Source organism: Mobula hypostoma, chromosome 16 (genome assembly GCF_963921235.1).
Source record: "Mobula hypostoma chromosome 16, sMobHyp1.1, whole genome shotgun sequence".
Classification (NCBI taxonomy): Eukaryota; Metazoa; Chordata; class Chondrichthyes; order Myliobatiformes; family Myliobatidae; genus Mobula; species Mobula hypostoma.
In genome coordinates, this window is record NC_086112.1 from 17,941,540 (window position 1) to 18,013,628 (window position 72,089).

Below are 72,089 nucleotides of genomic sequence, written 5' to 3' on the forward strand. Positions count from 1 at the left end.
AACCTGGTGGTGTGAGTTCTGAAGCTCCTGTAACTTCGTCTTGATGGCAGCAAGAAGAGAGTAAAACCTGGGTGGTGGGGGTCTCTGATAATGTATACCTCTTTCCCACGACTTTACTCTGTGTAGAAGTGCTCAGTGGTGGAGAGGACTTTATCCATGATAGACTTGACCAAACCCCCTACTTTTTGTGGGAATTTTCATTCAAGAGCAGTGTCACTTTCATACCACAGTGTGATGCAGCCAGTCAATACACTCTCCACCACACACGTATTGAAGTTTTTCAAAGTTTTAGATGTCATGCTGAATCTTTGTTATGGTCTTATCCTATCACGAGAGGCTCGACAGTTGAATTTTTATTGCTTGGAGCTAAGGGAAAAAAACATGAGATCCCAAGAAGGCTGACAGAGTAAATGTGAAATGTTTCCACTAGTGAGTCATGAACAGTGACACTCAACTATAAAAAAATAGGGCATTAGAGATTCTGCAGATGCTGGAAATCATAGGCAAAACATTGAAATTGCTGGACTGATGCTTGGCCCCAACATCCACAGATGCTGCCTGGCCTGCTGAATTCCTCTAGCATTTTGTGTGTTACTATGAAATAAGGGGACTGTCACTTAAAACAGAAGTGCATGTAAATTTCCTCTCCCAGAGGCCAGTCTCTGAAATTCTCTGCGCCCAAGAGTGTTGACGGCCAGAGTATTTGGTATATTTAATGATCAGTTAGATAAGTATTTGTAAGATTAAGGAATTTATTGTTATGGCTATTGACAGAAAAGAGGAGTTGAGGATGGCATTGATCTGCCATTGAATGATGAGGCAAGCTTGAGGGCCTGAACGGACTAATCCTGCTCTCATTTTCTTGTGTTCCTGTCTGCTATGAACCTCAAGTGATTGATACATTCATACTGTGAGATCTTCCTTTGTCAACCTCATCCAGACTCAAATCTCTAAGCAGTAAGTAACCCTTTCCTCAAAGTCAAGTTTGTTGTCATAGCACAATGGGAGCAATGACAAACTTGCAGCATTACACATACATAGCATCATACAAGCAGTTTTCATAAGAAAAAAACATTTATTAAACACAAATTATACAAGTCTTTTATTTTACGAAAAGCACAATTACATCAAAGAATATCAAGGTCTATTTTACTGCAAAGTGATCAGTGCAGTCATAGTGTTGCTAAACTAGTGGTGATGAGAGTTTTGCTGGTTGGTTCAAGAACTGCATGGGGAATAGTACATAAAAGGATTGATGTAATGTTGATACTTTATAAAGCACTAGTTATATCATGCAATTCTTTGCCACAGGCAGCCTAGTGGAGGCCTAGTCTTTACATATATTTAAAGCAGAGGTTGATAGATTTTTAATTGGTCAAGGCTCGAAGGGATATGGGGAGGACCAGGAGATTGGGGCTGAGAGGAATATTGGATCAGCCACAACGAAATGGCGGATTAGACTTGAAAGGCCAAACGGCCTAATTCTGTTCCTATACTTTACGTCTTAGGGTCTTAATACTGACTCCTGTTTAGCACTGTGGCAAAGTCCTTGTGTTGAGAATGATTTGTCTCGCAGTGTCGCTTGGTCTTGCCACTGATTCTCTGTTCATATTCCTATGTATAACTTCTTATTTCCATCTCTACGTGAGTTTGCTGTTCTCCGTACCTGGGTTGTCATTGCCAGTGCACACTGTGACATATCTGCTAATCTTCTTCATGTACATTGATTTAAAGAATTATCTAACAATAAAACTTATCTAAATTCTTCTAAAATGCATGAAAGTAATCCATCTAACTGCAGGTTTTATCCTCCTTGTGATATAATATTTTCTTGTTTTCCAAAGTAGAATCCATCGCAGTTACCTCATCATCCAATGTCTTATCTGCCTGCTTTGTCTTCCTGAGTGATAATGAGGCAATATAATACTTCTGCAATCTCTCTGCCATTATTTGTCATACCCTTCAGTGGTCTGTTCCCATTCCAATTTTCCTTTTTATTGATATGACTATAATTTTTTAGACTCCTGGATAATTTAATTTCATAGATCCTCATTGTCTTCCTCATTATGTTTTAACTTGTCTCAGATGCTTTGTAGTCTGTTTTTACATGATCTCTCTACTGTCCATCTAATTAATGTATGCTTCTTGTCTTACTCACTGTTGTTTTCTTGTGTTTTTATTCATGCATGGAGTCTCATGTGCATTTAGTTTGCTCTATCTTTTTAGGGGAATATACTGTATATTTTCTGTACTCCATTGACCACAATTTTAAATGTTTCCCATTTTGTCCTACACTTTTTAAAATATTTCCAATTTTTGTTCTAATCATTTTTGTCGTACTATTTTTTCTTTTTATTTTTTAGTTCAATTGTCAGCTCTTCAAAGATCTGATTTTCTCCATCTTCAGTAGGTTCCAATTACCAAATACAAGTTAGATAAATTATTGTCATTATTAACTTGCTGTTCCCCTACTTCGACCTGCCCTATTTGCTCCGGTTCATTCTTCAGTACAAGATTCAATTATTAAGCTTTTTATATGATGGGGTCCTTTACAGATTGTAGGAATGGCATGCCCTTACTTCCTTTACTTCCTCTCCACATGTAGAGAACATGAATGGGTTAGAAATCGATAAAACGCAGGTGATTCAAAAGTTCGCCACGGTTAAAATAAACAAGTTAAATGGCATAAATGAATATTAATTGAGGAGAGAAAGAGTGCAGCATGAAGTACAATGGTGGAAGAACTATGAGTGTGAAATGTTTTAAACTATGCTACATATGGGAAAAAGTCAAAAATTGCATGGGTTAGAAATCCCAAAACTTTGGGTTTAGCAAGGAAAAATCTGTGTGCATACCAGGTGAAGGGTGGTTTGGGAATGTAATTGTCAAAAATGTAAAACAATTTTGTCTATTCAGAAATTGTATTTTTCCCTTTGAGCTTTTAAGTATTTATCTTTCTGATTTAATAAAGGTAAAGGAATACTGTGTACAGAAGATTATCATATAAAACTAGTGAACTCGATTTCAAAAGTATTAAGGGCTGTTCGCCGGTCAATTTTCCTGAGGCAGATGACAAATGGTCAGGTCTCGATGTGTTTCATTGCCCTACTCAGCTGGAACAACAATTTGCTTTTACATAGCACTTGAAACATGGCAAAGCATCCTGAGGCAATTCACAGGAACGTTAACACATAGAATGACAGGAAATTCACTATGCATTAGGCCACTTGGCTCATTACGTCTGTCAGTGAAAAACATGCTGCCCAATCTAAACCCATCTTCCAGCATGAGATCTGTAACTCAGGTCATGGATCTTCATGTACAGACCCAAATGTGTATTTTTTTGACATAACAAGAGTTTTTGCTTGTACAACTCCTTCAGCAGTGTGTTCTAGACCCCTACTAATCTCGGGGTGAAAATGTTTTCCATCATCTCATCTTTAATCCTTTATTTATATACTTGTGTTCCCAATTCTAGACCCCTTTACTATGGGGAATATGTTGTTCCTATGTTCTTAACCTCTCAAAACTTTTATACACAGTTAAATTTGCCCTTAGTTTTTTTTGTTCTGAAGAAAAATAAGCCTAACTTCTCCATTATTTCCTCATAATTAACCTTATCCAACCCTGAAAACCTCCCCGAATATCGCAGCACCTCCTTCAGCACAATCACATTCCTTCCTATAATATGGGCGAGAACTGGATGCAGTACTTAAGCTATGAGCTAAGCTTGTATACTGTTCAACCAAACTCCCTGTTCTTATTTCTAAGCTTCAACTTAGAAATTACAACATTTTCTGATTTTATGCAGACTTGATTAAAATATAACATGTTTACATCTAAGTTTAGTTTTATTTGTGCATAAAAATATTCAGGGAGTTCTTAATAACAAGGATGTTTAAATAAAAAAGAAATGAAAAGTGCAGTAGAACAGAGGGATCTGGGAATACAGATACAAAATTCCCTAAAAGTGGCGTCACAGGTAAACCATAGAAACTACAGCACAGAAACAGGCCCCTTGGCCCTTCTTGGCTGTGCCGAACCATTTTCTGCCTAGACCCACTGACCTGCACACGGACCATATCCCACCATACACCTCCCATCCATGTATCTGTCCAATTTATTCTTAAATGTTAAAAAAGAACCCGCATTTACCACCTCGTCTGGCAGCTCATTCCATACTCCCACCACTCTCTGTGTGAAGAAGCCCCCCCTAATGTTCCCTTTAAACTTTTCCCCCCTCACCCTTAACCCATGTCCTCTGGTTTTTCTCTCCCCTTGCCTCAGTGGAAAAAGTCTGCTTGCATTCACTCTATCTATACCCAGCATAATTTTATATATCTCTATCAAATCTCCCCTCATTCTTCTACGCTCCAGGGAATAAAGTCCTAACCTATTCAACCTTTCTCTGTAACTGAGTTTCTCAAGTCCCGGCAACATCCTTGTAAACCTTCTCTGCACTCTTTCAACCTTATTTATATCCTTCCTGTAATTTGGTGACCAAAACTGAACACAATACTCCAGATTCGGCCTCACCAATGCCTTATACAACCTCATCATAACATTCCAACTCTTATACTCAAAACTTTGATTAATAAAGGCCAATGTACCAAAAGCTCTCTTTACGACCCTATCTCCCTATCTGATGATGAGGTTATATAAGGCATTGGTGAGGCCGAATCTGGAGTATTGTGTTCAGTTTTGGTCACCAAATTACAGGAAGGATATAAATAAGGTTGAAAGAGTGCAGAGAAGGTTTACAAGGATGTTGCCGGGACTTGAGAAACTCAGTTACAGAGAAAGGTTGAATAGGTTAGGACTTTATTCCCTGGAGCGTAGAAGAATGAGGGGAGATTTGATAAGAGGTATATAAAATTATAATGGGTATAGATAGAGTGAACGCAAGCAGGCTTTTTCCACTGAGGCAAGGGGAGAAAAAAACCAGAGGACATCGGTTAAGGGTGAGGGGGGAAAAGTTTAAAGGGAACATTAGGGGGTGCTTCTTCACACAGAGAGTGGTGGGAGTATGGAATGAGCTGCCAGACGAGGTGGTAAATGCTGATTCTTTTTTAACATTTAAGAATAAATTGGACAGATACATGGATGGGAGGTGTATGGAGGGATATGGTCCGTGTGCAGGTCAGTGGGACTAGGCAGAAAATAGTTTGGCACAGCCAAGAAGGGCCGAAAGGCCTGTTTCTGTGCTATAGTTTTTCTATGGTTTCTAAAACACCTGAATTGCCCATTAAATCTCAATAATGAGTTGTCCCATTACCTTTGAAGATCTGCATCATACCGCCCTAGGCCCCTTGTTTCATTCAAACTGCTGAATATCCTGTCTTTTATCAAATACCACTGTGCCTCACCAAGTGCATTACCTCACGTGTCTGGATCAAATTTTGTTTGCCATTTTTAAGTGCAACTGACCACACAATCTACATCTTTCCACAGTCAAAAGCTCTCCTTCTCACTGTTAACCTGCACTCCATAGTAAGTATTACAAAAAGCATGAGAGGACTGAATCTTCACAAACCTCAGTGTTAACAAATTTCCTGCTTCAGAACCTTTCATCAAACCGTTTTTTCATGGTAGTGACTCAAAATTTGAATCAAATTTGCCATTTTTCCCTTGGATCTCATGGCTTTCTGACCAGCCTGCTGTGTGGGAGCCTGTCAAAAACCTTGTTAAAATCCATGTGATTACAGCTGACATAAAGCCCACATTAACCTTCCTTGTTACTTGCACAAAAAATCCAATCAAGTTAGCTAGATATGATTTTCCTTTAATAAATACATGCACCTAATACACTCATTCTGTCCTCTGTAAAAGAGACTACGGAGAAGAGTAGAATTAGGCCATTCGGCCCATTGAGTTTGCTGATCTATTTTCCCTCTCGACCCCATTCTCCTGCCTTCTCTCCATAATTTTTCATGCCCTGACTAATCAAGAGGTCCTACAAAACAGAACTGCTTACACCTGACACAACCCTTGCTTTTAGAATTCTTTGAAATAGTAAAGTTTAAAAATAATGGGAAGTCATGATAGTTTCAGTAGCCAGTGGGACTGAGATACAAATGAAGTCAGATGATGTTATATCATTCAAAATAGATAACAGCTATCAGAAATTCACAACACCAAGATTGATTCTGTCTTCATTTTGCAGCAAAAGTGAAGGAGTTGTGGCTGTGAAAGACTTGGGGAATGGGACTGAAGACAAAGGACTTGGGCTAACTAGGTGATATTTGAACTACTTGAACTTGAACTTGAACTACAAGGGGACCGATATCCTTTCAGGGAGGTTTGTTAGTGCTTTTGGGGAGGCTTTAAACTAGGTTTTCAGGGGGATGGGAACCAGAGTGCTAGAGCTGACAGTGTGGCTGGGGTGAAAATAAATGATGTTAAAAGTTCAAGCAAAGCCCTAAATAGAAAGGTTGTGAGTAGTGGTAAAGATCTTCCGAGGTGTATTTATTTCAATGCTAGGAGTATTGCGGGGAAGACAGACGAGTTGAGGGCGTGGATTGACATGTGGAATTATGACGTGATAGCAATTAGTGAAACTTGGCTACAGGAGGGGCAGGACTGGCAGCTTAATATTCCAGGGTGCCGACGTTTCAGATGTGATAGAGGCAGAGGAATGAAAGGTGGGGGGGGTAGCATTGCTTGTCAGGGAAAATGTTACAGCAGTGCTCAGGCAGAACAGATTAGAGGGCTTGTCTACTGAGTCCTTATGGGTGGGGCTGAGAAACAGGAAAGGTATGGCCACATTAGTGGGGTTGTATTATAGACCACCCAATAGTCAGCAAGAATTGGAGGAGCAAATCTGCAGAGAGATAGCAGGCAACTGCAGGAAACATGAAGTTGTGGTGGTAGGGGATTTTAATTTTCCATATATTGATTGGGACTCGCATACTGTTAGGGGTCTAGATGGTTTAGAGTTTGTAAAATGTGTTCAGGAAAGTTTTCTAAATCAATATATAGAGGGACCAACTAGAGGGGATGCAATATTGGATCTCCTGTTAGGAAACGAGTTAGAACAAGTGACGGAAGTCTGTGTAGGGGAGCACTTTGGTTCCAGTGATCATAACACCATTGGTTTCAACTTGATCATGGACAAGGATAGATCTGGTCCTAGGGTTGAGGTTCTTAACTGGAAGAAGGCCAAATTTGAAGAAATGAGAAAGGATCTAAAAAGCGCGGATTGGGACAGGTTGTTCTCTGGCAAGGATGTGATCGGTAAGTGGGAAGCCTTCAAAGGAGAAATTTTCAGAGTGCAGAGCTTGTATGTTCCTGTCAGGATTAAAGGCAAAGTGAATAGGAATAAGGAACCTTGGTTTTCAAGGGATATTGCACCTCTGTTAAAGAAGAAGAGAGAGTTGTATGACATGTATAGGAAACAGAGAGTAAATAAGATGCTTGAGGAGTGTAAAAAGTGCAAGAAAATACTTAAGAAAGAAATCAGGAGGGCTAAAAGAAGACATGAGGTTGCCTTGGCAGTCAAAGTGAAGGATAATCCAAAGAGCTTTTACAGGTACATTAAGAGTAAAAGGATTGTAAGGGGTAAAATTGGTCCTCTTGAAGATCAGAGTGGTCGGCTGTGTGCGGAACCAAAAGAAATGGGGGAGATCTTAAATGGGTTTTTTTTGCGTCTGTATTTACTAAGGAAATTGGCATGAAGTCTATGGAATTAAGGGAAACAAGTAGTGAGATCATGGAAACTGTACAGATTGAAAGGGAGGAGGTGCTTGCTACCTTGAGGCAAATTAAAGTGGATAAATCCCCAGGACCTGACAGGGTATTCCCTCGGACCTTGAAGGAGACTAGTGTTGAAATTACAGGGGCCCTTGCAGATATATTTAAAATATCGGTGTCTATGGGTGAGGTGCCCGAGAATTGGAGAGTAGCTCATGTTGTTCCATTGTTTAAAAAAGGATCGAAAAGTAATCCGGGAAATTATAGGCCAGTAAGATTGACATCGGTAGTCGGTAAATTATTGGAGGGAGTACTAACAGACAGAATCTACAAGTATTTGGATAGACAGGGACTTATTAGGGAGAGTCAACATGGCTTTGTGCATGGTAGGTTATGTTTGACTAATCTATTGGAGTTTTCCCAGGAGATTACCAGGAAAGTGGATGAAGTCTACATGGACTTCAGTAAGGCCTTTGACAAGGTCCCGTGTAGGAGGTTAGTTAGGAAAATTCAGTCGCTAGGTATACATGGAGAGGTGGTAAATTGGATTAGACATTGGTTCAATGGAAGAAGCCAAAGAGCGGTAGTAGAGAATTGCTTCTCACGGTGGAGGCCTGTGACTAGTGGTGTGCCACAGGGATCAGTGCTGGGTCCATTGTTATTTGTCATCTATATCAATGATCTGGATGATAATGTGGTAAATTGGATCAGCAAGTTTGCTGATGATACAAAGATTGGAGGTGTAGTGGACAGTGAGGAAGATTTTCAGAGCCTGCAGAGGGACTTGGACAAGCTGGAAAAATGGGCTAAAAAATGGCAGATGGAGTTTAATACAGACAAGTGTGAGGTATTGCACTTTGGAAGGACAAACCTAGGTAGAACATACAGGGTAAATGGTAAGGCACTGAGGAGTGCAGTGGAACAGAGGGATCTGGGAATACAGATACAAAATTCCCTAAAAGTGGCATCACAAGTAGATAGGGTCGTAAAGAGAGCTTTTGGTACATTGGCCTTTATTAATCAAAGTATTGAGTATAAGAGCTGGAATGTTATGATGAAGGTGTATAAGGCATTGGTGAGGCCAAATCTGTATTGTGTTCAGTTTTGGTCGCCAAATTACAGGAAGGATATTAGTAAGGTTGAAAGAGTGCAGAGAAGGTTTACAAGGATGTTGCCGGGACTTGAGAAACTCAGTTACAGAGAAAGGTTGAATAGGTTAGGACATTATTCCCTGAAGCGTAGAAGAATGAGGGGAGATTTGATAAGAGGTATATAAAATTATAATGGGTGTCGATAGAGTGAATGCAAGCAGGCTTTTTCCACTGAGGCAAGGGGAGAAAAAAAAACCAGAGGACATGGGTTAAGGGTGAGGGGGGAAAAGTTTAAAGGGAACATTAGTGGGGGGCTTCTTCACACAGAGAGTGGTGAGAGTATGGAATGAGCTGCCAGATGAGGTGGTAAATGCGGGTTCTTTTTTAACATTTAAGAATAAATTGGACAGATACATGGATGGGAGGTGTATGGAGGGATATGGTCCACGGGCAGGTCAGTGGGACTAGGCAGAAAATAGTTCGGCACAGCCAAGAAGGGCCAAAAGGCCTGTTTCTGTGCTGTAGTTTTTCTATGGTTTCTATATTTAGTTAAATTTCTACATGTCTAATACTAAACAATTAATAATTTAAATCAACTGTAAGGGTAAAGAGGATTGGTAATAAGAAAGATTAGGACATGTGTCTGTGTATGTTGATGTTGGATTTTTGGTTGAGGCACATAGGTGAGATATTGTTAAGGAGTAAAAGACAAGTTACCTAGGGAATGTCTGTGTTAATATTGTAGGAATGGTAACAGAAGAAACACAAAATGTTTAGCAATATATAAAAATATTCATTGATTCACACTAATAGCACTTCAAGGGTGAGTTTGCAGTTTGCAAAGATCTAACAAGTGGAGTATAACCCAGGGATTAGTAAAACTCCATTACGTCAGGAAATGTAAAGAAACTGATTAATCTAAATGGTGCCATTGCAGTTCCGAAAGGCACAATTTGCAAAATACTGATAAGCTAGTATTGCAAGCTATCAGGAATGCTAACAGAATGTTATTGTTAATTGCTAAGCAAACTGGATAACAAATAAGGAAGGTCATGCTATAATTATATAGAGCTTTGATGAGACCACGTAGGGATTACTGTGTATCGTGTCAGTCTCTTTATTCAAAGAAGGACGTTATTGTTTTGTAAGTATTTAGATAAAAATACCAGGAATGTAACTTGGGATTGTCAGATTATGTTGAACAAACTTGGCTTGTATGCACTGGTGTTTAAAGATTCAAAGTTACTTGACTGAATTGTATAAGATCCTGAGCATTCTTTACAAGGTTCATGTGGAGAGGTTGTTTCCTCTTTTGAGAGAAACTAGAAGTGTCTCCATTTAAAAATGAAGTGGCAGGCTTTTAAGGTACCAAAGAGATGTGTTTTTTCTCTCTTTGGGGATCATACTTCTTTTGGAATTTATTTCCTCAAAGAGTGATGGGAACAGAATCTTTAAATAGTTAAACAGAGGAGAAGGGTACTTGATAAGGTGAAAGCAGGAACAATTACTGTGAGAGCGCAGAGATGAGGCTATAATCATACTAGTGGCTCGCCCTTCATTTGTTAGTTTGAAAATTGTACTAAAATTCCTACGCTGGCTGCCTCAAAGTACATCCTCCAGTGTGTTGATTGCTAACAAACAATGCACTTCGCTAGATGTTTCAATCGCACCCTTGAGTAAGTGGTGAGCTATAGGGCTGCCCCAAGGCTGGAAGTTTGATTCCAAATGTGAAACAAAAACTCCAGCTGCCAGAAGTCTAAAAAAAAACAGAAACTGTTGTCAGCCTTGATCAGGTCAATCGGGATCTATAAAAGGAGAAACAAAATTAATATTTCAGGCTAAATACCCTTTTAAGAACTGTAAACATCTTTATTTAAGCTATTTCAGAACAGGGCCTGATAAAGGGACTTGGCCCAAAACCTCAATTGTACTCTTTTCCACAGATGCTACTTGGCCTGCTCAGTTCCTCTAGCATTTTTGTGTGTGTTGCATTGATTTCCAGCATCTGCAGATTTCCTCTTGTTTGTGGTCAGTACTGGCCAGTTCTGTTGTGGGGTTTCCCATCCGTAATGTTGGGCGAATTATAAAGAAACACGCAAATAAATAAAATGGAGGGTGCTGGAAATACTCAGTAGGTCATTCAGCCTCTGTGGAGAGGGAAATAGAGCGGGATTTCCAATTACAAATACAAACCTTCCTGGAAGATTCTATTTACGAGTGGAAGAGGCAGTGGGGAGGAAGAGCCGGTATTTTCCACCGACCTACAGAGCTGTAGATTGACAGACAAACCTGCCGCGGGGTAAGTACAGTCAGACACTCCGATCACCCGCGGGTGAACGGGCTCCTTCCCCGCCGGGCCGGGCAGCACCGCCTTCGCTGACGTCAGCGCCGCCAACGGCGGGGGCTGTGGGTAGCGACGGGCTGCCAGCAGGCTGACGGTGAGCCGGCCATGAGAGGCAGGCCGCATAGGCCTCGGCTGTGGTGCGTCTGTCTGCTGCTCTGGGCCGCCCGCGATGCAGCACACGGGTCGACGGTTCGGACCAACAGCACGAACACGACGGCGGCGGCGGCGACGGCGACGCAGGGAGATAAGGCGAGGACGGACGGCGCCTACAACGCGGTGCCCAGCACCGAGCAGACCATGATGATCCAGCGGGCGCTCTGCGTGCTGGTTGTGGTCACGGCCCTAGTCGTGGTCTACTTCGTGGTGAGGACCATCAGGTGAGGGCGGGTGTGAGCCATGGGTGGTCCCGGGTTGCCCTGGGAGCGGGTGGGTGGGTGGAGAAGACGGGACGGTGGGGCGGACATCCAGCTGAAGCCGAGGTATTGCTTCTGTTTACGGTGGTAGTTGTGGGGTGCGGAGTATTTTCAAGTAAATTGCCGCTGGACAGGTTACCCAGGCCTTACACGCTGGCAGGAGTACGAAAATGGCCCGCTTCTGCTGTTGACGAACATCAGTAAGTAAAAGTAAACGGTGACTACTTCTATACAAGCTGTGACAATAAGTCACTCCTGGCAAATTTGGCATCCTTATTTTCCCCCCAAAGTAGACTTTATTCATAAAACGTATATACAAAAGTAAGAAACGGTGCAGAAACCTTGCATTCTTGATTAATTACTGCATTACGTAGTTTAAACTTTAAAGGGAGGGGAAAAAACACTAACATCAGTTCCCTGAGATCAGAATCAGACTTAATGTCACTGGCATATGTCGTGATTTTTTTTTCTCTGGGGTAGCAGTACATTGCAATACATAATAATAAAAACATGTAAACAATGTGGTACCTCTTAGATTGAGGGTCTTCTCTATGCAACTCCTGGTGTGATAGCAGGAGCATGTACTGTGGTCCTTCCCCTCTGAGTCTCAGCACTGGCTGCACTGTGTTTCAGTCTATTTCTCAGTACCTACACCTGCAGCTTGGACTGAGCCAGGTGATGGCATTCTCTTCCAAGCACCTTACTGTGCTGGAAGACCAAGTTTCAGACAAACTGAAGGGCATCCTTCACTGAGTTTATGGCCTTCTAGCAGCACTTGATGTCTGTCCTGGTGTGTAGCCCTGGTAACAGCCTGTAGATCAAAGAGTCCTAGCTTCACAGCTGCTGGGCATCAAAAGGGGTATGAACCCTTGCATCTGTCTCCACAGTCTGCAGAGATGTAGATTACTTTATTTTCGTATCTCTGCTGTCCCAAAGGCAGCCTATGCTGGAGCTGGCATGTCGCCTCACCCTCGCCACTGACCTTAACTGGAACTGGGTGTCGTAGAAAGAGCTGAGTCATTAGTTGTCACCTTGATGCCATCTACAACCCTCCTCAGGTTTATTGTGAGGAATCACTTGTTATTAGGAGCAGAAAGTATTGCCCTTTGAGCTCTATGAGCTGGTACATCAGATGATAGTCAAAGTCAAGTTTATTGTCATATGCGCAAGTATGTGTATGCACAGGTACAATGAAAAACTTTCAGTGGCATCACAAGCGCATAAATTCTTCACCTCAGTTTAAAAGTAACAATAAAAACAGAAGCAGTGGACACTCTGCTACTTCTGACATTAAGGAAGATGATGGCTGATTTATTTTACCTTACTCAAGAAACTTGTCATGTCCCAACATTCACAGGTTTTTGACAGCAGACATTCCAGCTTTCATTGCATGCGATTTTCATTTTGCCCTGATGGCTGAACTTCAATTCTATCATTTCTATTCCATTATACTCTATTTCTGTTACAGAAGTAATAGTTTTCCATCATCTGCCAAGTATAGATGAGAGTATTTCAATTGGGAGAAGGTGACTGGCAGCATTTGAGGGATCTTTTGAGGTCTCGAGTTTATTAAATGTGTTTGGTCTTTGGTTTAAGATTCCAAATTGGAGAAAAGCCAATTTTGATGGTATCAGAAAGGATCTGGCAAGTGTGGATTGGGATAGGTTATTTTCTGGCAAATGGATGCCTTCACAAATTGAATTTTGAGAGTGCAGAGTTTGCATGTTCCTGTTAGAATAGGCTAACAGTTTTATCCTTGTGCCTCAGTTTTTGAGGTATATTAAATCTCTGGTTAAGAAGAAGGAGGTGTATAGCAGGTATAAAGAGGAAGGAATAAATGAGGTGCTTGAGGAGTATAAGAAATGCAAGTGGGGAATCAGAAAGCTAAAAGGGGGCATGAGGTTCCTGTCCCTGGGCTTTTACAGATTATAGTAAGAGCTAATGAATAGTAAGGGACAAAATTGGTTTACTTGAGAATCAATGTGATCATCTATGTATGGAGCCGAAAGAGATGGGGGAGACCTTAAATGCATTTTTTTTTGCTTCTGTATTCACACGAAGGACAGACGTAGTGTCTAGAATTGAGGTAAAACAACAGTGAGATCATGGACCATATTTGGATTACAGAAGAGGAGATGCTTTCTGTCTTGAGGCAAATTAGGGTGAATGAGTCCTCACCTCAGACAAGGTGTAAAAGGTTAATGCAAAAATTACTGGGGTCTTAGCAGAAGTATTTAAAATGCCTTTAGCCATGGATAAGGGACCGGAGGATAGCTAATGTTCTGCTTTTCCAAAAAGGCTCTTAAAAATAGTCGGGAAATTGTAGGCCAGTGAGTCTGGCGTCAGCAATGGGTTAATTATTGTAAGGTACTCCATTGGACCAGATACAGTCGGCCCTCCATATCCGCGAGGGATTGGTTCCGGGACCCCCCCATGGATACCAAAATTCGCGGATGCTCAAGTCCCTTATCTAAAAGCCTAAGAGAGCTCGTAAGGGTGTTACGAAAAGTGAAAATAGTGTTCAGTGTTTGTTTTGCAGCAAGCCGTTATAGAGGCAGCGCGCACCCCGAGCAGCAAGAGTGCTTTATCTCGATTTATTTTGTGCATCCGTTAGCAAGATGTATCCTATGTTATCAGAAAAGCCTAAGAGAGCTCGTAAGGGTGTTACGCTTAGTGTAAAACTGGACGTAATTAAGCGTTTTGATCGTGGTGAATGAAATAAAGACATTGTGCGTGCGTTGAACTTGCCTGCGTCCACCATTCGTACTACGTATTTAAGAAAGAATCTTGAAAGCTGCCGATGTTACTACTGTATTGGTTCTACTAACATATCATTCCTGCTTTTACTATATGTTAGTGTTATTTTAGGTTTTAAGTGTTATTTGGTATGATTTGGTAGGTTATTTTTTGGGTCTGGGAATGCTCAAAAATTTTTCCCATATAACCCGAACGAGAGGTGAGGTGAACAATGCTCAAACAACGAGTACTGGAGAGAGAACATCCGGGTTTCCCAATCCGCAGTTGGTTGAATCCGCGGATATGGAGGGCCGACTGTATATAAGTATTTGGATAGCCATGGTCTGATTAAGAGTGGTCAAAATGGTTTTTTCCATGAATGTTGTCAACGTGGACTCTAGCAATGCCTTTGCCTAAGTTCCACGTGGTCAAGAAGCTTCAGTCACTTGGCATTCAGAATGGGATAGTAAATTGGATTCAACATTGGCTTCACAAGATAAACCAGAGAGTGGTAGTAGATAGGGGCTCTCTGACTGGAGGCCTGTCTAGTAGTATGCCGTAGGGATTGATGCTGGGTCCATTGTTGTTTGTCATCTATGTCAACAGTCTGGCTGATAATGTGGTAAACTGAATCAACAAGTTTGCGGATAACACCAAGTTCTGAACCAGCTGGAAAAATAGGCTGAAAAATGGCAGATGGAATGTAATGCAGACAAGATTGAGTTTGCATTTGGGAGGACAAACCAGGGTAAGAGTTACACAATGAACAGTAGGGCACTGAGGAGTGCAGAAGAACAGAAGGATCTAAGAATCCAGATCCATAGTATTTTGAAAGTGGTGTCATTGGTGTATAAAGTGGTAGAGAGCTGCTGGCACATAACTCAAAGTACAGGAGTTGGGATGTTATGTTGAAGTTGTATAAGATGTTGGTGAAACCAAATATGGAGTATTGTAGGTGGGTGACCAGAATTGCACACAGAAAAGTTTGAAAGAGTACAGAGAAAATTTACAAAGATGTTGCTGGGTCTTGAAGGCATGAGTGTTAGGGAGAGGTTGAATAGGTTCCGTTAGGACTTCATTCCCATGAGTGTAGATGAATGAGGGAGATTTGATAGAGGTATACAAAATTGAGGGGTGTAAATAAGGTGAATGCAAACAGACTTTTTCCACTGAATTTGGGTGAAACTAAAACTAGAGGTCATAGGTTAAGGGTGCCATTATAGTTTACCAACACTGCTCTTCATTGGTAGCTTTTGCACTTTATTTTGCATTGTTATTTTGTACCTTAATAGCTTAATGCACTGTGTAATTTGATCTGTATGAACAGTTTGCAAGATAATCTTTTCACTGTGTCTGTGTACATGTGACAATAATAAACAAATGCCAATACTTCTAATCATAATCCATTCGAGACATTTTCTAAAATATGATAAATTGTAAACTGTAGAATAGTTCAAGGAGAAAAAAACATGCTGATTGTTATCAAAACCCCTTAGTGTTCAAAAGGAGGTCAATTACATGATGGAATGGTAGAGTAGATTTTATGGGCAAATGGCCTAATTCTGTTCCTATGTCTTCTGGTCTACAGGGGCTTTGGGTGTTGCACTATGCTTAATCCTTTGTGAAGTCAGGGTAGCTAGGGAAAGGTAATTATTGCTACCAGCCAATATTTCCAAAAACAGATTATCTGTTGTGATATTTCTGTTCTTGGAGATTAATTGAAAACACATTTCCTGCTTTTACTGCAGTGATTACAGGATAAAAATATCTTTGGGGCTGTAGGGCATGTCTGAGTTGTGAAAAGGATGTTTTCTTTTGGAAAATGACATCTTGATGGTTAATATATTACTTATTTTATTGCAAGAATTTGTTTTAAAAAATCACTAACATTCAGCATAAACTCTGGGAAAATGTAAGGTCAGAATCATTTATTAATGCACCAACTCTGACAATGTTCTCATTGGGCTGACACTTTTATTATGTTTCAGTATTTTCTTTACATTGTTTGAATATGCATATTTTAAAGGAAAACTGAATGATTGTATCATACTTTTTAGCTTTTCATTAAGTAAATATTAAAATAAATTGATATAATGAATGAGATTGAAAAAGTTTTGAATGGGTTGGAAATACAAGTCATTTCTTTATAAAATGGTATCTACTTTTATAGCATTGTAACAATTTTATGTGTAGATGTTGTCTATTTTAACACTGATTTTAACACTGCTCTTATGCTGTATATATCATTGTGATTTCAACATTGTCATAATCTTGCAATCTTCTCATCTATTCACCCTAAAATATTCCAGCAAAACATGGCCAATCAGTTGTAGGACTAATTCACTTTGCTGATTAACTGTTTTGTTTGTCTCATAATGATAATGGTTGCAACTTCAGAATGTACTTCATCAGCTGTAAGGTACTTAAGAGTTGTCCCAGGAATCTGAAAGACCATATATAATTAACCTATCTTTATTTTATTTCCAACATTTTGAACCTGAAGGAAATTCTAGGCTCCAATTTTAAGCTGATTTTTTTTCCTGCTGATGCTGCAGGGTGGTCACTCAGGTTCCTTGGATCTACTGATTTAACAAAACTGATTGTTAATTAATGAGGGGTTTGCAAATTGAGTGTTATATAATTGATGAGATTAAAGTTTTTGGGATAGACAAGATAAACAGCTTCCTTGTAGGAACACAGCTAATTATATAAAAACTCTCCTGATCTTAACACTAGGCCAGACCATCCTACTTGGAGGTACAGAGCTTCAGGTGCATGTGTTACTTTCTACAATTTAGTTGTGATAGGTACTGTATCCTTGATGTATTTTCCAACACCAGCATTAAAGCAACTCTTTAGTTAAATTCTTCTCGAAGTTCCTTAATTAGGAAGACCTAGTACTCACACTGTATCTTTTATGATCATGGAAAGTCCCAAAACGCTGTACTGCTGATGAATTATTTCAGAAAATGTAGTTGCTAATGTGGCAATCTTTCTGCACACAGCAATACCTTTTCAAGTGGGCAGAGAAACAGTCCAATTAAGGCCAGCTAATATTCAGCAAGGTCAGATGAGCAGGACAATTATCAAACTATTGCCACGTAGAGCCAAAGTGACCTTACTGACCTGATGTCAACAGTTCAGTTTACTTTTACCTCTGGTTTTTAAATTGCAATGGATCTAACTTTAGAAACATTTTAGTGTACATAAACCATGGCCACTAATTAGACCTGTAAGACTATCTGAATGTTCTTTCATAAAAAGAAAATAAAACTTAATATGGTGTTAATGAGTTAAGACCACTTTTTTAAAATGGTGAAAGGAATGATTTGGAGGAGTTGGGATGAATTTTAAAATTATCACTTTGATCCTTAGCTAAATGCTAGACTACGCCACTAAATTCTTGTTTTAACCTTGATTGTGCAAGTGAGCTGAACATTTGGGAAAAATTTTAACTTCAAAAAAAGATGAGTTTTTTTGCAGAACAGACCTGCTTAAAATTACGGATTAAAACTTGGATGAATGAATAACAGTATACAAGGAAACAGCAGAGTGCATTAAGTTGGAGTGTGTCAAGTTACACCTACATAAAAGTAATGATAAGGAATTTGCTTTTATGCAGTTTATTAATTTATCTTTCACTAAACTAGATGGGTTTGGAGTGTCCTGACAAGAATTGCATTTTTGAGGCATGAGAGGAAATGAGAATTTGGTAGGACCATGAGGTGAGAAGATATTCTGCAGTTGTTCAGTTTTGAGCTGTAGCTGGGTATATCTAAATCTGATACTCATGGAGGCGTGCATCTGCAACAGTGTGTTGAAGATAAAACCAACCGACTTTTTCTATCATGTTAACTCTCAGCACTGCTAATGCTTTAGTCCTCTGGGTAGTGTTACCATATCATTTTTGTTTGACGTTGCAATACACATCAGTGTTTATTTGGCTGCCAGGGTGCTGACCGTGTCTTAGCGGAAAAGAGAAATATCTGAAATGATCGGCAGAATTTTGATTCCTTTCTCTGGCGGATTAGAAACTTGGTATTTCAATGACATTTTGATTTTTGTAGGAACTATTAGTATTGATTAGGAAAAGACTGGCCATTCACACCTCAATGTTCCTTTTGTGCTTTTGTGAGTAAGGCCACCTTGAGCAGTTGGTACTAGCCAGAAGGAACTATTTTCATTGGACTTACTGTTTTGTGTGTCATTCAGCAATCAAAAGCAATTTGTATACTGTGCCACATACTTGCAACTAGCAGCACATCCACATAGTTGAATGTAGTTTTATTGTAGTGTTTTATAATTTATGCTAAGTGTTGTAAAAATTTCCAATTTTAAATCTAGGATGAGGAGGATTAACAGAAAAAACCGGAAGTATGGAGTACTGAAAACAGATCTAGAAAACATGGAAATGAGACCATTAGATCAGGAAGATGATGAAGAGGATGAAACATTATTTGATGTACATCATTCAAGAAGGTGAGCAGTTAAATTAATAAATGTTTTTGAATAAAAGTGGAATTTGATTGGGAACTGAGTTAGACCTCCTTTGGTCTCCTACTGTATTCAAGGTTTCAAAGTTCAAAACTTCATAGTAAATTTATTATCAAAGTATATATATGTCACCATACATAACCTGGAGATTCACTTCCTTGCGGGCATATTCAGTCAATCCAAGAAACATAATAGAATCATTAGACCCATACATACAGAAACTCTGAAAATTGTTAGTTGATGAGGGGAAAAAAACACTACCATAATGTTCTTTCAAAAACTTTCCAACTTATTAATAATATTTCAAAGCTAAAGTTTAGAAGTTGAGCAACAGTATGCAGATTGCTCTTGGGTTTGTGCACCCTGGAAGGTTAAGCTCCAATTCAAAGTTGACCTATTCAGTGAGGCTTGCAAGAAAACCTACAAGATAGACGTTCTTTATCAACCTACCCTACAGTCCTCGGATAGTAATAGTTCACAGCAACATGTTCGAAAACCATTGGCCACTTCCCACATGGGGGAAGCTTATCTCAGGCACACATCAATCATAAAATTCAATGCCTCAGCACAGCCTTTGGATAATTGGAGAAAAAGGCTATCTGAAGTTCAAGGTATTGGATCTGACATCAAACTCATGGTCCACCAGCAGCTGTTGTACATTTTTTTTTCTTTCTTTCTTCCCAGGCCCCCCCTCCCCCCCGGCCCCCCGAGACTTTGAGTGTAGAGCAAGTGCATGATGACTGTGGACTCCAAAGCTGCTTCAATTAAATAATAAAATCCTCCAAATTCATTGGAAGGTTGAGTAAATGAACCTCAATGTTGTCCTTTACTGGGCCATTATCCCCTTAGCTGTGCAACTTAAAACATCTCTAACTTTCATAGTTTCAGTGCAAGATTAGTAAGCTGAAATTCCAGCCCTGTTTCTCCACACACTGATTAACCACAGCACCTTTTGTTGTTTTATTACAGTGAAACTATTTTAGATTTAGTCCTAAATTGTATTTATGATATGTACAGTATTTCATAACTTTTGATTTCAATCTGTTGGAATTGATTCAGAATTTCAGTTAAATTGAATTTAAAATACATTCTCAGTAAATCCGATTCCAATGAGAAGCTTGATTGAACTATCAGTAAAATTGGCACTTTGGTGCATGTAAGCCAGGAAGGCATTTGCCAAGAATGTGTAATCTTGTATTAGCCCCTAGCTTTAGAATGGGTAGCCTTAGTGGGGTGGCATGGTAGCGTAGTGGTCAGCACAACGCTTTACAGTACCAATGACCCAGGTTCAAATTCTCCCTGTGACTGCCTGGGTTTCCTCAGGGTGCTTCAGTTTCCTCCCACAATCCAAAGATGTACTGGTTAGTACATTACTCACAACACACTGGAGGAACTCAGTAGATCGGGCGGCATCCGTGGAAACGATCAGTCAACGTTTGGGAACCCAGGTTCCGGCCGAAAACATTGACTAATCGTTTCCACAGATGCTGCCCGACCTGCTGAGTTCCTCCAGCGTGTTGTGAGTGTTGCTTTGACCCCAGCATCTTCAGAGTGTTTTGTGGTTAGTACATTAATTGGTCATTGTAAACCAGGATTAGGCTAGGATTAAATTAGGGGGTGCTGGAAAGCATGGCTTTGGGGCCGAATGGGCCTATTCCGCTCTTTATGTGAAAAAAAATAAATCTCAAGTTAAAGAATTAATTGTTGAGTAAACCCTCAAGTTTTCAAAGTGTTTCAGTGGTTTCCACTGATGAGATGCCACATATTAAGTCATATGCAAGGACAGTTTTAAGATTTTTCTAACTTGGGTACAAAAATAATATTTTCATGGACAATGCATATTTAGAAACTATTGAAAAACCTCTCAGAAGTTCCAGACTCTTCCAGTGACTATGGATAATAGTACTGGAGTGTAATAAGTGTAATATTTTATTGAGCTGATTTAAAAAGTTTGTAGTTAGATCAATACTTTAAATTGATTTGGGTAATTTTAGCTTTGTTGTGGTAGTGATCAGCAGTTGTCCTTGAGATGACTTAGCCTGGAAGCTTGTTTTTGAAAACTATTAGCATTCATATATTCTTGCAAACTACAGAAATATAGTTGTGTGAGCACAGTTAATGTAAAAGTTTACTGGTGCTTGTGAGTGGTGGTCTCAATATTGAAAAATTCAAATGCAGGTTAGGTGACTTCTTTGCAGAATAGCCCCATTTTGCTTGCAAGGGTGCTGCAGAGCTTCATTTTGTCAACCACTTAAACTCTAAATTTTACTCCCACTTTGACCACTTTCTCTGGCTTCAGTGGTTAATTAGCTTCTCTTGGTCTCAACTCTGAGTTTTCCTTTGTTCTATCCTTGGCTAGTTATCATCACATCTGAGTATTGTGTACATATTCCTTATTGAAGGAATTATATGTATTGGAAGCATTAAGATGAGGTTTACTGGACCAGTGCCTGGAAAGGGTGCGTTATCTGTGCCTGTACATAATCCATATCCCTTCATTACCTGCATATTCTCTTGCAGGCAGATGGGATTATTTTGATTTGACAGTATGTCAGCACAGACACCGTGGTCTGAAGGTTCTCTTCCTCTATTGCATTGTTCTGTGTTATGTGTTTTGACATGCGTATCTAAAAGCCTCTTGAACACTATTTTTGCTTTCAAAATGTCTAACATTTTGAATTTGATGCTGAGAACAAGGCTTCAAGAAACTGTTAATCAAACTGAAAATGCTGGAAACATTCAGCGGGTCAGCCAGCATCTATGGAAGGAGAAAGAGGGTTTTTTTTTTTAGCTCAAAGACCCTTAATCTGAACTGCAAAAGTGAAGAAAAAGATGCTAGTTTTTAAGTTGCAGAGAGAGTTGAGGAGAGGTGATAAGACAGGAGATATCTCTGATAGTGAGACAGGATTGACAAAGTAATTGTGCTTATTTACAGAACAGATTATTTGATAGTTTATGAGGGATATCGAGAGAGTGAAAAGCTCCAAAATGTAATTTGGAGTTGTTACAGCAACCTGTAGCCAAAAGAAGAACGTTGAAAATGGCCAGCAAATCAGACAAGGTCTGTCGAGACAGTAAAAATACATAACCTTATAGGAGAGCTAGTCAGTTCAGACACGAACTGAAAAATATTAATACATTTTCTGTCTTTGCCAATTCTTGTGAAAGGTGTTTGATCTGAAATTCTCTTCCATTTTGTATAGATCCTGTCCTGCCTGACTTAGTGTTGCCAGCTTTTTCTGTTTATATTTCAAATTTCCAGCATCTGCTTTATTTTTTATAAAAGAAAACATTTATTGAATTTGATTTCAAATCTTGAAAACTTTGATTCGCAGTTCCTCAAGCTTCCACTAGAGGCAGTGCAGGAGGATGCAAACAGATGTGAGTGGGTGTGGGATAGAAAAGACATTGACAGGCATCTGGATGGTGGGAAGGAGCTTAAATAATACTCTAAAGTAAAAGAGCAGGTGTTGCGTCACCTGTATTTGCACAAGAATGTTCCACAAGAAGGTGGAGACCACTGAGAAGTCCTTTTCCAGGTAGGAAAGACATGCCTGGTGGGGGAGTCTCATTGAAACTGGCCAAAATTGCAAAGAGTTTATGCAGCGGCTGGAAGAGGAGTAATTGGAGCAATAACTAAAAGTTTGATCAAAAAGTGTTTTTTAAAGAGTGTTAAAGGAGAAAAGGAATGGAGATAATTCAAAGGTGGAGTCTTAAAAGCAGACGGCCTGGCTACAAAGGTGGGACAAAGAGACTGGGGTACAAGTGGCAAAGCTCAAGTAATACAGAGTTTTGAGATTAGAGAATTGTGTGCCAATCCATGGAGCAATTTGAATAAGAGGATAATTGTTGATGGACCTTGAGCAAAGTGTTTTAGAATACACTGACTCTTGGTGCTGAATGATGCAAACTGGGGCACAAGGTCATACTTGCAATCCGCAATCAGTCTTGAGGTCACGATTGTATGATGTAACTGAAATAAATTGTATCAATTAATATTAAAGCACAATCAACCATGTGCACCAATTTATAGCTATTTATCTTATTGATTAAAACCATTTTGAAACAAATATTAATAAATAAAATTTAAGGCATAATGCACTTTGTTATTCATTCCCCATGGAACTAAATTGTTCCCTTCACCGGAGGCAAATTTTCACACTCAGAATATATCGATTTAACCTGTACTCTGATAAAGAAAATGCTCCACCTGTTATCAGAGTTCAGGGGGTGGGTGTGGGGGAGGGTGCAGTTGCATATCTAGAAAACTCGTCACAATTTACGTAACACAAAGCTGTATCATCTGTACAAAGCATCAAGAAACACAAGTGGAAAACAAATATATATTGCACTGATTTTCTACTTTTACTCACAAATTCTGTGAATGTGAATTTCTATACCTAGACTTTCGAGTAATGAATTTTGAATTTTAAGGGTGCAAACTTGAACAATCAAAACATGGGATCACCTGTAGCAAATTACCTACATCAAATGCTGTTTTCTCATTATAAATGGTTAATAACTAGCTATGAAATGGAGAGCATGTGTTTCACTAAGTACCATCTATTTTAATGATTCCATATATTTCAAACACTTTGAGATAATCTTTTCAGAAGCACTCTGCATTAAGTTTGTGAGATCAGAATCCTCCCTGCCACTTGTACCTTGCAGAACGTCATATACATGCTGTAAAACTTGGGTAAAACTTCAAGCAATTAGTAATTCTTCAATGTTATCATTTTGTGCAGAGATAACTAATTTCTAGAAAGCTTGCAAATTGAACAGTTGAATATTCACGGTGTTAATACTCACCAGTAATTAGTATGTAGATGTTTATTTTGCATTTTTCACATTCTCTTCGAAAGGTTATGAAAACTCACTTCTGCTCTTGGGAGCAATCACACAGTTGTAATGGCCTTTGTATTGTTCATGATGATGTCCCCCCCCCCCCCCGCCCCAACTCCCATTCAGTGGAAGTACCATTTGGCAAATGCTATGAATTGTAAAGTTGCTTCTATGATCTTTCCAATCCCCAACATTTTCTTTTAGGACCTCAAGACTGCACTGACAATTTACATAAACAACATTTAGTGTATTAATTTAACTCGTAAGTATAAAAACGAAAAATAATTATGTACAAACAGCAATTGATATCCTTGATGCAAACCTCCTTCAATTCAATTTAGTCTTTCAATTTTTTTTTTGCTGCTTTCTCCCATTTATCCTCAATTCTCTTGAAGTACTTTCATGCTGTTTGGTTGGGGTACCAGATTATCACTGCTGTGTACCTAAGTTTTCTGCAATTCCCTATTGAATTACTTGCAATTATCACACAGTTCTAATTGTTACATTCTTCAGAAATGAAAAATGTCTTTCTTCTCTGCTTATGCCTGGTCAAATTCACTTGTTCATAATTTAATGCCTTTTTCTCAGTTCACTAATTGTCGAAACAATGCACTTTGAATTCACAATACCTTATGGGCTAGTCAGGTCCTAATAAGTTTAACATCAACTGTGATTCTTTTTTTTTAAATTTTATTTTTATTTGGATAAGGAATTCACAAATATCATGTACTTTTTTCACACATACAACCTTTTCCATTTTTTTATATGTATAAAACTATAATTATTTATACATTCTTAAGTACACATTGAGATGATATAAAAGGAAATTAGACACTTAAATAGATAATTATGTACTGTGGTAATTCTAATCTATTAGGCTAAGTAATGGTATTAGTTGTTGAGAAAAATAGTAATAATAGTTTCCATATAACTCTTCTGGACCATTTCCACTGGTCCAAAATGTTGTATGTAAGCCTATGTAACAACCATTGTAGGTGTTTATATCCTAATTTGTTCACGCTTGCTCCTGCCCGCAGACATAATTATCTAATCCCTATGTACTTATTTACTTAATTTTTTCATTTTTTATCCCTTTCCCAAATCTTTCCCTTTATTTGTGTTAATTCTCTATTTTCCAAAAGAAAACAAAAAAAAAAGACATTTAGACTAGGGGTGCTTACGTTAGCAATATTACTGTGTTGATGAGAAGAGCAGTATAAATCATTAGGAGAGTCATCTAAAGTCTGCTCGCATTGGGGTTATATATTCAATCCATTTATTCCAGATTTGATAAAATTTTTCTTTTTGAATTCTCAGGGAGTAAGTCAACTTTTCCATTTTAAATATTTCCAAGATAATTCCGTGCCAATCTTCTAATGTAGGTGGTATTGGATTTAGCCACTTTCTAGTGATTGATTTCTTGCTTGCCGCTAAGAGGGCCTGCAGCAACTTTATATCTTCCTTCTGTTTAAGAAACAGTACATGCCCCAAATAGAGCGTCTCAAAGTTCAGAGGTATCTGGGACCTAAGTACCTTAACTAATGTTCTATGAATACCTTCCCAATATAGACTTAATTTAGGGCAATCCCAGAAAATATGAAAATGATTTGCCTCCTCGGAGCCGCACCTTCTCCAACACGTCACATTTGTATCTTTATATTTTTCCTGATATGAGGTCTTGAAGTATCTTATAATGTTTTTCCAGCAATGTTCTCTCCAAGTCAAAGAATTAGTCGAGGACCATTGAAAGCTGCAGATTTTCCCCCAAGCCTCCTCTGAAAGTACCAACCCCACTTCTTTCTCCCACTTCTCTTTAATATACAGTGTATTTACATTTTTAGCATGGGAGAGTGCACTATATAATCAAGAAACTGATTTACTAGGTATTGAACTGCAAGCCGAATTCAGAATCTTGAAAAATTCTAATTCTACTGTTGATAGGTCTATATATCTACAACTCTGGTTAACATACTTTCGTACTTGAAGGTACCTAAAAAAAGGTCATTGTGTTCTAGGCCATGTTTGTCCTGCAGGATTTGGAAACTTTGTAATACTCTTTTATCTATAAATGAGAGGTAGGTTGTAAGACCTTTCTTTATCCATAGCTCAAATCTTTTATCTCCTCTGTTGGGAAGGAATTCGGTATCATATGCACACCATCTAAAGAGTTTTAACATGTTGTTAATTCCACATGAATTAACCACCTTCTGCCATACTTTTAATGTAAGATTCATCCAACTGTTTTTAAATTTTTCCAACTGGACCATCAATCCTTTGTCAGCTATTGAGGCCTGTAGAGGAAAACTGTCATCTAATCCAAATTCTATTTCCTTCCATCTAGCCTTATATTCCCTATTACACCAATATAACAGAGGGGTTATCTGTGAGGCATAAAAATAATTTCTCAGGCAAGGAAGAACCATACCTCCTCCTTCCTTCCCTAACTGTAAGGTGTTATATCGAATTCTAGGTTTCTTTCCTTGCCAAATGAAGTGGGAAATCCATTTGTCCCATTCCCTGAATTGATTATCATCCACCTCCACCGGTAAAGTACGGAAAAGATAACAATAACCGAGGAAGAATATTCATTTTTATAGTATTTATCCTTGAATTTAAACTTAAAAAGGGGATAAGATTCCATCTATGCATATCTGCTTTTATCTTTGAGATTAATGGCCCATAATTTACCTGTGACAGTGTTGAAAGTTCATTCGGCAGGATTATTCCTAAATATTTTAATGATTTAGCTTCCTACTTCAGATCATACGTATCCTGCAATTTTTTTGGATGGTGTATAATTTAGGGACATAACCTGTGTTTTCTTTACATTTATTTTATAACCTGATATTTTCCCAAAGTCATCCAACAGTGTAAACAATCCTATAAATGATTTTTCTGGTTCACTCAGATAGACCAAAACATCATCTGCGAATAACGCCACTTTCTGTTCAATCCCTGCCACCTTGATACCTTTTACGATTTCGCTTTGTCTTATTAGTTGGGCAAGCGGTTCAATATATAGTGCAAAAAGGAGAGGAGAAATTGGGCATCCCTGTCTAGTGCCTCTCTCTAAGATGAAGGAGTCAGAGAGGTCCCCATTTATCTTAATTCGGGCTGTAGGGCTGTCATATAGAGTCTGAGTTACTTTAATAAACTTTTCTTGAAAGCCGAATCTTCCTAACACTCTGTATAGGAATGCCCAACTAACCGAATCAAAAGCTTTCTCAGCGTCCAATCCTACTACCATTGTCTCTATCTCGTTCTTATTAACCTGTTCTAATATGTGCAGAGTTCTCCTTATGTTGTCCTGTGTTTGTCTTTGTTGAATAAATTCAGTCTGGTCTAAGTGGATTAGGCCAGGTAAAAGCTTTTCCAATCTGCGCGCTAATATAGATGTAAATAGTTTGTAATCTAAATAAAGAACACTAATTGGCCGATAATTGCCACATTCTAGTTTATCTTTACCCTCTTTAGGAATAACTGAAATAATCGCTTCTCTCCAGGAAGGTGGAGTTTCTCCTCTCTGCAAGATCCAATTAAAGGTGTTAAGTTAAGTAGTAATGGGGCTAACTGTGTCTTCAGGGACTTGTACCACTCTGAGGTAAACCCATCAGAACCTGGGGACTTTCCAACCTTTAACCTAGAGATGGCCACATTCAGTTCTTTGACAGTTACTGGTTCTAATAAACTTGCATTTTGTAAATCTGTAAGGTTAGGTAGATCTAAAAAAATTCAATACACTGTCTATATAGGGCTCATTGGGGCCCGGGGTTGGGAGTACAGCTCTCGATAATATGTTTCAAAACTCTCTTGAATTTTCCCTATTGTACTCTCCACAAGCTTTGTCTTTGGATTCTTTATTTTATGAATTGTATTGTCTGCTTGTTGTTTTCGTAATTTATATGCTAATAATCTAGCTGATTTACCTCCTACTTCATAATTCTTTTACATAGAAAATATAGAAACATAGAAAATAGGTGCAGGAGTAGGCCATTTGGCCCTTCGAGCCTGCACCGCCATTTATTATGATCATGGCTGATCATCCAACTCAGAACTCCGCCCCAGCCTTCCCTCCATACCCCCTGATCCCCATAGCCACAAGGGCCATATCTAACTCCCTCTTAAATATAGCCAATGAACTGGCCTCAACTGTTTCCTGTGGCAGAGAATTCCACAGATTCACCACTCTCTGTGTGAAGAAGTTTTTCCTAATCTCAGTCCTAAAAGGCTTCCCCTTTATCCTCAAACTGTGACCCCTTGTTCTGGACTTCCCCAACATCGGGAACAATCTTCCTGCATCTAGCCTGTCCAATCACTTTAGGATTTTACACGTTTCAATCAGATCCCCCCTCAATCTTCTAAATTCCAACGAGTACAAGCCCAGTTCATCCAGTCTTTCTTCATATGAAAGTCCTGCCATCCCAGGAATCAATCTGGTGAACCTTCTTTGTACTCCCTCTATGGCAAGGATGTCTTTCCTCAGATTAGGGGACCAAAACTGCACACAATACTCCAGGTGTGGTCTCACCAAGGCCTTGTACAACTGCAGTAGTACCTCCCTGCTCCTGTACTCGAATCCTCTCGCTATAAATGCCAGCATACCATTCGCCTTTTTCACCGCCTGCTGTACCTGCATGCCCACTTTCAATGACTGGTGTATAATGACACCCAGGTCTCGTTGCACCTCCCCTTTCCCTAATCGGCCACCATTTAGATAATAATCTGTTTTCCTATTTTTGCCACCAAAGTGGATAACTTCACAGTTATCCACATTAAATTGCATCTGCCATGAATTTGCCCACTCACCCAACCTATCCAAGTCACTCTTCATCCTCTTAGCATCCTCCTCACAGCTAACACTGCCACCCAGCTTCGTGTCATCCGCAAACTTGGAGATGCTGCATTTAATTCCCTCATCCAAGTCATTAATATATATTGTAAACAACTGGGGTCCCAGCACTGAGCCTTGCGGTACCCCACTCGTCACCGCCTGCCATTCTGAAAAGGTCCCGTTTATTCCCACTCTTTGCTTCCTGTCTGCTAACCAATTCTCCATCCACATCGATACCTTACCCCCAATACCGTGTGCTTTAAGTTTGCACACTAATCTCCTGTGTGGGACCTTGTCAAAAGCCTTTTGAAAATCCAAATATACCACATCCACTGGTTCTCCCCTATCCACTCTACTAGTTACATCCTCAAAAAATTCTATGAGATTCGTCAGACATGATTTTCCTTTCACAAATCCATGCTGACTTTGTCCGATGATTTCACTGCTTTCCAAATGTGCTGTTATCACATCTTTTGATAACTGACTCCAGCAGTTTCCCAACCACCGACGTTAGGCTAACCGGTCTATAATTCCCTGGTTTTTCTCTCCCTCCTTTTTTAAAAAGTGGGGTTACATTAGCCACCCTCCAATCCTCAGGAACTAGTCCAGAATCTAACGAGTTTTGAAAAATTATCACTAATGCATCCACTATTTCTTGGGCTACTTCCTTAAGCACTCTGGGATGCAGACCATCTGGCCCGGGGGATTTATCTGCCTTCAATCCCTTCAATTTACCTAACACCACTTCCCTACTAACATGTATTTCGCTCAGTTCCTCCACCTCACTGGACCCTCTGTCCCCTACTATTTCTGGAAGATTATTTATGTCCTCCTTAGTGAAGACAGAACCAAAGTAATTATTCAATTGTCTCAGGTAAAGAAAATGAGTTTCCAACGTATAAATATTGTCAATTTCACTTTGCAATTTCCTAATTTCCTGTTTTCGATTTGAATTACTTTTGTTGCTATCTACAACTTGAAGTTGTTTTAATTTTCCTTGAAGGTCTGCTAATTTTTGTGCATTGATTTTTTTCATGTGAGTGGTAATGGAAATAATTTTTCCTCTCAGTACAGCTTTCAGTGTATCCCATAAGATCACTGGTGATGTTTCTCCCGTGTCATTAAGGTCTAGATATTCTTTGATTTCTCCCCTTAATCTCTCCATTACTTTCGGGTTATTGAGTATATGTGAGTTTAGCCTCCATAGTGTTTTCCTCATTTTCCTTTCCAGGATTAGAGACATAGAGACTGGGCTATGATCCGACAGATCAATTGTTGCAATATTACAGTTTTTTATCCTGAGTCTATCTGTATTAAAGATAAAGAAATAGTCTATCCTTGAATAGGCTGAATGAGGGAAAGAGTAATGTGTATAATCTTTACTAGTAGGGTGTAATTCCCTCCAGACATCTATAATTCCCAACTCCTCCATCAATGAATTCATTTTCCGAGTCAGAGGTTTATTCTGAGTAACTATTCTTGAAGAATCTAATACAGGATTTAATCTAATATTAAAATTCCCTCCACAAATTACTACCACTTGAGAACTGACCATTAGGTCAAAAATGTGTCTATAAAATGACTATTCACAACCTGGAGGAGCATAAACATTCAGCAATGTTATTTCTGTACCTTCTATTCTTCCTGTGATTTTTACAAACCGTCCTTCTTTGTCTTTAGTCTCTGAAATATGTTCATAATTAAGAGTACTTGATATTAAAGTAGCTACTCCTCTTTTGTGACTCAACTTATATTATGAATAAAATACATGCTTAAAGCCCATTCTTTTTAATTTTCCATGTTCAGATTGGCTCATATGTGTTTCCTGGAGGAAAGCTATTTGTGCCCTCTCTTTTTTCAATTTAGACATAATCTTATTTCTTTTAATTGGATTCAAAACCCCATTAACATTATAGGAAATTATTTTTACCAATTCAGTTTGCATTTTTCTCTAGTAGGAAAAAAACACTCTCCTTTTCTAACCAAACAGTAAGCAATCCCTTCTCAACAGTAAACCAAGACATATAACCGCACCCTAGACATTGTTGAACGTGTAACATTTGAAAATTTTTCCCGACTTCCCACAGTGAGGCCTGAGCACCGATCCGCCTCAGTTCAGAGGGATAACCTCTATCTTCACCCTGTGTTAGAGGGCCCTCAGCAGTTTGAATAATCATAGAGAATTTTCTCCTATTTATGTCTCGACCATATTGCTATCATTCAAGTTATTCCGCCTAGTTTATTTTCAGTTACCAGTTTTCATTTTACCTTTAAGTCCGATTTACTCTTTTCAGTCATTTCTCTTAATTAATCTGTATTCTCTGTACATCTGCGTCTGAATATTTGCAGCTTTTCCTTGTAGTTTGACACTCTGGTTCGTGTAGAGCGTCCTCGCCCCACTGACTGCCACGACTTCTGCCGAATCCTCTCCAGTAGTGACTCCGGTTGGGTGATAACTTCAATAGGTAGTCCCCGGTCCGCCAGGTCCGACGTTGCCTCCTCCACCGTAGCGTAAGTTTTTGTCCCTTCGTCGTAAAAGACTCTCAGCCGAGCTGGATACAGGGTCTGGAATCTGATGTTGTTTTCCTTCAGGACTCTCCGTGTTTCCGTATATTCCTTCCGTCTGGCAAGAATCCCCGGTGCGTAGTCATGGTCTAAACTGATTTTACAGTTGTTCCACATGAAGCCTTTATTTTGCCATGCCCTTTTAAGCACCTCTTCCTTCGTTCTGTAACTGAGAAATCTGACCAGAATCGATCTGGGCTGGGCGCCTGCCGGGGGCTGTGGTGCCAACGCGCGGTGAGCCCTTTCTATCTGTAGGTCTTTTGCGGCCGGTATATCAAGGTTCTCTCTAAGCAGCTTCTCTATGAAGGGAATCATCAATCCGGGTTTGCCTTCAGTTCCTTCGGGAACTCCGTAAATCTTCACATTTTCCCTTCTTGAGCGGCCTTCTTGATCTATTAGTTTCCACTGGAGCTGGTATTGCAGCTTCAGCATTTCTGCTATCACTTCCTCGGCGTTTTGTAGCTTCTCTTCAATTCCAACAATCCTCGCTTCGGCTTCATCTATCCGCGAGTTAGTTTTTACTATTTCTCCTTTAATATCTTCCAGCTGTTTGCTGTTATCTTGTCGGAACTTGCGAATCTCTCGGAGAATCAAAGACAGAGTCACCGATTTCCCCCTCATTATCTCCGTCCTGGCTTGCCGTGGGGGAGCTAGGCCCGTCGCCTTGCTGCGTCTCTTTATGTTTATCAGTCTTCGGAGCAGACTTTTTAATCTTGTTCTTAGACATCATCCTTGCCCCTTTTGTTAATATAGTTATGCAATATTAAGTATTTGTCTAAATTCAATTTTGGGGCAGTTTACCTTTTTTGTCGAGAGACCTTTTCCTTACGCTGCCATTCCCTTGATCCAACTGTGATTCTTAAAGAAAGAAACTAAAGATAATACAAGAAAGCCCAAGATATTTAACTATGCATATACACTACAAGCAGGAGACATATTAAATAAAGTTGGTGAGCTGCAGGCACGATGAACTGGCATGGTGGTCACATGAAGGTGTGCCTGGGTGGATTGGTTTCTACATATTCCTGGATGTAAAGTGTTCAGGAAAAATGACGGAGGAAATGAGAGGTTTTTTAAATAACCAGAATATTTGTGGGTACTATTACTTTGGAGAGAGGATGTGGAATGGATATTAAAGAAGAGGTAAATATTTGTATTGAGACAGCAGTAATATAAAGGGCAAAGAGGGTTATTCAATTTATCATCAGTTGGTTTCTGCCTCAACAAGAAAGATCAAATTGCTCGACTTGGTTCCAGGAGAACAAGTAGGAACAGTAATTATTATATCATATGTATTATGTATCATACTATGGAAAAGGATATGATTTCTAATTACCACTTTAGTGTAAGGGCAGCCTACTGGAGAAGGGCCAGTTTCAATGGGATGGGAACGCATCTGGCACAAGTAAACTGGTATCCAATCTTGGCAAGCAAGACTGTAATTGAATAGTGGGAAGCAAGCCTTTAAGGTAGAGGTGGTTCACTTACACTCCAGGCTTACTCCCATGACTGGAAATTGTACGGAATTTTAAGGCACTGCTCCCCAAATGATTAAAATTTAGAGAACCAAGCTGAGCAAGAGTGGGTCACTGAGTTCCTCAAACTCACCTAACTGTAACTTTAATTCTCTGACCTTTTATACCTACAGCAACTTTCACGTCCTTGCTTATCAAGTACCCTTTTTCCTCTGCCCTACAAATATTCAAATTCTCTACTTCTGCAGCCCGATGGAAAGAATTCAAAAATTCCTTAACCCCCAGATTAGGTGAATATTTGCAGCTTTCTTAAATGAATGACCCTCTATTTTGAAAGGTGACACCCCCTCCCCCATCCTAGCTTCTCCTACAAGAGGAAATCCTGCACACATCTATTCAGTCAAGACTGAAGCGGGGGAGTGGCACTAATGATAAAATGGCGGCGCAGACTCGATGGGCCGAATGGCCAACTTCTGCTCCTTTGTCTTATGGTCTTATGGACTCTCAGGATCCTGCATGTTTCAATCAGCTTCACTCTCACTGCTCTGAGCTCCAGTAGATCTCAGCCTAGCCTGTTCAAACTTTGCTCATGAGGCCACCTCCCGTTCAAGGTATTAATCTGGACATTTGCGAATGCGTTAATATCCTTACGTAAAAATAAGGATTTTTTTTCTTCTGAGTCTTTTAAAGATGGTGGAAGCAGTCAGGAATATTCCTACAGCAAAGATGACAGATTCTTGATGATTGAATGTGTGATAGGTTACCGTGGGTAGATGGGAATGCAGATTGAGGTTAAAATGGATTAGCCATGATTTTATTTAATCCCAAAACAGCCTCAGTCATGTGGCTACTTCTTACCTCGGATTTATTTTTGTTTGTATGGTGAGGGAAGTTTGCTTTATATGATCATGACTTCTAAAAGAGCATTTGATTAGTAATAGGCTGCCATTGGGATTGTAAGTTATGGAATGAAAAAAGCCATGGACGTGATGTAAAATAATTAACTAGCAGAGAAAACAGTGAAAAAGGCAGCTATTTTTCATGTTGAAATGTATAGTGGATTGTTCCCTGGTTGGTATTAGGGCCACAGCATATGTTAATAACTTTGATATTTCGGGAATAGAGGTTTAAAAAACTATAAATTACAAACTAAATAATACAAAACTAAAGGAACAATGAAGCAGTGTTCAAAGGTCATTTGGAAATCTGATGCAGAGGGGAAGAAACTGTTCCTAAATTGTTGAGTATGGGTCTTCACGCTCCTGTATCTCCTCCCTGATGGCAGTAATAAGGATGGTGAGGGTCCTACCTCAAGTTATCAAGTAGTTCCCCCAAAGGTAATTTCTTCCCAGTTTATATAGGTAAATCATGTTTATATAGCATAGTTCATATTTGTACTTACTATTTTTCTTTCTAAATTACAGGTAGATGAGATGAATCTTACTATACGTTCTGCAAGAAAGCCAAACGTGCATAGAAGTTTCCTGGCACCATCTGCTTCCTGCTCTGAAGAACCAGCTGTATATCTGTATGGTGTATAGCTATGTACTTTGTTATTGTACAGTAGTTTTGTAGCCCTAATACTTTAATGAAAATACACTATTTTAATAAGGTAAAATATATTTCTGGTGTAAATGAGAGTTGGTAATTGTTTTTTTTATTTTTATTTATCAAAATTGGCAATTATCTTCAAAACTCTTTTCCAGTTCCCTTGTATGTATATCATTATTCACTTTTTGATTGAAGGAATATGAAATAGATTAAAAAATCATATCTGTATTTTCTGATTCAAATATTGATACTATTTTTAAAATTGGAATCAGAGTGCCAATATAATAATTGCTTGGTTACAAAATTTTTAATAATTGTCTGCTGTAAGATTTTAATATCAATTACTCTATCTTGCAATTCTTGCTAATTATACACTAATTGTTAAAATGTTGGATTACATTTTAATAATGTAGATATAGCATGTCAGTATATTCTATAAAGACACAAAGCTCATATTTTGTAAAAAGTATGCAATGCAAGGAAGTGTTTACAAAATATCTGAAAGATCTTGATTTTTTTTTCCCTTTTTCAAAAGGGAACTTGAAAGCTTAAGATTGTTGCTTGTTGATCAATGTTTTTCAATTCACTTAGGATGCTTATTTTTTTGGCAAATGATGGTGGTGTTTCTAGCTAAGTTATTAATTGAATAATAGCACTTTGGGAATGTTTCAAAGTAAAAATTAAAGGACCATTTTTGTGTTATATTACTGCTAATTAATAGCATGATGATTGATGATACAGATGCCTTTGACTCAAATAAAAGCCAGCAATTTTGTATCACCACATTCCATGAGGATAAGTTTATGTTTGTATTAACAATTGTTTTGAGTCTATATGATTTAAGTGTTTTGTTTCTTGTATAAGGATTTCTGGTTTCGGGGTTAGGTCTGATTCTGTTTTTGTGCGTGTGATATAGCCATATGTGAAATCTATTGTCTGTGCATTGATGAAAACTGAAACTCTCATAACCACTAGGTTCCAGTTCATATGAACTAGAAATATATCCATGTGGATGAGTGTTCATATGCATCTTCATTTTGCTGGTGCTGTGAGATATACAAATCAATTGGTTAAATCTAGCACTAGAGCTTTCACCAATTTGCTTCCTTCTTATCTCCTAGTATGGATCATTCTTCTACTTCATCACTAACCTTAATTTTGTAAGTTAAGATCCTGGTTAAGATTCCTTGTTGGTCCTTGGATAATAACTGCATCACATTGTGCTAGTTAAATGATATCTCTGGCATATTATCTATAAAACACGTCCTTGGAGTGCAAAGGAATTGTTCCATTAAACACAAAGTCCTGATTCCCTTTGTGATAGGAAATAGATTCCATCCCATTGAAAAGCTTATCACAGCTGTACCAGATATTTGTTCTGTTCTTGTGAAAGGCTTCTTTGAGCTCGTTAAACACTTTTTAAGATATTCCAAGTTTTCAATATTTGGTTTATTGTTAATACTGCACAATGTTTTTCTTTGCTCCTTGCATGTTTGATTAATATGAAGAAAAGATCTACCTTTGACAGAGCATTTGAGATCCATAACATGAACGCCACTACATGGTTCCACATATATATTCATGTTCATGACTTGAACTTAGCCTGTGAATGAAAAGAGAAGTTTTCTATTTGCCTTGGAAAGAATTAATAGCTAAATTAATTGTTATGTCACTGTTGAAAATTGAAATTCATTTTGTTCCAGTATTATTTAAATCAAGCAGAGGAATTATTTTCTCAGTTAAGTCTAATGGTAGCTCAACTACTGAACATATATTTTCATAAGAAAGCAATTAATACTGAAAATACTAAAGAGTTAACTTCATATTCTGCTTTATCACTCTAATGTCACAGAAAGCTTGGCAACAGTCATACAAATCATTATTCTGTTGTTTGAACTTTCTATGATCGCGTAAAGGATTTCTGCAATAGCATGAAATGTACATAATTGCTTTGGTACATTGCATTGAAGAGTTGTTCATCTCTGGTCACCAGCACTAACTGAGAGAGAACATTGACTTTAGGAGAACAAAATGTACAAGTTGAGTGTTAATGTATCCAGCTGCATTATGCTGGTCACCATTTTGTAATTTCATCCCATTTCTGTAATTTATCAGTGATGTAACATATTTGGAGAAGCATATTAAGTTGACTGACTTTGGTTAATAAAGCTCCAGTGTTTATTTTGGCTTTGTACAGAAAGCTCATTTCACTTTATGTATTGGTTTGTTAAGCCCATGGAAATGTGGAGAATGGGAGGATTATGGACTTGTGTAAGCAGAAGGAACTAGTTTAACTTTGCACAAGATTGTGGGTTGAGTGGGTCGATTGTTGTACTCTTGTTTGTTCTGTGAGGTGGATTGGAAGATCAAGAGCCCAAAAGTCTGACAACAGTAGGGTAGAAACAGTTTTGAGTCTAATGATATCTTCTCTCGAGCATCTACATCTTTCTGACAGAAGAAAGGAGAAGAGAAATTAGCTTTAGTTGTCTCACGTACATTGAAGCATGCAGTGAAGTGCACCTTTTGTGTCAAAGACCAACACAGTCCTCGGATGTGCTGTCAGCAGTCTGCAAGTGTCACCCTGCTTCTGATGCCAAAATAATATGACTACAACATATTAACTGTTGCCCACATCTTTTTGGAATGTGAGAGGAAATCCATGTGGTCACAGGGAGAACATACAAACTCCTTAAAGACAGCAAAGGAAATTGAACCCTGGTCTTATAGCTGGTGCTGTTATACATAAGGCTAACTGACACACAGTTGTGCTGCCCCAAGAAGAGAAAATAACTGGGGTCAGGGGGTCTTAGATCATGTTAACTGCTTTCCAGAGGCTATGATAATTGCAAACAGAATTGATTGAGAGGAGGCTGGTTTGGGTAATGGACTGGGCTAGATTCGTGTCTCTCTACGACTCGCAGTTTTGAGCAGAGCAGTGATGCATCCAGACAATGCTTTCTATGGTAAATCTTTAAAACTTGAGTTATTGCGGAATTGCTGAAACTCCTTGTCTTTCTATTCTTAAAAATCAAATACACCCATGTTGTAAGAATGTTTAAAATATCTTCAAGCATAAATTGTAACACAGACATTGATACGGGTTGACCTTCACTAATCTGGCACCACTGGGACCTAAGGAGTGCCGGATTAGTGGAAATGCCGGATTACAGAAGGATCACATTAAGCATAATCAGTGCCGGATTATCGAAGGAACTGGATTACAGGTAGTCAGATTAGTGAAGATGGACCTGTAGTTTATAAAGGGTTAGTGATTTTCTGGTAGATTGTTATAGTGATAGATCACAGTCATTCTGAAGAGAGAAATTGTCAAAGTATAATAGCAAAATAAACATATGGATCCATAAACCTACAATGTTCTTTCAGAATTCAAGCTCATGTTTTTGTGTATAAATTAAATTGATAATCTGCTGAGAAATACTAGAAAATTTAGGTTTGCATTAGGAAGGAAGAAACTTGATTTACTGTGGAAACAAAACTGCCCATGATGGAATCTGGAACAAAAGGCGACCTGCTGGATTATCCCCCGCGAATGCTGCTCGACACTCCCAAGTTCCTCCAGCAGGTTGGTTTTTTTTTGTATCCAGTTGAAATGTTCTCTTTTTTTGATATTATTACTTGCGCAAAGGTGAGTATCGTGCAGCACCATTTCTCAATGGCTACGTGCCCTGCTCAAAACTGCCCAAGTTGCAGAGTCATGAATCCACCCCAGTCCATTAAGAAAACCAGCCCTCCTCTCCATCAACTCCGTCTGCAATTATTGCTGTCCCTGGAAAGCAGAGCTCTTACAACCCAGGTGTCTGGTATGTTCTCCCTGTGACCAAGTGAAGTTCCTTTGGGCATTCTGGTTTCCTCCCACATTCCAACAATGTACAGGTTAGTAAGATGTGAGCATGCTATGTTGGCATCGGAAGCAAGACGACACTTACAGGCTGCCCCTAGCACACCCTCAGACTGTACTGGTCATTGATGTAAGCGATACACTTCACTGAATGTTTCAATGTACAGGTGACAAGGCTAATTTTGGCACGCAGCACAAAACTGGATGCACTGCTTAAGGACAGGATACAACTTGACTGACTCAAGTAGGGTCAAGGTTCCATTTGTAATGGCAATGTTAAATCAGATGGATTACTAAAGCAGAACGCAGTAGAGAAATCATTCATATCTTTTCCTTATCATATATTTGTTTCTTTCCCTCCTGAAGGCAACAAGGGGAAACTGCTTCTTCGACATCGGTAGGTAGGGCATTCCAGATTCCAGCCATGCTCTGCATTAGAGTTGCCTTATCTCTTTATACCTGTGACCTTTAATATACCACACCTCCAATGGAAACTCTGCCCAAACATCATTCACTTTATAAACTTATGTCAGATCTTTGCTCAGCTCTCTCCGTAGCTCAAATGTGAACACAAATAACTAAAATATAAAACTGGGTTAGTAAAGCTTTCACTGAGGAAGGAAAGCTTCCTTGGCTGTGCAAGCCTAGGAAGACACTCTGGTCCCGCCAAACCCGTGAGATTGAAATGGCTCTCCCACCCCAAACCCTGGTTTGTGTGGATGCCGTGTAATATGCTACCCTGTTACAAATTAGTGCCACGAAATTAAAGGAATTATATTTATGAATCTTAACTAAAGGGTTCTAAAGAAAAACAGCAAGGAAAGGGCCCATTTTAATTGAACAGTCAAATGTGTACAAGTTGAAGCTCAATGTTTCATGGATCTCAATACCTGACTTCATCGAATCCTATGACCTGTTCTCGATCCAGCGTCTTCTCTTCATCTCATTCCGAACACAACTCCCGAGAGCAACCTTAGTGTCCCTCATCAAAAAAAATCTTCTCCCACCCCCAGTTCCACCATCCTATTGGACACATTCCTCAGCATCCCTTATCTTCAACAATAACCCAAACAGACTGAAAGCAGAACTGCTGAATGAAATACCTACAGCATAACAGTAAAAATGTGAACCAGGGCATTATAGGTAAGAATTTGCTAAAATTAAAATGGGTCTTATGCAAATTACAGATTATGATCAATAATAATGAAGAAAGATTAATCTTAGTTTGAGTCTTTCATCATAATCTGAAAATAAAGTAAAAGACATGTCCAACAAGGATGAGGAATTTAAGGACTGGGCTTTAGTGTTACTGAAACGATTTGCAAAAATAGATTAGGTCATCAGATCCAAGGGTCTTAGCCATTTAAAAATTATACTCGTTGAGTAGTGGCTTGATAACACAAATGCTTACCTCCATTTTAGCCACCTCAGAAATCTCAAAGCCAATGTGGGAATATCGGATTGTTTCACATGTGGGTAAATAGTAGTGGATAGATCAATCGATATGTAGTTTGTAAGGTAGACCTTTGCTTACATAGGGTTTCTATATACCTGAAAATGCATGGCCTTGAGGTTCTCGATACCACCCTGATTGCTCCTTTCGGCATTTTGAGTGGTTGCAGGTCAGGTTCTTCCCTGAACCTTTACACTCACCTCTACTCAAATGAGCAGAACACCCTTAACAATAGACATCTTACAGTTGCAGCAAATTCGACAGCATCTAGAGAGGGGAATAAACAGTCAACCTTTCGCCTTAGACCCTTTATTACGAATGGAAAGAAGGGTGCAGAAGCCAGAATATGGGAGAAGGGGAGGGGAAGGAATACAAGCCGGCAGATGATAAGTGAGGCCAGGTGAGTGGGAAGAGGATGGGTAGGAAAGGAGGAATGAAGTAAGAAGCAGGGAGATGATTGGTGAAAAATGTTAATACCTTGAGGGAGATCTGTTTTTAAAAGAAAACCATCTTTAGAAATGTCACATGCATGGGCTCCTACTTTGACTCTGTCCAAAAAAAGAAGATAGAGGCTGTTCACCACTATTTGTAAGGCCCATCACCGTTACCCCTAGGTGGTGCACTTTCAATGTAGGACACGCAGCTTTGGGAGGGGCAAGATAAGGTCCTGTTCCCAAGTGAGAGCAAACTAGTAAAATAATTAAGATTCAAGATTGCTCAATGTCATTTCCTGTACATAAGTGTAAAGGATAACAAAATAACTTACTCCGGATCTGATACAACACAACAAAACCAGAAAAGATACAGAACACAATACTTATAATGAACCTGTCATGGTCCAGAACAGGTCCTACACAGGAGTCAGCCTAGTGTCACTTCATAGACATACAATCAATCTATGTATATAAGTTATATATTTATATTTATTGTGTTTTTTCTCTATTATTATTGTGTTCTTTATCGTTTCTGTTTTTTTGGGCTGCATTGGATCCAAAGTAACAATTATTTTGTTCTCTTTTACACTTGTGTACAGGAAATGACATAAAACAATACTGAATCATGAAAAAAGACACAATAAATGTAAATACATAAGAAAGCTTATATAAATAGATTGATTGTTTGTCCACAAAGTGACACTAGGTACAGGTGTGTCGTGCATAAGGTGCCTGACAGAAGTAATAAAAGAGTGGTGGCTGGGGGCATGGAGGGGTGAGTTTGAGTGGAGGCGTTGATCAGGCTGACTGCTTGAGGAAAGTAAGTTTTTGAGTATGGCTGTGCCGGCGTGGATTCAACGTAGCCTCCTCCCTGATGAAAGTGGGACAAACAGTCCGTGAGCAGGATGGGTGGGATTCCTCACAATGTTACCAGGCCTTTTCTGGCACCATTCTGTATATATGTCCTTGATGGCAGGAGAGCCGGTGTCAGTGATATGTTGGCAGTTTTAAGTACCCGTTGTAGAGTTTTCCGGTCTGCCATGGTGCAGTTTCCATATTAAGCAGTGATGCAATTTGTTAGAATGTTCTTTATTGCTCATCTGTAGAATGTATGCAGATGTGCATTGTCCAGCTGCCTTCAGCCTCCTCAGAAAGTAGAGATGTTGGTGAGCTTTCCTGACTTTATAGGAAATGTTAATTCTGGGACCATAAGAACTTCTGTGAGATGTGCACTCCCAGGAGTTTGAAGCTGCTTGTAGCCACCAATGTAAAGGGTGGTGTGAGTTCTCCTAAAGTTAATAACCATCTTCTTTGTCTTGTTGACGTTAAGAAAGAGGTTATTTGCCTGGCATCAGGCCTTGAGCTCCTCCACCTCCTCACTGCAGGCCTTGTCCTCTCTGTAATGTCATTGGAGAAAAGAGAAATTGGCAGCTGTAAGGTTTCCGTTGTTAAGGGTGTTCTGCTCATTTGAGTAGAGGTGAGTGCAAAGGTTCAGGGAGGATATGAGTCGGAGAAATACTATATATGTATAAATTATTCATCAAAAGTATTAAAGCCAAGATAAAATCTAACATTTCTAGTGCTATCTAACAGTTCAAGCTAAAAAATAAGTAAATCTACCACAGCATCTCCATAGGACCCTGGAACTTGTGACAACCTCCTCTTTAAGTTCAAATGACTGAATCAGAGTGAGTGGGGTTGTGGTGAAAAGTCCAGTACTTTTAGTGTACTTTGTTCTTGTCAGGTCATAAATTTCCTCTGTATTCTGATGTCGTGCATGTTCATGGATACGTTCAAGACCACACATACCTATTTTTGAGATTCCTGCTGATTCTGCGGCAGTGAGGGACTTCCAGCTGCTGGCCCAGTTTCATCTCCCCCCCCCCCACACACCCCCTTTGTGGGGTGTCATGCAGGGAAATACAACTGCTCACTACATTGTTCTATTCATTACACCTGCTGATTGGGACAGAGCATCACTGAGAGAAAATTAACTCTCCTTGCTCAGATGCATTAGAGACATTTTAAGAGACTCTTACACAGCCCTCCATTTTGTTCATCTAGGTCCTATGTGGGAGGGAGGGGTTAGGTTGATCTCGGAGTATTTTAAAAGATCAGCACAACATTGTGGGCCAAAGGGCCTGTACTGTGTTCTTCAGGGGTTCCCAACCTGGGGTTCATGGACCGCTTGCTTAATAGTATTGGTCCATGGCATAAAGAAGGCTGGAAGTCTATGTTAACATGTACGGTCATTTTTCAGCAATCTTCCTGTTTGCACCCTGGGATTTATTAACAATCTGAGCAAATGTTTCAAAGTGATTGGAGGAAAGTACGGGGGTGGGGGGGGTGGAGTTCAGAGAGTGGTGAGTGCGTGGAATGTGCCGGGGAGGTGGTAGAAGTAGGTACATTTAAGAAACACATGGATGAAAGAGAAACAGAGGGCTATATAGAAGGGAAGGGTTAAATTGATCATAGACAAGTCTAAAGGGTTCGAGCCAACATTGTGACTGAAAGGCCAGTACTGTGTTGTACTGTCCCATATCTGATATTCTATGTTCTATAATGCTACAGAACTCTATAGTGGGCAATGGCAAAACATTCCCAGCCAAAAAGGTTGAAATGCCTTCAGCTTTCTTTTAATGTTGTTCTTCCCATGTGTAGTTTCAGGAGAAAGTAGAGTGGGTGTTGTGTAGTGCAACTTTTTTATTCTATAAACACGATTTCCGTGCAGAATGCTGGAGGAGCTCTAATCAAAGCTATACTCCAGAAGAAAGGCAAATCCAGAACTTAATGAGATAAGAAAACATCTTAAGAAAACATTTTTCTTTAAGAAAACTATTTATAGTGGCTTGCACATAATCAAAAATTGTACATTGAGCCTTAATGTTTGTTACGTCAAGGTGACCACTGATAAAAAGGCAGGTGGAGGGATTGAGGAAGGCAATTCAGAGCTCAACCTCTAATGGTACGGGCACCATTGGTAATAGGGCAACAGGACTTGCCGAAACTTTTTCTTTTGCTGTGCCCAGTATAGTAAGGTATTTCATATTCTTGTTCTGATCCTTATTCTACACTTTTAAATATGACCAATAAATGAAAACTATATTTCTAATTATGCTTCCCTTCCAACTTCATGGTGGGTAGTGACATGGTGACAGGAGTTCTCAAAGTGAGTTTAACATAGATTAGTGGTAGGCACAATCATTTTACAGCACCAGCTCTAAGAAAGAGGTTCAATTCCCACTGCTGCCTGTAATGAGTTTGTACATTCACCTCTTGACCGTATGGGTTTCTTCTGATGCTCTGGTTTCCCAAATTCGAAAGGTGTAGAGTACTGTGCAAAAGTCTTAGGCGTATATGTATATATATAGCTAGGGTGCCTAAGACTTTTGCACAGTACTGTAGTAACTTTATGTATCGCACTGTACTACTGCCACAAAAAAAAACTAATTTCATGACATATGTGAGTAATGATAAACCTGCTTCTGCTATGGGTCTCTTCTGTGGACTGAGGCTGGGAAGGGAGCAGGGAGAGGGGAATCATGGTTGGGAAAGGGGGAAGGGAGAAGGGAGAGAGCAGGAAGCACCAGAGAGACATTCTGTAATGACCAATAAACCAATTGTTCGGAATCAGATGACCTTGCCTGGTGCCACCCCAAGCCCCGGCACTCCCTCTCTGCCACCTGTCCCACACCCGGCCCACAGCGCCCCACCCTCACCATTCCAAGCATCCTTTGCTCCTGCCAGATTTATAAATTCACTCTCCGCTCTGCATTGACAAATACAGTACTGTGCAAAAGTCTTAGGCGCCCTAACAATATATATGTGCATAAGACTTTTGCACAGTACTGTACAGATTTGGGTTAGTGAGTTGTACGCAAGCTATGATGGCAATAGTTGTGGGCTGCCCCCAGCACATCCTTGGACTGTATTGATTGTTGGCACAAATGACATATTTCACTGTATGTTTCAATGTAGATGTGACAAATAAAGTTGATCTTTAGTGGTTAAGGATGAGAATCACAAAGATTTGAGAAGCCAAGAGCTATGAAGGTTATGAGGATTCTTAGGGTGATTAGGTGAATACAAATAAACATAAAGTTCATGAGCAAAGTGGGAGCATGCTGCCTACGCAATATAACACCTCAACATTAAAACAAAAAAAGTCAAGATTTAGTCATAGCTCTTTAATAGCTGCAATAAAACGATGTGATAAACTTCTGTTTGTGCAGATATAAAGCTTGGGAGACAACTTTATTTCTGGTACTAGGTGGATTGAAGAGAATTGAACTACGCATCAGGCCTTTCATTTCATTGACTTTGATCGGGTGCTAAAGAGGAAAGCGGAGTGCCTCCCACAGTAACTTCATTTCTGAGGAAGACTGAAGAGACTGATTTGATTTGAAGACTGTTCAGCTAAGTACATGGGTGGGAGGGGTCTGGAGGGCTACGGGCTCAGTGTGGGTTGATGGGACTAAGCAGAATAACTGTTTGGCACAGATGGAATTAGACAAAGGACCTGTTTCTGTGCTGTAGTGCTCTATGACTCACTGATTGCTAGTTTTCCCCTGTGGATCACCCTGCTGGATGGAAATTGAGGGCACGAGATTTTGCAGATGCTGGAAATCTTGAGCATTGGGTCCAATTATTAAGAGAAGGGCAGAATTGCCAATAAGCCTGTCGGCAGAGTAGTGGCATCCACACCAGTCTTTGAGGTGAGTGGTCCCAGGTTTGAATATGACTGGCTCCTTGCATGCTTTCCATCTGTGTTGGGCTGAGCATCGAGCTAGCAACTTGGCCTCATAAAAAGCAGACAAACTTGCTGAAGGAACAGCAAGGCTGCTGCCTGCTGTGCAGAAGGTACGGAGAGGAACAGCAACAACAATTGCCAAAGCTCCAACAAATGGTTCACCTGGATGATTGAATATGAATTCCCAACTTTGCAAAATCTGTCTTACCCAAGGTAGATATACTTCCTGACAATTCTGGGTGCAGCTATCCAATTGTGAAATAAATCCAGGTATTTCTGTGCAGCATCATGTTGGTGTGAATATTTCTTTACCTGGGGGTAAAGCATACATCTAATGATGCTAGAAGACGCTACACTGGCATTTCTGCGCACTTCAACATAATTTTGTTACAGGCTCAAGGAGAATCTGTTTTTTTTGTGAGGATGCTGTAATGGTCTTTTGGAGGTCACCTGATGTGATTTTCCCGCCATTGTGAGGTCACGTAATGACATGTGCCCCCCCCGGTGACTATATAAGGGTCGATTCAGGTGATGCAGTGGATTTTTGAGCTTGTAGATTTCTAGTTAGAACGTGTTGTATCTCCGTTTCTGTTGCGTATTTGTTTCTGTGATGCAGTTTCATTTTTAAAACGGTTGTACGTTCTGTTGAAAGATTCCATATTACTTGGACTGGGAATTTGTAGCTGGAAGTGCCAATCTACTCAATTCCGACAATTTTGAAGGGAGAGTGAAGAATTCGTCGAAGATCGAGAGAAATCGGCATCGGTTAGCAGTTTAATAAAGGATCGACCTTATTGAGTCTTCGTTGAAGAGAAGCTGCGTTGAGATAACTCTTGCAATAGAGCAATGAGATCATGCAAAGGCTCTCTCTCTCTAAAGGGAATTTAAGGTCAGTCGATTTAAACTGTTTATTTTTGGCATCGGGAATCCTGTGGACAGAACCGGCAGTAAAGGTGCGTCGGTGAAGAAGTCGTTCTCCACAGAAGTCTCTCCCAATTGAATGCGTAAAACTGTTGGACTTTCGAAGTTATCGCTTTAAGAACTGTATCTGACTGTATCGCTTTAAGAACTGTTTCCGCATTTAAATCTTTAAGAACCAGAGCCGAGTGGAGTTGATGAACGGCTGCGTACCTGTTTAACCTCCGGTCAAAGTTTTCCTTTGTTTTTTCTCCTTATCGTTTATACGTGTTTAATAAATGTTTGGTTGTTTTTATAAAACCTGTCTCGATTAATATTCATTGTTGCCGGTTACGTAACCATTTGTTCAGAGCTCCATTCTATAACTGTTAGGGAAGCCCTCAGTACGAAACTGACGAATATCTCTGATTTATTGGGGCAGTGTGACAGCAGCGCAGTTAGTGCAATCACCAGTGACCACCCATCGGGGTTGAATTCCCACTGCTTTCTGTAAGAAGTTTGTACATTCTCCCCATGACTGCAAGTTTCCTCTGGGTGCCCCTGTTTTGTCCCACATTCCATGGGTGCACAGGCAAAGGTTGGTGAGCTATGGACATGCTATGTTGGCAGTGGAAGATTGGCAACACTTGTGGGCTGCCCCCAGCATGTCGCCGTTGATTTGGTTTGATGCAAAACAATGCATTTTACTAATTATTTTGATATTCCGATGTACATGTGACAAATAAAGCCAATCAATCTCTTCAACACAAGAGATTCTGCAGAGGCAGGAAATTCAGAGCAACACACACACAATGCTAGATGAACTCAGCAGGCCAGGTAGCATCCATGGAAAGGAATAAAGAGCCAATTGTGCCTGGTGAAGGGACTCTTTCATCAATCTCTTATCTGGTTTTCAAGTTATTTAATAGGACACCATGCTGACACAAAGAGATACCTTCCAATGCCTGCAGAGTATGCCCCAGTTGCCAGGAAATACTTCAATAAGCAGCAGATAATTTGCTGGAAGAACTCAACGATTCTAGCAGCATCTGTGGGAGGACGGGAACTGTCAATGTTTCAGGTTGAAACCCTATTTTTATCAGTATTTATTTATTGAGATATTCACTCTCATGCGTACCTCAATACTCTGTCTGCTGTTGTTATGGTAATAGGTAACCAGTCAGGCAGTCATGTTAGTTCAGAATCCTAAGAATAGGAAACTACGATAAGCCTGCTTGCAAATAATCTACTTTCGCAGAGTCTTCAGAGATGCCATGTCCTACTGGAACCAGCATAAAAACACAATGTAAACAATTTAAAAGTTTTTTTTTCCCAGGCAAGGACTTGTGTTTCCAGTTACAGAAGCCTTTGCAGCAGAGGGGAAGAGACAGCAGCATCATAAAAGTTGTAGTTCAGGTATAAAAGAGACACGGGCTCCAGTGGAGTGGCCATTTTTAGGACTGGCTGTGTTTGTTCTGTGAAATGAGTATAAGTGCCGAGGCCTTGATTCAGGAGTCTTCGGTAAGAGGAGGCTGGACTGCAGAAACAAAGAGGTGCATGTGAGGTTTTCTTTAGAATTACTCTAGCTAGTAGAATAGCTGGGATGGCATGTTTCTCCTCCACGGTGCGAGAGATCAGAGAGACGGCCTGTAGGAAGTGTGCCCAGCTGTAACTCCTGACCGGTCCCCTTAAAGACCTGGAGCTAGAGATGAGGTTACTTAGGATCAGCCAACAGAGTGAGACAAGAATTTTTGCGAGGTGGTCACGCCTAAGATGCAGACAACAATTGGGTGACCATCAAGAAGGATAGAGAGAGCAGGCAGAGAGTGTAGGATTCCCCTGCATCCATTCCTTTCAGCAACAACTACACCCTTCCAGATAACGCTGGAGAGAATGTCCACAATGTCATAAGATGTGAACATAATTAGCTTATTCAGCACATTGAGTCTGCTCTGCCATTTCATCATGACTGATTTATTTTCCTTCTCAACCCCATTCTCCTGCAACCTTTGACACCCTTACTAATTAAGTATCTATCAAACTCTGCTTTAAATATACCCAAATGACTTGGCCTCCACAACCATCTGGGCAGTGAAATCCACAAATCCAACACCCTCTGACTGAAGAAATTCCTCCTCTGCTCTGTTCTAAAGTTACGTCCTTCTATTCTGAGGTTGTACCTTCTGGTCCTCGATTCTCCCACTATCAGAAACCTCCTCTGTACGTCCATCTGTCCAGGACTATAAAAGCAAAGCAGCCAGGACAGTAGCAGTAGCAGTAGGACTGTGGCTGGCTCTGAGACTCAGTGAGGCAAACCAATATTGATTGGAGACTCAATAATTAGGAAGACAGGCACGAAGTTCTGTAGTTTCAAAAGAGACACCAGAAAGGTGTGTTGTCTCCTGTGTGCCAGGGTTGAGGGTGTCTCAGAGCAGCTGCAGACCATTCTCTAGGGAGAGGACGAACACCTCAATGTCATGGCACCAACAATATAGTTAGTTAAGGAAGAGGTCCTGCACAGTGAGTATAGGGAAAGAGTCTGAAAGACAAGACCTCAAGGGCTGCTCTGGATTGCTCCTAGTGTCACATGCTAGTCAGTTGGGGGGGTGGGTGCAATTAGAAAGATAGAACAAATGAATGTGTTGATGAGAAACTTGTGCAGGGGCAAGGATTCATGTTCTTGGATCATTGGAACCTCCTATGGGACAGGGATGATGAGTACAAGAGGAACAATTTGCACTTTAACTGGAGGGGAACCAATATCCCGGCCAGGAAGTTCACTAGTATTACTGGGGAGGGTTTTGAAATAATGTGGTGTAGCGATGTGCCACACAGAGAGCTAGAAATAATGACACGCAGTCTGTAAGTCGCACTCGAGACTCATTTATTCAAACTTCACGGCACTGGCTTTTAAGCAATTCCCTTCCAGCCCTCTCCGGGCGGAAATGATATCAGAGGTGCATTACAAAAGTCTCCCCGCGCGGGCTATTTTGTGAGCCGGTTAGCTTGTGTAGAAAGTGGGTTGCCACATAACACTCCCCCAGAACTGGCGATACACCCCCAATGTCCACAGTCTGGATCAGTCTCTGTTTGGGCGGTCTGCCGCTGCGCCGCGGTGTCTGAACCTCGACCGGCTGTGCCAAGTCCACATGGGCCAGTTTGAGTTGGTCCGCCGTGAAAACCTCCTCTTTCCCCCCAATGTCCAAAACGTACGTGGACCCGCTGTTACTGATCACCTTGAACGGCCCCTTGTACGGCTGCTGTAGCGGTGCCCGGTGTGCGCCCCTTCGTACAAATACAAACTTGCAGTTCTGCAGGTCTTTGGGTACGCAGGTCGGGACCTGTCCGTGCTGTGAGGTCAGTACGGGGGCCAGGTTGACGAGCCTTTCACATAGTCTGTCCAGGACTGCTGTGGGTTCTTCTTGCCCCCTTGGGGCTGCTATGAACTCTCCTGGGACGACCAGGGGTGTGCCGTACACCAGCTGGGCCGACGAGGTGTGCAGATCCTCCATGGGTGCCGTGCGGATTCCAAGCAGGACCCAGGGAAGCTCGTCCACCCAGTTAGGCCCTTCCAGGCAGCCATGAGAGCCAACTTTAACTGACGGTGGAAGCGTTCCACTAGGCTGTTCGACTGTGGGAGGTAGGCAGTTGTGTGGTGTAATTCTGTTCCCAACAGGCTGGCCACAGCCAACCACAGGCTGGAGGTGTACTGGGCGCCTCTGTCGGAGGTAATGTGGGCCGGTATCCCGAAGCGTGCTACCCAGGTTGCAATCAGCGCTTGGGCGCAGGAATCGATGGTGGTGTTGTTGAGCGGGACTGCCTCTGGCCATCTCGTGAACCGGTCTATCATAGTTAGAAGGTACCGTGCTCCTCGCAACACTGGCAGGGGCCCCACGATATCCACATGAATGTGGTCGAACCTCCGGCGGGTGGGTTCGAACTGCTGCGGTGGAGCCTTGGTGTGCCACTGCACCTTGGCTGTTTGGCACTGCGTGCATGTTTTGGCCCATTCGCTGTTTGCGAAGTCCGTGCCACACGAACTTGCTGGAGACCAGCCGGATGGTTGTCCTGATAGATGGGTGCGCCAAGCCGTGTATGGAGTTGTGGTGCTGTACTCCGTGTCTGGGCATGGCTGCTGTGAACTGCGGTGCCAGAACCAATGGAAAGGCCGCCAGGATTCTGGTGAATTCATTGTCAGACAGTGTGATGGAGTCCAGGGGTGGGGCCGGCAACTTGGCTTCACCCAGGGAGAATGTCTGGAAAGTCTTGGCATAGACCAGTCTTTTCCCTTGCAAGTCGACCAGTAGGCTGTGGGCTCGCATGAAGTCTGCCCCCAGGAGTGGTTGGGCCATGGCGGCCAGTATGAAGTCCCACGTGAACCGGCTGGCGCCGAACTGTAGCTGCACTGTGCGGGTGCCGTAGGTTTGAATCGTACTGCCGTTTGCGGCCCTCACGGTGGGTCCCAGCTCCCTGTTGCGGGTGTCGTACCCCGTCAGGGGTAAGATGCTGATTTCCACTCCGGTGTCGACCAAGAAACGGCGTCCCAACTGTTTGTCCCAGACGTACAAGAGACTGTCCTGGTGGCCAGCTGCCATAGCCATTAACGGTGGCTGGCCCTGGCGTTTCCCGGGAACTTGCAGGGCGGGTGACAACGGCGGGCTTCTGTGTCCCACCGCTGGTGGTAGAAACACCACTGTTCATTGGCCTCCTCACTCCTGCCTGTGGGTTGTGTGCACTCCGTTGCTGGGCCTGGTCTGGCCTGCTGTTGGGCACGTAGCTTGGTAATCTGTCCGACGGACGCCCCGCTCTCCCTCTTGGCTTTCCACAGCGCGTCTGCCCAGGCCGCCACCTTCCGGGGGTCACTGAAATCTGCGTCAGCCAGCAGCAGATGTATGTCCTCGGGCAGTTGTTCTAGCAATGCCTGCTCAAACATGAGGCAGGGATTGTGTCCTTCAGCCAGGGCCAGCATCTCGTTCATTAATGCTGATGGCGGCCTGTCTCCCAAACCATCCAGGTGCAGCAAGCGGGCACCTCGCTCATGCCGTGAGGCCAAAGATCCCTATGGGCAGCACTTTGAATGCTGCATATTTGCCTTCTTCCAGGGGGTGACTGTATGAAATCCCCAATCCGTGCGGCTGTCTCCTGGTCAAGGGAGCTCACCACGTAATAGTAACGCGTGGAATCCAAAGATATCTGCCGAATCTGGAACTGGGCTTCTGCTTGGTCAAACCATACGCGTGGTCGCAGCATCCAGAAAGTTGGCAGTTTTAGCGAAACTGCGTGAACAGATGAAGAGTTGATCATCTTTGGTCCAAATCCCGTTTGGACCTTCGGGGTCACCAATGTAGCGATGTGCTGCACACAGAGCTAGAAATAACGACACGCAGTCTATAAGTCACACTCGAGACTCGTTTATTCAATCTTCGCAGCACTGGCTTTTAAGCAGTTCCCTTCCAGCCCTCTCCGGGCGGAAATGACATCAGAGGTGCATTACAAAGGTCTTTTCCCCCGTGCGCGGGCTATTTTGTGAGCTGGTTCTCTTGTGTAGAAAGTGGGTCGCCACAGTGGTATAGGGGTGGGAAACAAACCCCAGGAGAGAAAGTGAAGGGACTGAGAGGGAAGTAGATGTCATGAACAGTAAGCCTGTACAGGAAGAACGGGCCACAGGAAGTGAATAGATGAGATGGACAGGTTGAAATGTAAACACTAGGAAATTCTGCAGAAGCTGGAAATCCAGAGCAACACACACAAAATGCTGGAGGAACTCGGCAAGTCAGGCAGCATCTATGGAAATGAAGCTCTATGTAATATATGGTCATGTATATGCACTTTGATTGTACTCATGTTTCAGCAAGGATTTTTATAAACCACCCCAAATAGTTTTCACTCCCTCAATGTGGAAGGAGCTGCAAATTGTGACAAGACTTTCCTCAAGGAGAATGCATATTTCTGGGAAGCATGCATAACTCTTTCATCCTGAGGGTCTCCTCAGGAGTGGATATGTTCCGCAACTGTGCCACCAGGAGGGCTGGACTCTGGAGTTATGGGTTGCCCTTTATCTCTGTGGCTGCTCATTACCGATACCCAAGCACAGTTTTGACAGCTGTCCAACCAGGCTATCATTTGCAGGAGCTGTTCCCTGCAGTTTCCAAACACTGAACAAAGTGCATTAGCAGAATGCAAAAGGCACTCAAAGCAAAGTATGCCCTCTATCCCTGGGCTGCTCGCAGACTGCCTCACTGGTACTCTATCTGTGTGGTGATGCAGCCCAGAACACAGTTCATCACATGGCACAATCGTTCATGAAGTAACAGCCTTCGGTCTCACAGCAACAGGTTCAGGAACAGTTATTACCCTACACTCATCTGCCTCCTGAACCAGAACGGATAACTTCACTCACCTTAACACTGCTGATTCCACAACTTCCAGACTCACTTTCAAGGACTCTGCATCTCATGTTCTCGGTATTAATTATATATCTATCCATCTATTTATTTGTTTTGTACATTTTTCTCCTTTGCACATTGTAAGTCTTTGTTTTTGTATTATCTTTTATAAATTCTACTGTATTTCTTTATTTTCCTGTAAATGCCCGCAAGAATGTCAATCTTAAATTCGTCATGCATACTTTAGTTATGAATCTTTTTAACTTTGAATTTGATCATTGTTTATAATTTAAAGTGCACATTTTACAAGATCTACAGTACTGAGCAAAAGTCTGAGCCACATATATATAGCTAGGGTGTCTGATGATTTTCTCTCATCTGCCTTTATTTTTCCAATCTCTCCTGGTGCCATCCTAGCAAATTGCCTCAATATTTCTCTGTCATCTTGACTCCTTTCAAAATTTGAGGTGCTGAGAACTAGGCATAAATTCCAGCACTAGCATACCCAGTCTTTAGGAAAGATTTAATATAATTTTGTTCTTCGGCTTAAATCCAAAACTGTCCAATGCCTCAAAGCATTAACTTTATTTCCTTAGTTGGAAATCCTGAATGATTAACTATTGACATTACATTAAACAAGAAAGGGAAGAACCCATTTCCTGCTTGAGTGGGTTAAGAAATGAGCACATTGTTACTAATGACAGTAGACAAAACTGAGTATGTTCAACAAATTAATGTCACATCCATTATGATGGATAAGATATTAAGTTGTTGAACATATCATTGTGAATTCAAGTCTAATTGGGATTATAGTATTGCTGAAGAATGAAAGAGACTGAGAAAGCTATGGACCAAACTAACATCCGTCGCACCAATGGAACTGTTCTATTTGATAACTAGTGGTGGAAGATAAATAGGCTGAAATCCCACTAACAGAAAGATTACAGAGAGCACACTGGCACTTGTATTTGAAAAAGGAAAAAGCCTCTTTGTCCCTTTTAGCCTGGTCAACAGATTAATCTGATTACAAACTCACACACTCCCATCTACCTGTGGTAAAACTTCCACCTCCTTTGCTTCTTTAGTAAATATCTAGCCTACCCAAAAACATTTAGCAGCACACACAAAATGCAGAAGGAACTCAACAAGTCAGGCAGCATCCATGGAGGAGAAAAAACAGTCAACATAAGCAGGAAGGTGTGTGCCTGGGGGATTGTGGATGAAGTAAGAATCAGGGATGTGATTGGTGAAAAGGGTAAAGAGCTGAAGAAGAAGAAATCTGATAAGAGGAGAGTCGTCCATAAAAGAAAAGGAAGGAGGAGGGGATGGGCAGGTGTGTAGAAGGGAAAAGGTGAGAGGGGAACCAAAATGGGGAATGGAAAAAAGAGAGAAGGAGAGTTGGGGGGGGGGGAATTACTGAAAATTAAAGAAGTGATGTTCATTTAGGCTGCTTCCAACCCCGTTTGAGTTCCAAAGACTCACAATCCACTGAAATAAAACATTTTATATCTCTGACTTAACTGAGTGACCCCTGATTTTTAAACAGTGATCCCCAAGTTCTGGGGTCTCCACATGAAGAAGTATTCTGCCCACGTACACTGTTCTGTTAAAACTGCCCAGGATCTTGTGTTTCGATAAAGTCCCATGTCACTCTTCTAAATTCTAGGGGAGACAAGAAATAAAGCAGAAAGTGAACCATAAGGTATGAAAGTAAGTGCACTAGGTTTAATGCCAACTTAAACTTCACTTTAATGCAGATGTCAGCCATGACAGGAAGTGCTTCCTTCCATTGTTGTGAGCTTTCTAAATGAGGGTTCTGCACAGAGCATTCAAATACTTAACAGAATGTTAATCCACATTATTTTTTTCCATAGATGGCAAGAGAATTGGGTCACTACCATTAACTAAGAAAAATAGTGACCTGGGACGTCGATGACAACCAATAAAAGCAATGCAATGTGTTCAGAGCATGGACAACCGCCCTCCAACCTGTGAGGGATGCAGCTGTTTTCAGTGATGTGTACCTTTGAAATGCTTCTTACACTTCAGTTATGTAGTCGACTTTTGATTTGGAATGTCACTTATAGGTCTGCTTGGTTATTACCTGGCGTCTCCCTCCCCCTCCTCCCGCTTCCTTTCCGGTCCTGATGAAGGGTCTTGGCCCAAAACATCAACTTTCTATAGATGCTGCCTGACCTGCTGAATTCTCCAGCATTTTCTATGTCACTCTGGACCTCCAGCATCTGCAGAATCAGTTTGATTATAAACACAAAATACTCTGCAGATGCTGGGGTCAAAGCAACACTCACAACATGCTGGAGGAACTCAGCAGGTCGGGCAGCATCTGTGGAAATGTTGACTCATCGCTTCCACGGATGCTGCCCGACCTGCTGAGTTCCTCCAGCGTGTTGTGAGTGTCAGTTTGATTATTGTTAGTTCTGGACAATAAGCCATTGGATAAATAACCTGAATGCACTCAACTTCATCTATTGAATCAATTAACAAATGTCCTCAAGTCTTATATTCTAGTGTCCTAATTAAAATGACTGGCTAACTGCGCGCTTTCACTTTCTAGTACTGAATAGACAGCCTGGGGCTTTGTGTGTGTGCCAAAACGATGAACCTAACTCCAATGATGTGGTCAATAATTCCCTTGCTTCTTCAGTTTAAATTTTATACTGAGTAAAACTAATCTTCTGGCTACGTATCCAGTTAATGCAACCTAAAGGAAATTAAGGACATTAGCTATTAGTGCAGCACTGTGCAAAAATCTTAGGTACTTATATATAGCTAGGGTGCCTAAGACTTTTGCACGGTACTGTATTACGAACCTCATGGATATCTTGTGACTTGTCTTATGACAATGATGTCATTGAGTATCCTATGAGCATGAGGTAATGATCATGTGATGGTGGGGTGATGTAATTTTCCTGCCAGTGTGAGGTCACGTGATGACATGTTCACCACGGGTATAAAAGGGAGACCCTTGGGGTGATGCAGTTAGTATTAAGTTTAGTTCGTTGTTTAATTCGTCAGATACTCCGTTCTGCTGCGTATTCGTCTTATGACGCAGTTTCGTTTTAAAGTGGAGTTCTACTTTCTATTGTAAGTAGTATTGGAGAGTGAAGACCTTACTAAAGTACAGGAATTCGCAGAGTCGAGTAAAGCTGATATCGTTCGGTGGTTTTGGAGAGGATCGACCTTTATTGAATCTTCGTTCAAGAAATAGTGACTTGCATGAGATAACCACTGCTAAAGCAGGAAGGATTGTGCAGTGTCTATTCTCCAGAGGGAAAGGTCAGTTCCTTTAAACTGTTTTATTTCCGTCGTCGTGAATCCTGTGGACAAGGCAGATTCCGGCTGGGATCAGCAGTTACGGCACGTCTTCGAGGAATTCTTTACTTCAGCAAAGTCTCTCCTAATTGACTGTATAAATCTCTTGGACTTTCGAATTTACTATTCTAAGAACTGTGTTCGAATTTACCACTTCAAGAACTGTTTTCACATTTACCCTTTTAAGAACTGTTCCAGAGTTGCCGTATAGCAGTTAACTGCTGGTTAAGTTAGTTGTTTAAATACATTTCGCTATTTTTGAGCAGAGTTTAATAAATGTTTGTTTGTTTTTATAAAACCTGACGCAATTCTATATTCATTGTTGCCAGTCATGTGACAACTGTATTTGTCAACTAGGAGTGGGGAGTAAGTTTGTAAATCTGATGGGAGTAAGGACGTTGGGATGGCATGGCTGGAGTGCCACAGAAAGGGTGTGGGACATTTGGCAGAGAAGAAGTGCCAGTGGTGGGGTGGGGTGGGGGGGGTGGTTTGACGTGGGTGCAGATACACCCCGCCCTAAGACACCAGGCAAGGTCATCTGAACCCAAACAATTTATTTATTCATCATTACAGAATGTCTCTCTGGTGCTTCCCACTCCCTCCCCTCTCCCTTCCCCTTTTCCCAAACAATCTCCCAGATGTAAGCAACAGGAATTCTGCAGATGCTGGAAATTCAAGCAGGAAATTTATATTAGGCAGGAAATGGTGTTGGATAGGCTGTTAGGTCTGAAGGCTGATAAGTCCCCGGGACCTGATGGTCTGCATCCCAGGGTACTTAAGGAGGTGGCTTTAGAAATCGTGGACGCATTGGTAATCATTTTTCAATGTTCTATAGATTCAGGATCAGTTCCTGTGGATTGGAGGGTGGCTAATGTTGTCCCTCTCTTCAAGAAGGGAGGAAGAGAGAAAACAGGGAATTATAGACCAGTTAGCCTGACGTCAGTGGTGGGAAAGATGCTGGAGTCAATTATGAAAGATGAAATTACGACACATCTGGATAGTAGTAACAGGATTGGTCCGAGTCAGCATGGATTTACGAAGGGGAAATCGTGCTTGACTAATCTTCTGGAATTTTTTGAGGATGTAACTATGAAAATGGACAAGGGAGAGCCAGTGGATGCAGTGTACCTGGACTTTCAGAAAGCCTTTGATAAAGTCCCACATAGGAGATTAGTGGGCAAAATTAGGGCACATGGTATTGGGGGCAGAGTACTGACATGGATTGAAAATTGGCTGGCTGACAGAAAACAAAGAGTAGTGATTAACGGGTCCCTTTCGGAATGGCAGGTGGTGACCAGTGGGGTACTGCAGGGTTCAGAGCTCGGTCCGCAGCTGTTTACAATATATATTAATGATTTAGATGAGGGAATTACATTAGCAAAATTGCCCATGACACAAAGCTGGGAGGCAGTGTGAAATGTGACGAGGATGTTATGAGACTGCAGGGTGACTTGGACAGGCTGGGTGAGTGGGCAGATGCATGGCAGATGCAGTTTAATGTGGATAAATGTGAGGTTATCCACTTTGGTGGTAAGAACGGGAAGGCAGATTATTATCTAAATGGAGTCAAGTTAGGAAAAGGGGAAGCACAACGAGATCTAGGTGTTCTTGTACATCAGTCACTGAAAGCAAGCATACAAGTACAGCAGGCAGTGAAAAAAGCTAATGGCATGCTGGCCTTCATAACAAGGGGAATTGAGTATAGGAGCAAAGAGGTCCTTCTGCAGCTGTACAGGGCCCTGGTGAGACCACACCTGGAGTACTGTGTGCAGTTTTGGTCTCCAGATTTGGGGAAGGATATTCTTGCTATTGAGGGAGTGCAGCGTAGGTTCACAAGGTTAATTCCCGGGATGGCGGGACTGTCATATGTCGAAAGATTGGAGCGACTGGGCTTGTATACTCTGGAATTTAGAAGGCTGAGAGGGGATCTTATTGAAACATATCAGATTATTAAGGGATTGGACAAGCTGCAGGCAGGAAGCATGTTCCCGCTGATGGGTGAGTCCAGAACCAGAGGCCACAGTTTAAGAATTAGGGGTAGGCCATTTAGAACGGAGTTGAGGGAAAACTTTTTCACCCAGAGAGTGGTGGATATATGGAATGCTCTGCCCCAGAAGGCTGTGGAGGCCAAGTCTCTGGATGCTTTCAAAAAAGAGATGGATAGAGCTCTTAAAGGTAGTGGAATCAAAGGTTATGGGGATAAGGCAGGAACTGGATACTGATTGTGGATGATCAGCCATGATCACAAGTGAATGGCGGTGCTGGCTCAAAGGGCCGAGTGGCCTACTCCTGCACCTATTGTCTATTGTCTAATGTCTATTATTTCGCTCTCCTTGCCCCCTTCCCACTGTCAGTCCACAATACAGACCCATGTCAGAATCAAGTTTATCATCACTCACATATGTCATGAAATTTGTTTTTTTTCTGTGCTGCAGTCTAGGTGCCTAAGGTATTGGTTTATTATTGTTACATGTACCAAGATTCATTGAAAAACTTGTCTTGCAAACTGTTTGTACAGATCAGACCTTTACACAGTGTATTGAGGTAGAAAAAGGTAAACAATAACAATGTGGAATGAAGTGTAAAAGGTACCAAAAAACTGTAACACAGGTAAACAATAAAGTGCAAAATCATGACAAAGTAAATTGTGAGGCCAAAAGTCCACTTTATTGGACAAGATATCTGTTCAAGAGTCTGATAACAATGGGATAGAAGCTGTCCTTGAGCCTGGTGGTATGTGCTTTAAAGCTTCTGATGGGAGAGAGGAAAAGAGAGAGACCGTTAGGGGTCTTTGATTAAGTTGGCTGCTTTACTGAGGCAGTGAAAGGTATAGACAGACTCCAGAGAGGGAAAGCTGTTCTGAGTTGTCATCAGTAGAACAGTTCATATCAAACCATTACACATCCAAACAGAATGCTTTCTACGGTGCATCAATCAAAATTGATGAGTTGATGGGATAATGCCAAATTTAATTAGGAACTAAAGGGACGAGGAAGACTTCTTGGCCACGACATCAATTTAAAGCAGTGGGAATGACAGACAGGATTGTGGAAAGCTCCTCTTGTGGGATGTGGGAAGGCAGGGAGTCTTTCAGTATCCCTGAAAACTATACCTGCAAGAATTGCATCTAGGTGCAGCTTCTAACAGTCTGTGTTAATGAGCTGGAGTTGGAACTGGATGAATTCTAGATTTGAGAGGCTGAGGGGTTGATAAACAGGACATATAGGTAGTAGTTACACCCACGGTGCAGGACCCACGTAACCGGGTGACCATTTGGAGGGGGAAAGGGGACAAGCAGCCAGTACAGAATACCCCTATGGCTGTTCCCCCCTGCAACACGTATACCACTTGGGACACTGCTGGGGGAGATGACCTCGCAGAGGAAAATCACAGCAGTCAGGTCTCTGGCACTGAGGCTGGCTTTGTGGCTCAGAGGGGAAGTCGGGAGAAGAAGCACGCTGTGCTGATGGGGGATTCATTGGTTAGAGGAACAGACAGGAGATTCTGTGAGCGAGAATGAGATTCCCAGTTTGTACGTTGCCTCCTGAGTGCCGGGGTCAGGGACATTTTGGATCGAGTCCTCAGCATTCTGAAGCGGGAGGGTGAGCAGCCAGAGGCTGTGGTCCGGGTTGTACCAAAGACGTGGGTAGGAGGGGTGAGTTCAGGGAGTTAGGTGCTAACTTAAAGGACAGGACCTCCAGGGTTGTGATCTCAAAGTTACTACCTGTGCCACATGCTAGTGAGGTCAGAAACAGGAAGATAATATAGTTTAAAGCATAGCCAAGGAGATGGTGCAGGAGCAAGGGCTTCAGGTTTTTGAATCATTGGGCTCCTTTCCAGGGAAGGTGGGACCTGAAAAGACGAATGACTTGCACCTGAACTGGAGGGGGGCTAATGTTCTAGAGGGAAGGTTTGCTAGGGCTGCATGGGGTTGGGGGGGGGGGGTAAAGTAGAGTTGCAGAGGAATGGAACCAGAATGCCAGAACAGATACTGGAGTGGTTGTGGAGAAAGATGATGTTAAGCCTACAAAAAGTAAGAATCAAAAGGTTGAGTATGAGAGGACAAATGTTCTGAGCTACATATATTTCAATGCAAGGAATATTGTAGGAAAGGTGGATTAGCTTCGGGCATGGGCTGGCACATGGAATTATGACATCGTAGCCATTGGTGAGACTTGGTTGCAGGAGGCGGCGGACGGGCAGCTCAGGGTTTCAGGGTTCCATTGTTCTAGATAGAGCAGGAGGGGTTAAAGTTCAAAGTAAATTTATTATCAAAGTACATATATGTCACCATATACAACCCTGAAATTAATTTTCTTATGATCATGCTCAATAAATCCAAAACCACAATAGAATCAAAGAAAGCCCGCACTGCGGGTGGAGAACCAATGTGCAAAAGTAAGCAAACTATGCAAATACGAAAAGAAAGAGAAAACATTAATAATAAATAAGTAAGCAATAAATATCAAGAGCATGAGACAAAAAGTCCTTGAAAGTGAGTTCATAGATTGTGTGAACAGTTCAGCGATGAGGCAAGTGAAGATGAATGATCTCCTCTGGTTCAAGAGCCTGATGGTTGAAAGATAAGGATTGGCATTACTCGCCAAGGAAAATGTCACCGCAGTGCTCAGACAAGACAAGCTGGAGAGCTCGGCTAGGGAGGCTTTACAGTTAGAACTAATGCGATTATATCACAGATCACACAACAGTCCATGGGATTTAGAGAAACAAATTTGTAGAGTGTTGCAAGAAACATAAGGTTGTGACAGGAAGGTATTCTAAAGGACTGGATATATGAGTATTTGGATAGACAGGGACTGATTAGAGATAGCCAACATGGCTTTGTGCGAGGTAGGTTGTGTCTAACCAATCTTAGAGTTTTTTGAGGAAGTTACCAGCAAAGTTGATGAAGGCAAGACAGTGGATGTTGTCTACATGGACTTTAGCAAGGCCTTTGATAAGATCCCGCATGAGAGATTGATCAAGAAGTTTCAGTTGCTTGGTATTCAAGATGAGCTAGTAAATTGGATTAGGCTTTGGCTTCGCGGAAGAAACCAGAGAGTGGTAGTAGATGATTGCCTCTCTGATTGGAGGCCTGCAACTAGTGGAGTGCTTGGTCCGTTGTTGTTAATCTGGATGATAATGTGATAAACTAGATCAGCAAATTTGCAGTTGGCCAAGTTTGGGGGTGCAATGGACAGCGAGGAAGACTATTAAAACTTGCAGCAGGATCTGGACCAACTGGTAATATAGGATGAAAAATAGCAGATGGAATTGAATTCAGACAAATGTAAGATTTTTCACTTTGGTAGGACCATTCAGGGTAGGTCTTACACAACGAGCAGTAGGGCACCGAGGAGTGTGACAGGACAGAGGGATCTGAGAATACAGATCCATAATTCGTTGAACGTGACATCATGTTAGATAGGGTCATAAGGAAAGTTTTTTGGCACATTGGCCTTCATAAATCATATTGAGAACAAGAATTGGGATGTTATGTTGAAATTGTATAAGACAAACAGTCAATGTGTTCTCAGTCATTTTTTTATTGGCACACTGGTTGTTTGTCAGTCTTGTTTTGTTTGTATAGTTTTTCATAAGCTCTATTGTATTTATTTTCCTGTAAATGCCTGTAAGAAAATGAATCTCATGGTAATATATGATGCTTTGATAAGTTTACTCTGAACTTTGAATGAGCTGCCCAAGAAAGTGGTGAGGCAGGTAGAATGACATCATTTAAAAGACATTTAAAGAGGTGATAGGACAGGAGGCATCGAGAGGGCTATGGGCCAAACATGGGCAAGATGGACTAGCTTGGTGGGCAACGTGAACAGTATGAATGAATTGAAATGAAGGGCCTGTTTCCTAGGCTCTATAGAAAGATAGAAAATAGGTGCAGGAGTAGGCCATTCGGCCCTTTGAGCCTGCACCGCCATTCAGTATGATCATGGCTGATCATACTGATCAACTGCAAATCTATGGCAAGGATGACTTTCCTCAGATTAGGGGACCAAAACTGCACACAATACTCCAGGTGTGGTCTCACCAAGGCATTGTACAACTGCAGTAGTACCTCCCTGCTCCTGTACTCAAATCCTCTTGCTATGAATGCCAGCATACCATTCGCCTTTTTCACCGCCTGCTGTACCTGCATGCCCACTTTCAATGACTGGTGTACAATGACACCCAGGTCTCGTTGCACCTCCCCTTTTCCTAATCAGCCACCATTCAGATAATAATCTGTTTTCCTGTTTTTGCCACCAAAGTGGATAACCTCACATTTATCCACATTAAATTGCATCTGCCATGAGTTTGCCCACTCACCCAACCTATCCAAGTCACCCTGCATCCTCTTAGCATCCTCCTCACAGCTAACACTGCCGCCCAGCTTCGTGTCATCCGCAAACTTGGAGATGCTGCATTTAATTCCCTCATCTAAGTCATTAATATATATTGTAAACAACTGGGGTCCCAGCACTGAGCCTTGCGGAATCTCACTAGTCACTGCCTGCCATTCTGAAAAGGTCCCGTTTATTCCCACTCTTTGCTTCCTGTCTGCCAACAAATTCTCTATCCATATCAATACCTATCACTCTATGTTTCTATGATTGTCTGCTTGGATCAATAAAATTCCCCATGGCCTGATAGAGCTTGAAAACTCTGCCCTTCCTCTCATTGTCAGGACTTCTTCCTCCACAGCACAGACTCTCATCCCTTCACCTGTGTCCCCACACCACAGACTCTCGCCCCTTCACCTGTGTCCCCACACCACAGACTCTCTCCCCTTCACCTGTGTCCCCACACCACAGACTCTCACCCCTTCACCTGTGTCCCCACGGCACAGACTCTCTCCCCTTCACCTGTGTCCCCACACCACAGACTCTTGCCCCTTCACCTGTGTCCCCCCACCACAGACTCTCGCCCCTTCACCTGTGTCCCCACAGCACAGACTCGCGCCCCTTCACCTGTGTCCCCACACCACAGACTCCCGCCCCTTCACCTGTGTCCCCACACCACAGACACTCGCCCCTTCACCTGTGTCCCCACGGCACAGACACTCGCCCCTTCACCTGTGTCCCCACGGCACAGACACTCGCCCCTTCACCTGTGTCCCCACACCACAGACTCTCGCCCCTTCACCTGTGTCCCCACAGCACAGACTCTCTCCTCTTCACCTGTAACTTCACGGCGCAGACTCTCTCCTCTTCACCTGTGTCCTCACGGCACAGACTCTCGCCCCTTCACCTGTGTCCCCAGGGCACAGACTCGCCCCTTCACCTGTGTCCCCAGGGCACAGACACTCGCCCCTTCAACTGTGTCCCTGCACCACAGACTCTTGCCCCTTCACCTGTGTCCCCACACCACAGACTCTCACCCCTTCACCTGTGTCCCCACACCACAGACTCTCGCCCCTTCACCTGTGTCCCCACGGCACAGACACTCGCCTTTCACCTGTGTCCCCCCCCACCACAGACACTCGCCCCTTCACCTGTGTCCCCCCCACCACAGACACTCGCTCCTTCACCTGTGTCCCCCACACCACAGACACTCACCCCTTGACTTGTGTCCCCCCACCAAAGACTCTCGCCCCTTGACCTGTGTCCCCCCACCACAGACTCTCACCCCTTCACATGAGTCCCCCCACCACAGACTCTTGCCCCTTCACCTGTGTCCCCACAGCACAGACTCTCGCCCCTTCACCTGTGTCCCCACACCACAGACACTCGCCCCTTCACCTGTGTCCCCACACCACAGACTCTCGCCCCTTCACCTGTGTCCCCACACCACAGACTCGCACCTTCACCTGTGTCCCCACGGCACAGACTCGCGCCCCTTCACCTGTGTCCCCACACCACAGACTCTCTCTTCTTCACCTGTGTCCCCACGGCACAGACACTCGCCCCTTCACCAGTGTCCCCCCACCACAGACACTCGCCCCTTCACCTGTGTCCCCACGGCACAGACACTGGCCCCTTGACTTGTGTCCCCCCCACCACAGACTCTCACCCCTTCACATGCGTCCCCCCACCACAGACTCTTGCCCCTTCACCTGTGTCCCCACAGCACAGACTCTCTCCCCTTCACCTGTGTCCCCACACCACAGACTCTCGCCCCTTCACCTGTGTCCCCACACCACAGACTCTCGCCCCTTCACCTGTGTCCCCACACCACAGACACTCGCCCCTTCACCTGTGTCCCCACAGCACAGACTCTCGCCCCTTCACCTGCTTCCCCCCCACCACAGACTCTCGTCCCTTCACCTGTGTCCCCACAACACAGACTCTCGCCCCTTCACCTGCTTCCCCCCCACCACAGACTCTCGCCCCTTCACCTGTGTCCCCACACCACAGACTCTCGCCCCTTCACCTTTGTCCCCCCACCACAGACTCTCGTCCCTTCACCTGTGTCCCCACACCACAGACACTCGCCCCTTCACCTGTGTCCCCCCCATGGCACAGATTCTTGCCCCTTCACCTGTGTCCCCACACCACAGACACTCGCCCCTTCACCTGTGTCCCCACAGCACAGACTCTCGCCCCTTCACCTGCTTCCCCCCCACCACAGACTCTCGTCCCTTCACCTGTGTCCCCACAGCACAGACTCTCGCCCCTTCACCTGTCCCCCCAGCACAAACTCTCGCCCCTTCACCTGTGTCCCCCCACCACAGACACTCGCCCCTTCACCTGTGTCCCCACACCACAGACACTCGCCCCTTGACTTGTGTCCCCCCACCAAAGACTCTCGCCCCTTGACCTGTGTCCCCCCCACCACAGACTCTCACCCCTTCACATGCGTCCCCCCACCACAGACTCTTGCCCCTTCACCTGTGTCCCCACAGCACAGACTCTCTCCCCTTCACCTGTGTCCCCACACCACAGACTCTCGCCCCTTCACCTGTGTCCCCACACCACAGACTCTCGCCCCTTCACCTGTGTCCCCACAGCACAGACTCTTGCCCCTTCACCTGTGTCCCCCCCATGGCACAGACTCTCTACTCTTCACCTGTGTCCCCCCACCACAGACTCTTGCCCCTTCACCTGTGTCCCCACGATACAGACTCTTTCCCCTTCACCTGTGTCCCCGCAGCACAGACTCTCTCCCCTTCACCTGTGTCCCCACACCACAGAGTCTGGCCCCTTCACCTGTGTCCCCCCACCACAGACACTCGCCCCTTCACCTGTGTCCCTACAGCACAGACTCTCGCCCCTTCACCTGCCTCCCCCCCACCACAGACTCTCGTCCCTTCACCTGTGTCCCCACAGCACAGACTCTCGCCCCTTCACCTGTGTCCCCACAGCACAGTCACTCGCCCCTTCACCTGTGTCCCCCCCATGGCACAGATTCTTGCCCCTTCACTTGTGTCACCCCACCACAGACTCTCGTCCCTTCACCTGTGTCCCCACACCACAGACTCTCGCCCCTTCACCCGTGTCCCCACACCACAGACTCTCGTCCCTTCACCTGTGTCCCCACAGCACAGACACTCGCCCCTTCACCTGTGTCCCCCCCATGGCACAGATTCTTGCCCCTTCACCTGTGTCCCCACACCACAGACACTCGCCCCTTCACCTGTGTCCCCCCCATGGCACAGACTCTCTCCTCTTCACCTGTGTCACCCCACCACAGACTCTCGTCCCTTCACCTGTGTCCCCACACCACAGACTCTCGCCCCTTCACCTGTGTCCCCACACCACAGACTCTCGCCCCTTCACCTTTGTCCCCCCACCACAGACTCTCGTCCCTTCACCTGTGTCCCCACACCACAGACACTCGCCCCTTCACCTGTGTCCCCCCCATGGCACAGATTCTTGCCCCTTCACCTGTGTCCCCACACCACAGACACTCGCCCCTTCACCTGTGTCCCCACAGCACAGACTCTCGCCCCTTCACCTGCTTCCCCCCCACCACAGACTCTCGTCCCTTCACCTGTGTCCCCACAGCACAGACTCTCGCCCCTTCACCTGTCCCCCAGCACAAACTCTCGCCCCTTCACCTGTGTCCCCCCCACCACAGACTCTCGCCCCTTCACTTGTGTCCCCCCAGCACAGACTTTCGCCCCTTCACCTGTGTCCCCCCCACCACAGACACTCGCCTCTTCACCTGTGTCCCCCCTACACCACAGACTCTCGGCCCTTCACCTGTGTCCCGCACACCACAGACTCTCGCCCCTTCACCTGTGTCCCCACACCACAGACACTCGCCCCTTCACTTGTGTCCCCACAGCACAGACTCTCGCCCCTTCACCTGTGTCCCCACACCACAGACTCTCGCCCCTTCACCTTTGTCCCCCCACCACAGACTCTCGTCCCTTCACCTGTGTCCCCACACCACAGACACTCGCCCCTTCACCTGTGTCCCCCCCATGGCACAGATTCTTGCCCCTTCACCTGTGTCCCCACACCACAGACACTCGCCCCTTCACCTGTGTCCCCACAGCACAGACTCTCGCCCCTTCACCTGCTTCCCCCCCACCACAGACTCTCGTCCCTTCACCTGTGTCCCCACAGCACAGACTCTCGCCCCTTCACCTGTCCCCCAGCACAAACTCTCGCCCCTTCACCTGTGTCCCCCCCACCACAGACTCTCGCCCCTTCACTTGTGTCCCCCCAGCACAGACTTTCGCCCCTTCACCTGTGTCCCCCCCACCACAGACACTCGCCTCTTCACCTGTGTCCCCCCTACACCACAGACTCTCGGCCCTTCACCTGTGTCCCGCACACCACAGACTCTCGCCCCTTCACCTGTGTCCCCACACCACAGACACTCGCCCCTTCACTTGTGTCCCCACAGCACAGACTCTCGCCCCTTCACCTGCTTCCCCCCCACCACAGACTCTCGTCCCTTCACCTGTGTCCCCACAGCACAGACTCTCGCCCCTTCACCTGTCCCCCCAGCACAAACTCTCGCCCCTTCACCTGTGTCCCCCCCACCACAGACTCTCGCCCCTTCACTTGTGTCCCCCCAGCACAGACTTTCGCCCCTTCACCTGTGTCCCCCCCACCACAGACACTCGCCTCTTCACCTGTGTCCCCCCTACACCACAGACTCTCGGCCCTTCACCTGTGTCCCGCACACCACAGACTCTCGCCCCTTCACCTGTGTCCCCACACCACAGACACTCGCCCCTTCACTTGTGTCCCCACAGCACAGACTCTCGCCCCTTCACCTGCTTCCCCCCCACCACAGACTCTAGTCCCTTCACCTGTGTCCCCACAACACAGACTCTCGCCCCTTCACCTGCTTCCCCCCCACCACAGACTCGCGCCCCTTCACCTGTGTCCCCACACCACATACTCTCGCCCCTTCACCTGCTTCCCCCCCACCACAGACTCGCACCCCTTCACCTGTGTCCCCACACCACAGACTCTCTCCTCTTCACCTGTGTCCCCAGGGCACAGACTCTCGCCCCTTCACCTGTGTCCCCAGGGCACAGACACTCGCCCCTTCACCTGTGTCCCCGCACCACAGACTCTTGCCCCTTCACCTGTGTCCCCACACCACAGACTCTCACCCCTTCACCTGTGTCCCCACACCACAGACTCTCGCCCCTTCACCTGTGTCCCCATGGCACAGACACTCGCCCTTCACCTGTGTCCCCCCCACCACAGACACTCGCCCCTTCACCTGTGTCCCCACACCACAGACACTGGCCCCTTGACTTGTGTCCCCCCACCAAAGACTCTCGCCCCTTGACCTGTGTCCCCCCCACCACAGACTCTCACTCCTTCACATGCGTCCCCCCCACCACAGACTCTTGCCCCTTCACCTGTGTCCCCACAGCACAGACTCTCTCCCCTTCACCTGTGTCCCCACACCACAGACTCTCGCCCCTTCACCTGTGTCCCCACACCACAGACTCTCGCCCCTTCACCTGTGTCCCCACAGCACAGACTCTTGCCCCTTCACCTGTGTCCCCCCCATGGCACAGACTCTCTACTCTTCACCTGTGTCCCCCCACCACAGACTCTTGCCCCTTCACCTGTGTCCCCACGATACAGACTCTTTCCCCTTCACCTGTGTCCCCGCAGCACAGACTCTCTCCCCTTCACCTGTGTCCCCACACCACAGAGTCTGGCCCCTTCACCTGTGTCCCCCCACCACAGACACTCGCCCCTTCACCTGTGTCCCTACAGCACAGACTCTCGCCCCTTCACCTGCCTCCCCCCCACCACAGACTCTCGTCCCTTCACCTGTGTCCCCACAGCACAGACTCTCGCCCCTTCACCTGTGTCCCCACAGCACAGTCACTCGCCCCTTCACCTGTGTCCCCCCCATGGCACAGATTCTTGCCCCTTCACTTGTGTCCCCACACCACAGACACTCGCCCCTTCACCTGTGTCCCCCCCATGGCACAGACTCTCTCCTCTTCACCTGTGTCACCCCACCACAGACTCTCGTCCCTTCACCTGTGTCCCCACACCACAGACTCTCGCCCCTTCACCCGTGTCCCCACACCACAGACTCTCGTCCCTTCACCTGTGTCCCCACAGCACAGACACTCGCCCCTTCACCTGTGTCCCCCCCATGGCACAGATTCTTGCCCCTTCACCTGTGTCCCCACACCACAGACACTCGCCCCTTCACCTGTGTCCCCCCCATGGCACAGACTCTCTCCTCTTCACCTGTGTCACCCCACCACAGACTCTCGTCCCTTCACCTGTGTCCCCACACCACAGACTCTCGTCCCTTCACCTGTGTCCCCACACCACAGACTCTCGCCCCTTCACCTGTGTCCCCACACCACAGACTCTCGCCCCTTCACCTTTGTCCCCCCACCACAGACTCTCGTCCCTTCACCTGTGTCCCCACACCACAGACACTCACCCCTTCACCTGTGTCCCCCCCATGGCACAGATTCTTGCCCCTTCACCTGTGTCCCCACACCACAGACACTCGCCCCTTCACCTGTGTCCCCACAGCACAGACTCTCGCCCCTTCACCTGCTTCCCGCCCACCACAGACTCTCGTCCCTTCACCTGTGTCCCCCCAGCACAAACTCTCGCCCCTTCACCTGTGTCCCCCCCACCACAGACTCTCGCCCCTTCACCTGTGTCCCCACACCACAGACTCTCGCCCCTTCACCTGTGTCCCCAACACCACAGACTCTCGCCCCTTCACCTGTGTCCCCACACCACAGACACTCGCCCCTTCACCTGTGTCCCCATACCACAGACTCTCGCCCCTTCACCTGTGTCCCCACACCACAGACTCTCGCCCCTTCACCTGTGTCCCCACAGCACAGACTCTCACCCCTTCACCTGTGTCCCCCCACCACAGACTCTCGCACCTTCACCTGTGTCCCCACACCACAGACTCTCGCCCCTTCACCTGTGTCCCCACAGCAGTTTACTTCAGAATAAGAATTAGAACCAGGTTTATTATCATTAACGTGAGTCATGAAATATTGTTTGTTTTGTGGCAGCAATACAGTGCAATGCCCAGTAATAAAAGTTTTAAAAATTACTATTAGCCACACTAAGAAATATAAAAAATAATTAAGTAGAGCAACGGAGAGGAAGACAATGAGGCAGTTGTCATGGGTTCACGGTCCATTCAGAAATCTGATGGTGGATGGAATAAGCTGATCCTAAAATGTTGAGTGTGATTCTTCAGGCTCCTCATCCTTCCCTCCGATGGTAGTAATGAGAAGAGGGCATATCCATGATGGTGTGGGTTCTAAGTGATGAACCTCCCTTTCTTAAGGAACCGCTGTTTGAAGATGGGGAGCGTTTTGCCCATGATGGAGCTGGTTGAGTCCAGAATCTGCTTGTACAAGATTCTGCAAGCTTCTTGCGATCCTGTGCATTCGATCTCCCATAGCAGGCAGTGATGCAATGAACCAGAATGCTGTCCACAATACATAAGTAGAAATTTCCTAGAGCCTTTCATGATATACCAAAACTCCTCAAACTCCGAATGAAGTATAGCTACTGGCATGCCTTCTTTGTAATTCAGTATCAGGGCAATATCACAAATGACCTGAGTTGGTCCAACCAAGCAGAGTCCACTGCCAAGAAGGCCCACCAGCGCCTTTACTTCCTGAGAAAACTAAAGAAATTTGGCCTGTCCCCTAAAACCCTCACTAATTTTTATAGATGCACCGTAGAAAGCATTCTTCTAGGGTGCATCACAACCTGGTATGGAAGTTGTCCTGTCCAAGACCGGAAGAAGTTACAGAAGATCGTGACCACGGCGCAGCACATCACACAAACCAATCTTCCGTCCTTGGACTCACTTTACACCGCACGCTGTTGGAGCAGTGCTGCCAGGATAATCAAGGACATGACCCACCCAGCTAACACACTTTTCGTCCCTCGCCCCTCCGGGAGAAGGCTCAGGAGCTTGAAGATTCGTACGGCCAGATTTGGAAACAGCTACTTTCCAACTGTGATAAGACTGCTGAACGGATCCCTACCCGGATCTGGGCCGTACCCTCCGAATATCCGGACCTGCATCTCGGTTTTTTGCACTACCTTACTTCCCATTTTTCTATTTTCTATTTATGATTTATAATTTAAATTTTTAATATTTATTATCGATTTGTAATCCAGGGAGTGGGAAGCGCAGAATCAAATATTGCTATGATGATTTTATGTTCTAGTATCAATTGTTTGGCGACAATAAAGTAAAGTAATTGCATCAAGGCATTGGATAGACCTTCAGAGATGTTGACATCCCGGAACTTGAACCTGCTCTCCATTCCCACTACTGACTCCTCAATGAAGACTAGCGTGTGTTTTCCTGTCTTCCCCCTCCTGTAGCGCACAATCAATTCCTTGGTCTTACTGGCATGCAAGCTTCTGGCAAGGCTTGGGTTTCAGGCAGTCTGGCAGCAGGCATGGAAGAAGCACCCCTTATAGTGGGAAGTGAAGCCTACATGGAATGTAAGCACAAGGACAAAAAACACAAGTTATAGATCTATGCAGTAAGATTCATTCCTTTATTATCATTTTTACAGGTGAATAAGAGCTCTTATGTTGAGGTGCTGGTAAGTTTCAATTCATTTTCTGCCTAATAAAGCACTTTTGCTCAAGCTATATATTCCTTGACTGAAAAAAAAGTGGTGCAGAGAATGAACGACTGTGCTCAATAGATGTAGACTAATGGAGACGTATAGTAGATTTCATTATATGAAGAGCATCAAACTCGGCCTTCTCAGTAAAATAAAATCACAAGTAAATGAAACACAGAGTCAAAGGCACTATCATCATGATAGCATATGTTTCAACTTTGAAGGAATCTTTGTGGCTATTGTCTTGTCCATCTACATTGATAAGGACGTGAGACAGTTTAGGAAAAAATGGAGAATAATATCCATCCATCTTGATTTATACTTTCCTCAGAGAAAGCCTGCTTCCACAAAACAATACAATACATTACCACAGGAAATTTCTTTGGTGTGTTTCCTGTGTCTTTCTTCCAATCTTAAAGTGGCTCAGTTTTTACCAGTAACTGAGTAGCAAAGCTCATCAGGTGGCAGCCACCATCCATTCTACATTCAGACTGTTTTTCTTGGAAGCCTTTTCCTTTGCCTTCCACAGATCGGATGGATCTTGTCAACAAGGCTAAAATATTCAAAAGTGCTGATTTATTGCAATATAGCACTGATGCAATCAATATGTTTGAGAAACATGTTACATTAAATATGTTGGCCAGAATGAATGCAAGAATGGAGATGGTCATTTTGTGAGACGGCAGCCACCATTTTGTAAACTGTTCGATTCTTGTTCTGGGAAAATCTAATCCGAGCAATTGAAAGTGGACACAAGGAGCTTCAACTAATGACCTGCTAAACCTGAGACCATTCTCAGATGAGAAGCTATTTATTATGTAAAGAGGCAGGCTTGCAGGAGGATCAACCTGTAAACTCGTTGGACTCATGTCTGGGTCACCTGGTTTAACTGAGAGTGTTGGAAAGAACAAAGGCACGTGGCTGAGCACAGAGACCATAGAACCATGCTGATTGTAGACCTGGTCTAGAGCCAATGAGAAAGTGACCCAAGTAGATCAGGTGACCTTGAGCCAATGGGATGGAAATGCAACATTTGAGCTGATGAGGAGGGAGGGAGAGGAGTAAAAGCTGGCAGGTGATAGGTGAAACCTGGAGAGGGGCAAGGTGGTGTGTGGGTGAGGTGGGATAAAGTAGGAAACTGGGAGCTGGTAGGTGGAATAGGTAAAGAGCTAAAGAAAAGGGCATCTGGTAGAAGAGGTAGGTAGGTCAGGGAAGAAAGGGAAGGAGGAGGGGAGCCAGAGGAAGATGATAGGCAGATGAGGGGAAGAGGAGTGAGAGGGGAACCAGAATTGGGAATGGAAAATTAGAGGATATCAGAGGGGAAGAATTACTGGATGTTAGAGAAATTGATCGTTATGCCACCAGGTGGAATATAAAGTGTTGCTCCTCCAACCTGAGTGTGGTCTTGTCGTGGCAGAGGTGGAGACCATGAACCAACATGTTGGAAGGGGAAAGGGGAGCCACATTGAAATGGGAGACCATCAGGAAATTCCACCTTTTGTGGTGGATGGAGCGAAGTTGCTGAATGAAGTAGTCTTCCAAATGACATCATGTCTCGCCAATGTAGAGGAGGCCACAGCAGAGCACTAGACAGAGTAGCTGACCCTAACAGACTCGCAGATGAAGTGACACTTGGCCTGTGAGGACCGTTTGGGGTGGTGACGAAGGAGGTTAAGGGGCAGGTGCAGCACATGTTCCGCTTGTACGACAGTGGGACAAGTGGTCCTTGACATCACTCTCAATGCTAACCCAAAGGAAAATTTTTCTCAAGCAGCAGAAAATTCTTTACACACATGATAAAACAGCTTTCTGTATTTCCTGTAATATGACATATCATTACAGAAAAGAGCTTTAATCAAGCTGTTGTCTAAATTCTTGTCACACACACCATTACCACACCAGTGCTTTCACAATGATAGTTACATGTATC

At 43.1% G+C, this 72,089-nt stretch overlaps 1 protein-coding gene across 1 annotated transcript; it reads left to right on the forward strand.

The window, feature by feature from the left end:
• Positions 1–11,104: 11,104 nt before the first annotated feature.
• On the forward strand, positions 11,105–34,819 carry LOC134357523 (membrane protein FAM174A-like). Its single transcript, XM_063069143.1, has 3 exons — positions 11,105–11,501; positions 18,618–18,752; positions 33,908–34,819. The coding sequence occupies exons 1-3, from the start codon at positions 11,230–11,232 to the stop codon at positions 33,909–33,911; spliced, it is 411 nt and encodes a 136-aa protein (XP_062925213.1). The 5' UTR covers positions 11,105–11,229; the 3' UTR covers positions 33,912–34,819.
• Positions 34,820–72,089: the final 37,270 nt, after the last annotated feature.

What these genes read in the sequence shown, in the direction of transcription:
- LOC134357523 (XM_063069143.1), top strand. Translation starts at nt 11,230, where the DNA reads ATGAGAGGCAGGCCGCATAGGCCTCGGCTGTGGTGCGTCTGTCTGCTG. An exon ending in TTCGTGGTGAGGACCATCAG is followed by an intron (nt 11,502 to 18,617) that starts GTGAGGGCGGGT and finishes TTTTAAATCTAG; the next exon opens with GATGAGGAGGATTAACAGAA.